Source organism: Lactuca virosa, chromosome 7, assembly GCF_052849685.1.
Source record: "Lactuca virosa cultivar CGN04683 chromosome 7, Lactuca_virosa_CGN04683_v6, whole genome shotgun sequence".
NCBI lineage: Eukaryota > Viridiplantae > Streptophyta > Magnoliopsida > Asterales > Asteraceae > Lactuca > Lactuca virosa.
In genome coordinates this window covers 18,049,394-18,121,482 of record NC_136432.1, presented here as the reverse complement: position 1 = coordinate 18,121,482, position 72,089 = coordinate 18,049,394, and the positions used below count along the sequence as shown (strand labels likewise).

Here is a 72,089-nt window from a genome sequence, read left to right as displayed (position 1 = left end):
GCATATATCAACAACATAATAATATTTACAAAAAAATTTGCATTATGAATCGTGTAGAAAAGAAGAGACAAGATTAATCAAAGAATGAATACACTACAGAAGTTGGTTCCAAACTCAAGCAAGGTAAGAGTTAATTATAATACACATGTATGTATGCATGTATATATGTATATATGTACGCATTCATGTATGTATGTATGTGAGTGAGTTTTATGGATCTCTTACAGACGGATAAAGCGTCCATGTTGGATGAAGTAATAGAGTACGTAAAGCAATTGCAAGCACATGTTCATATGATGAGTAAAATGAACATGTCATCCATGATGATGCCATTAGCCATGCAACAACAACAAATGCAGATGGCCATGATGAATTCGATGGGCATGGGGATGGGTATGGGAATGGGAGGCATGATGGATATGAACACTATCTGCTCTAACTTTCCGGTAGGTTTTCACCCATCCACTTTCATGCATATGCCTTCCTGGAACCACCACCCCACCGATCAGGTCACCACCACTGCCCCCATGGCTGCCGCCAATCCAATGTCTGCTTTTCTCGCTTGCCGGTCTCAGGTAAAACCATCTTACAGTTGGATTCATTTCTTCAATGACTAGTACATGACGCATTGACATGTATACATTTATGATGCAGCCAATAACTATGGATGCTTATGGTAGGATGACAGCTTTGTATCAACATATGCAAAATCAAACCTGTGGTCCACTTCCCAAGAACTAACAATAATGTTTAAAAACTTCGAAAAAACATATCTAATAACGTAATCTTACGACGACATGTGTGTTATATAATTTAAATTTACGTAGTACGTACTATCGTCCCTGACAGCATATATTCTTGTCAACCTACATATATATACATCTATGCTTGTTGAAATGTAAAATATTATTATTTTTTGTTGAATAGATCAATGATAAATTAAATCAATGTAGTTTTAGTATTGTGATTTTTGATATGGTTGCAATTTGAAGAAGAAAGGGAACTTGTTTGACATGGCTAAATAAATAAGCTATTAATTAAGTTGGTTAAATGAATTAGAAGTTTTACTTAATACTTTTTTATTTTTTTTAATGAAAAACGAGTGTTTATTAATGTTATCATTTTTTTTTAATGAAAAACGAGTGTTTATTAATATTATCTGTTAATGTATGTCATTGTTCGTCTGGCATAAAATAGATATAGGTTATTTTTCGTTTGTCACTAAACGCCCTTTTTCTAGTAGCCTTGGACAATGATAAATCATTGTTTTTTATCATTAAAATCATTTTTTTTTCTATAAAAGTGGTTTTACACATGTCAAAACCAAATAATACCCATGACATACGAAATGATCCATTTAACCGCTTGAAATGGTCAAGGGTAGAATTATGCAAAAACTATCTGACTTGATTAATTGTATAGGACAAGTCAAGAAGGTGTTACAAAGCTCCAAACAAGGAGCTAGTTAGATTTGGAAAGGGTGTGTCATTGCTTGAGAGACAACCGATAGTAGACAATGGTGTGGCCACTCGCATTGAACTTAGTAAACCAGATTAATTGTATAGGACAAGTCAAGACAAGTGAGGGTAAGGTGTTACAAAGCTCCAAACAAGGAGCTAGTTAGATTTGGAAAGGGTGTGCCATTGCTTGAGAGACAACCGATAGTAGACAATGGTGTGGCCACTCGCATTGAACTTAGTAAACCAACTCGGTACATCGTTGTTGGAAATAATATCCAAGTTCATTAACTAGTTAGTAATATTTCTAAATAATAACAGGTCGTTTTGGGTTGACATCATGATACAAATAACATTAAGGAAATGGAGAAAATAAGTTGTTAATTTATTAAACAATTAATAAATTAATTAGAAATTATTTTGGTAATTAATTAAAAGAATTTAATTAATTAAAAGGCTTCAATATTAATTAATCCAATAGGTTAATTGGAATATTCCAGAAGCTCCTGAAGAGTATATATGGACGATTGCTGCATATCCTTGGATAAGGATATATCACAGGTTTTAGATAAGGTGAGAGTTTGAAACCCTAAAAGATTTATCAGTTGCCTATAAATAGGAAGCTAATGATCAAACCTTAGATGCTTTTTCCCCAATTTGGTTCCCCTCTATTCCCGCTCTCCCCATATACAAAAATATAACCCACAACAAGAAAGTCGGGCATTAGCGGCGACGCCTGTCGCGCGAAAGATAGAGTTTGTCGTCACTAAAGGTATTAGCAGCGACGTGTCGCTGTAAAAAGGTCGCCGATAATACTTCGTCGCTAATGGCCTGTTTGTCGCCGCTAATACACAGCCGTCGCCGCTAAAGGCCTGTCGCGCGAATACTTCTCTGTCGCCGCTAATAATGTTCAGACGCCGCTAAAGACGTCGCCGCAAAAACTGTTTTCGTTTTTTTTTTTTGTTTATTTAATATTAAAATTATAAAAAACATTATATCATTTATAAAATCTGGTACAATTTTATAGAAATATTAACACATACACAACCAAAAACAATATATCATTTATAAAATATTAATCCACAATCCAAAATATTAATTCATACTACCTAAAGTATTCTTCCAAAATATTACTAGAAGTATGTTGCTATTAATAACTTAATTAAGCTAAAGCTGTAATGACCAAGATTAAGTCACTAACAAAATTAAGCACTTTGATTTTAAAATTAACTTAATTTTATTTTATAATTAATTTAATATTTTCTTTTTTGTTATTAGTTTTTTTTAACATTAATTTAATTTGATTTTATAATTAACTTTATTTTATTTTAATATTAATAATAATTTGATTTTATAATTAATTTAATTTGATTTTATAATTAATTTAATTTGATTCTAAAGGTAACTTAATTTGATTTTCTAATTAATTTAATATTTTTTTTATTAGTTTAATTTTTTAAACGAATTTTATTTTATTTTAATATTAATATTAACTTGATTTTAAAATTAATTTACTTTGATTTTACAATTAATTTATTATTTTTTTATTGATTTTTTTGTAATTAATTTAATTTTATTCTATAATTAAATTAAAATTACTAGAAGTACGTTGCTATTAATAACCTAATTAAGCTAAAGTTGTAATGACAAACATTAACTCACTAAAAAAATTAAGCACTTTGAAACCATATACAATACATTACTAGAAGTAAGTTGCTATTAATAACCTAATTAAGCCAAACTATTAATCCTAAATATCACATAATCATACATGTATATACAATACATTACTAGAAGTAAGTTGCTATTATTCGAATTTCATACAATTAAACATACAATACATCCAATTCAAATTCCAATTTCAAACAATTAAACAATACATCCAATTTCATACAATCCTACCATTTTAGACATCCAATTTCAATTTCATAGAGAAGTATACACCTAAATACAAAATCACACAAACCATGTCTAATTCTATTTTCACGCCAATACACTACAATGAGCATAAACATAAATCAATTATACAATAGGCTGCATAAATATGAGAAAACATACATAATCACTCAAAAATCATAAACTAACAACAAAACAAGAGGGCTTGGTCGACCTTCAAAATCACTAACCAAACAAATTCTTAGAAAACATATAAATCAATGATACAATCAAGTTTCAATGCTAAAACTAACATCAAAACACAAGAAGAATAGAAATTAGGGAAATAATTCGACCTTAGATTGCTCAATTTCACCGAAATGTAGCTGTGTTGTAACATCCAAAAATTTTACGCCAAATTTAAACTTTTTCAATCATAAATAAAACCAAATAGTATTTGTTTACAAAATGTTTTCAATCATTATTCATCAGAGTGTCCCAATAACCAGATCATAAGGATGAGGAGCGGTACGGTCACGCCTTCGCCTTGCCATGATCTCCTGAAGTACCTGAAACAATAAATTGAAAACGGTAAGCCCGAGGGCTTAGTGAGCTACCCCCAAAATACCAATACCCCACTGATAATACCATATCAGTAACAGACAATCAACAACATGCATACTGGGCCATCGGCCTGACTGGACCGCCCTGCAGGGCCTACAGTCTATCTGATCTGAATCTATCCCGAGCCTTCGGCATAACTGGACCGCCACGTGGGCCTACAGTCTCCCCGGACCGCTCATAGGGTATGTTGGCCTTCAGCACAAAGCAGGACCGCCTCAACCCAAGCAATAAACAAATAACCATGTGTGCATAACTAACATATACTGGCATATACAAACATCAAACATATCTATCTCACGGATCACTAAACATAGCAATCTCTCATAACTAGAGCACTGACCTAGCAGGTCACTAACATATCAATCCCTACGGATCATAATAGCATAACAAACTGTCTGTTCTGATTCCGATCTAACAGATCATATCCACATGTAGCATACCATAACGATAACAGCTAAAGGGTCGGCCTTGGTGCCTTAGACCCTATCAATATAGTGAGGATAACTCACCTTGCAGATGTCGACTCGGTAGATAAACTTCAACCCTCGGATCACTACCACAAACTCCACTACCTATTTCCATAGTATAAATATACCCATAAGTCCTCAACCTTACAAGGTACTCCATAAACCTACTAGTCAACCCTTGGTCAAAGTCAAAGTCATCAATCAAGGTCAACAGTCCATGTTGACCTTGACTCGCCAAGTACCCTCGGCTACTCGCCGAGTTCCATGAGGTACTAACCCACTCGATGAGTCACCTAAGTGACCCATCGAGTTTCTACGGTTTACGATCGAGACCCTAAGGCCACTCGTCGAGCTTCCTTCTTGCAACTCGACGGTTACACGCGCATACATAAATTGGGGAAACCTCAACCGACTCGTCGAGTTGTTCATCCACTCGTCGAGTCTACGGAAATCTTCATCGGACTCGCCGAGTTGTTCTTCCAACTCGCCGAGTTCATGCCTATCTTCATATGACTCGCCGAGTCGACCATGTGACTCGCCGAGTCCCTTCAGTCCTTTTTGCCATACAGACTCATTTGAGCCATGCAGCGGCTCCAAACTACAGATCCAAGCTTCTAAGGCATGCTTTTCACGTAAAGTTGTAAACTTTACGTGCATGCATAGCTACAAAGGCCCTTAATGTCAAATCCAAGCTCACAATGGGGGTTTCATACTCAAAGGGGCTTCATACATGACCAAATTCAGAACTTTATGACTCTAGAACCCAAGAAGGGTACAGTTCTGAAGTTACAACTTCAGATCTAGCTCATATCCCACATTACCATCTCAACCAAACCATAAAAACCCTAGATCTCAACCAAAAGAGGTCTAGAAGGAAAAGAAGAAAAGGTGACGACTTGATACCTCCAAATGATGCTATCTGAGGTAGATTTCAGATTTCCCACACTTCCTTGCTCCTAGACTTTTGTTCTCCAAGCTCTTCTTCTCAAAAGATCTCCTCTCCAAGGCTTTAGACACACAAGAATGAAGCACCACACGAATTAGGGTTTTCTGAGCTCTCAAAGGACTGCAAAGAGGCCAAAGGAGGCTTATGCTTCCTTAAATAGGGTGCACAACCCCGGGATTTAGGGTTTCATCTGCCAGGTCCTACTCGTCGAGTCCCTTCATGGACTCGGCGAGTAGGCCACTAAATACGCGAACCAACCCGCTGCTACTCGACGAGTAGGGCAACAACTCGTCGAGTAGGCCTTGAAACCAATTAAATTCTTATTTAAGCAATACCTGCGAATCGGGGCGTTACAATTCTCCCTCACTTGAACTAGACTTCGCCCTCGAAGTCTGCTGGAATAAACAACGCCGGGTAATGCTCTCGCATTTCCGCCTCCGGCTCCCACGTCCACTCGGATCCTTTCCGATGCTCCCACTGCACTTTTACCAAAGGTATTTCTTTGTTCCGCAAAATCTTCTTCTTCCTTTCCAAGATGGCTACAGGCCTCTCTACGTAATTCAGACGCTCATCGACCTGAATATCATCCAGCGATACTACTGCCTCCTGATCCATAATACACTTTCGCAATTGCGAAACATGGAACGTGCTATGAATTCGGCTGAGTTCCTCCGGTAGCTCAAGCCTATAAGCCACTTTTCCAACCCTGGCAATAATCCTGAATGGCCCAATATAACGCGGACCCAATTTTCCCCTCCTCCTGAAGCGGATCACACCCTTCCAGGGCGAGACCTTCAGAAGTACCATGTCACCAACCTGAAACTCTAAATTCGATCGGCGTCTATCAGCGTAACTCTTTTGCCGACTCTGAGCGGTCTGCAGCCGCTGTCTGATCTGCTGGATCTTTTCGGTAGTCTGCAATACTACCTCCGTCCGACCCATCACTCTGTGTCCAACCTCACCCCAACAGACTGGGGTTCTACATCTCCGACCATACAACAGCTCAAAAGACGCGACGCCAATACTGGAATGATAGCTGTTGTTGTAGGCGAACTCTGCAAGCGGTAGATGGGAATCCCAGCTCCCACCGAAATCAATGATGCATGCCCTCAACATATCTTCGAGGGTCTAAATGGTTCGCTCACTCTGTCCATCGGTCTGCGGATGGAACGCTGTACTAAAGTGCAGCCGCGTACCCAGTTCCTCATGGAACTTCTGCCAAAAACGGGAAGTAAAGCTGACATCCCGATCGTAAACAATGGAGACTGGAACCCCATGGAGAGAGACAATCTCACTGACGTACATATCGGCCAATCTCTCGGCCGACGAACTCTCTCGTATGGCCAATAAATGGGCACTCTTGGTCAACCGATCCACGATGACCTATATAGCATCGAACCCTTTCGCCGTCCTCGGCAATTTCGTAATGAAGTCCATCGTGATCTGTTCCCATTTCCACATGGGAATCTCCGGAGGCTGCAGCTTACCATGCGGCCTCTGATGCTCGGCCTTGACTATTCTACAGGTCAGGCACCTCTTAACATACCAAGCGATTTCTCGCTTCATACATGGCCACCAGTAGCTCAAACTCAAATCCCGGTACATCTTGGTGTCCCTCGGGTGTATAGAAAAGTGAGACTTATGAGCCTCATCCATCACTGTCTGCCGGACCCCTCCGGACATCGGAACCCAAACCCGACCGTGTCGGGTCAATAATCTGCGGCTATTCTGAACAAACCGGGTGATCTCGCCCTTAATCCGCTCCAACTTCCAGTTCTCTGGTCTCATGCCCTCAACCTGAGCATCCCTAATCAAACTCACAAGCGGGGAATCCACCGCTATCCTCATACACCTTGCTGGGGTAGTAGACCCAGCTGACTTGCGGCTCAAAGCGTCCGCAACCACATTCGCTTTACCAGGATGGTAAAGGATCTCACAATCATAGTCCTTGACTACATCCAGCCACCTGCGCTGCCTCATATTCAGGTTCGGCTGATCCAAGATGTGCCTCAAACTCTTGTGGTCCGTGTATATAGTACATCGGACCCCGTACAGATAATGCCTCCAAATCTTGAGAGCGAATACCACCGCTCCCAACTCAAGATCGTGCGTAGGGTATCTCGTCTCATGCGGCTTCATCTGCCGCGATGCATAGGCTATCACCCGTCCCCTCTGCATGAGGACCGCCCCCAGACCTGTGATGGACGCATCACAAAATACTACGAAATCCTCGACTCCCTCGGGGAGCGCCAACACTGGAGCCTCACATAAACATCGCCGGAGGGTATCAAACGCCCTCTGCTGCTCAGGGCCCCATCGGAAATCCACCCCCTTCCTCGTTAGACGAGTGAGGGGTATTGCAATCTTGGAAAAATCTTGAATGAATCTCCGGTAGTACCCTGCTAATCCCAAGAAACTCCTGATGTCTGAGGGAGATTTCGGAATCTCCCACTGCATAACCGCCTCAACTTTGGCCGGGTCGACCAAAATCCCCTCCTGGTTAACGAGATGTCTGATAAACTGGACCTCTCGTAACCAAAACTCACACTTCGAGAACTTGGCATACAGTCGTTCTCTTCGCAGAACCTCCAGCAGCTCCCTGAGGTGCTCCTCGTGCTGCTCTCGGGTCTTGGAATACACCAAGATATCATCAATGAACACAATGACCGAGCGATCGAGCATCGGTCGGCAGACCCGATTCATCAAATCCATGAACACTGCCGGCGCATTGGTGAGCCCAAACGGCATCACCACGAACTCGTAATGACCATAACGAGTCCGAAACGCGGTCTTCTCCACGTCTTCCTCCCTCACCCTGACCTGGTGATACCCGGATCTCAAGTCGATCTTGGAAAACCAAGATGCACCCTGCAGCTGATCGAAAAGATCATCTATCCTTGGGAGTGGATAACGGTTCTCAACCGTTAGCTTGTTCAACTCCCTGTAGTCGATGCACATCCTGTGCGAACCGTCCTTCTTCCTGACGAAGAGGATCGGTGCTCCCCATGGGGAACTACTCGGACGAATAAACTGCTTACCCAGCAGCTCCTGCAACTGAGATGACAACTCCTGCATCTCTGGCGGTGCCAGTCGGTACGGCGCCTTAGCGATAGGGGCCGCACCCGGCACCAGATCAATCCTGAACTCCACCTGCCTCTCCGGAGGCACTCTAGGTAACTCCTCTGGAAACACGTCAGCAAACTCTCTAACCACCGGGACCTCTGAAACTGAAGTCTGATCCCTGACTCGCGTGTCCACCACGCACGCTAAATAACCTGCACATCCGTGCTAAATATACTGTCGAGCCCTGGCGGCCGAACAAAACCATGATCCTACTCTGGTTCCCTCACCATATACCACCAGTTCTCCCCCACTTGGAGTTTGAACTACTACTCGCTGTCCCTCATAGTCGATCATGGCACCAAACCGGCTGAGCCAATCCATCCCTACGATCAAACATACTTCCCCCATGGGAATAGGAATCAAATCTATCGGGAATGATACCCCGAAAATCTCCAGCTCGCATCCCCGGTAAACCGAAGAAGCAGAAATCCCATGCTCGTTGGCGATCGAAACTCGCAACGGACACTCAAGCTCATCTACCGACACACTGAACTCTCTACTAAAAGTCTGAGATACAAATGACCGACTCGCCCCCGAGTCGAATAAAACCAAAGCAGGCAAGGAGTTTACTAAAAACGTACCTAACCACAGGTACCACCGATAAGCATAACACAGATACAATAACTGAAACAGAAAATAGAAACATACCAGCAACCACATCCGGTGCTGCCTTGGCCTCCTCGGCCGTGAGCTGGAAGGCGCGCCCCTGATCCTTCGGAGGCTCCTCCTTGACTGGCCTCCCATATCCCATCCTCAAAGTAGCCGGTACGGATCCCTGCGCCGGCTTGGCGGCGAGCTGCGGGCAGTTGGTCTTCACGTGACCAACCTGATGACAATGATAACAAATCCTCATATCTGCTGGAGGGGCGGACTGGCGACAGTCCCTGGCATAGTGCCCCTCCTTGCCACATTTGTGGCAACCACCTCCTGCTCGACAAGTCCCAGAATGACCCCTGCCACACTTTCCACAAGTGCGGCTCTGCTGACCCCCGGTCCGAGTATCAGCGGTCTTGGACCGCTTAGGTGCCGGCTGAGACTGTGTCGGAACCTGACGCTGCTCCTTCAACTGTAGCTCTATCTCCAACTCGCGCCGCCTCGCGGCTTCTTGAAGATCCAAAAGAGTCTCACAACGTTGCGTAGCAACAAACTGTCGAATATCAGTCTTGAGCATACTCAGATAACGAGCCATCTGAGACTGCTCTGAAGCAAACTCTGGGCAGAACATAGCCCTCTCCGTGAACATACGAGAGATCTCCATCACTGACTCCCCATCCTGTCTCAATGTCAAAAACTCCTGAGCAAGCTGCTCCCGCTCAACGCGTGGAACGTAGCGGTTGGGGAACATATCCCGGAACTACTCCCAAGTAACAGCAGCTCGCTGATCATCAGTGTACAACCCTGTCGTCAATCTCCACCAGTCCTTTGCTCCAAGCCTCAACAAGTTCAGGGCACACCTGACCTTCTGGTCAGTAGGACATGAACACGTGAAGAAACATCCCTCCACGTCATATAACCACCTCATAGCCCTGATCGTATTCTGTGTACCATCAAACATCGAGGGCTTCGTGTTATCGAAGTCCCGGTACTGGAAAGCCTTGTCGGCTCCTCCTCCAACCCCTGCCGCAGTTACAGCCGATGTGGCTGCAGCGGCAGTTGTCTCTGCTAGAGCTGCATATCGCTCATCAAAGTACTCGACCATCGCGGTCTAAATCGACCCAAACATCTCTAGCAGCTGCGCTCGGAATGCTGCAGCAATCTCATCGTGCATAATCTCTCGGATCCTGGCATCCAACTCCTCTGTCCCTATCTGTACCACGGGCTCAGGTGCTATCAACACCTCCGACCCTCCATCTCCCGATCCTGATCCTGATCCAGATCCAGTAGTAAAACGTCTCGTCACCACCATACTGAAAATATAACAAAGACATCAGATAAGCAACATATACCGGGAGACCCATTCCCACCACCCTAGGGGTTGTGACTTCCTTGCTACGCGTATGATTCTTGTGCTTTCAGTAGTACGGGCCCATACTACCTTCCGCACCTACCCATATTTATCTCAAGTATCACCACAACGCCCTAAAACTATCATCAACATAATATGCGCTCAACCCTCCCTGCTAGAGGAATATCGACTATCTCGCCACTGGTCTCACAGCTTCCACAACTCACACATCCATGAAACTTTCATCAACCCCTGCAGTGCTAGTGCAGGTTAGTCGCACATAGCACTGGACCCAATAGACTTTCGAATATCCAATCCTATCCGAAGACTGAATCAAACATTCTCAGGCTATAAGATCTTGATTACGCGCAGCCGTGATGCCTACACTAACGACTACAGTAATGATGTCAATTCCATACACAAGAAACCCTAGGCTAGTAGACATCATATAATCAGGCAAGTCTATCATGCAATTCCTGAAGATCCCTAGCCTAGCACAAGCATACTGTTCTAACATATCATAATATCAATAACTATATGGTATTTTGGGGTTTACTTACAGGCTCTGGCTGATCGTACCCTCTGCATCCTCCGTCCTTTATTTTGAAAACCATTTTAGAATTTATTCCGAAAATTTCTTTGATTTGAGACTGGGTTCACACGTGTGTTTCCCCCAATTCACTCAAACCAAGGCTCTGATACCAACTTGTAACATCCAAAAATTTTACGCCAAATTTAAACTTTTTCAATCATAAATAAAACCAAATAGTATTTGTTTACAAAATGTTTTCAATCATTATTCATCATAGTGTCCCAATAACCAGATCATAAGGATGAGGAGCGGTACGGTCACGCCTTCGCCTTGCCATGATCTCCTGAAGTACCTGAAACAATAAACTGAAAACTGTAAGCCCGAGGGCTTAGTGAGCTACCCCCAAAATACCAATACCCCACTGATAATACCATATCAGTAACAAACAATCAACAACATGCATGCTGGGCCATCGGCCTGACTGGACCGCCTAGTCTCCTGAGTGACCCGTCGAGTTTCTTCGGTTTACGATCGAGACCCTAAGGCCACTCGTCGAGCTTCCTTCTTGCAACTCGACGGTTACACGCGCATACATAAATTAGGGAAACCTCAACCGACTCGCCGAGTTGTTCATCCACTCGTCGAGTCTACGGCAATCTTCATCGGACTCGCCGAGTTGTTCTTCCAACTCGCCGAGTTCATGCCTATCTTCATATGACTCGCCGAGTCGACCATGCGACTCGCCGAGTCCCTTCAGTCCTTTTTGCCATACAGACTCATTTGAGCCATGTAGCAGCTCCAAACTACAGATCCAAGCTTCTAAGGCATGCTTTTCACGTAAAGTTGCAAACTTTACGTGCATGCATAGCTACAAAGTGATGAGTTTTAGGTAAAACAAATAAACTAGAAAACAATTCCTAAGTTCACATGCAACCTACTTTGGATCTATGTTTTAACTATTGAACATATAACTTTGAATTGCAAAACAAGAACCCTAGAGGAGAGAGGCTAATTTCGAAATTAACAAACTAGGGTTTAAGAGTTACATACCTTTCAATTGATATAGCAAACAATTGACAATCCTCTTGATCTTGATCTTGATCTTCTTGGAAGCTTAGCACCACAAATGTAATGCCTCTAATGGAATCACACCCAAGAACTAGCAAGAAGGAAACTAGAAGGAGAGAGAGAGGGAGTATGCAATTTTCGGCCTAGGGTTTCTTCCAAGGTGGGAGTGACCGAAATTGTGAGCTAGGAGGCTCCTTATATAGCTGAGGGATCTAGGGTTTAGGGAAAACCCTAATGCTCCTTTGCTTAGGGCCTAAGCAAACCCAAGGGCCTTATCCTAAACCCCTTGGACGAAATCCTTAGGGTTTCCCCTATAGATTTCGTCCACCTCCTTCCAAGGAGGTTCTGGAGCTTTCCACTCAACTATTAAATAATTGCAAACTAGTCCCTGCACTTTATAATTAATACTTTTAACCCCAAAATTAATTCTGATTAATTTCTGGCTAACTATTAATTAAACATAATGATTTCTAATTAATATATTAATCCATTAACATATTAATAAATCATTTATATTAATTTATTAATCTTATAAATTAATATCTCTCCTTTCATAATTTCCTTGTCCAGTTGCTAGGTTGAGGGCAACCCAAAAGGACTGTGCTGCTATCAATTCAAGTACATACCAATTATAGTTATGGGCTTAGACACCTAATCCAACAGTCTCCCACTTGGATAAGTCTTTAACTATAATTGCTAGTATGCCTTCTAAATTTGACCAGCAAATTGTAGCTTCCAAAAGCTGCTGCTGAACTCTAACCCAGTCAGTTACGTGTCCTTAGACAAGTGATCATATAATCCTTCGTTCTGTAAGATATCCCCAAACATAAGACATGGAACGTAATCAATCTCTTTGTCCAGAATCTATGTTTCCCGATTTCTGATTTGTGATGATGTAGGACTTCTAACTGAACACATCAATTTAGTCCTAGCTGGGCCCAGCACATAAGTCAACACCAAATCATCGAGGGGCCCACAGATATCGCTTTTCCGGTTAGGGCAAAAGGAACGAAAGGAAGTTTTTGAGAGAAGGAAGCAGCAATAGAGGAAAGAAAGAAGACTGCGGGGTTATCTGATGCAACTCAATAGCGGTGACGGGCAATAGCGGCGACGTCCGCTCATTAGCGGCGACAAAGGGGCATTAGCGGCGACACCCCTAGAGGGAAAAGTCAGCGCGTTTTTTAGGAATTTACGACCGTAGGATTGAATACAGATCGAACGGACATGGATTATTTCACGCGGATCGCCACTGTGTCAGCAATAGCGGCAACATGTAACGCATCAATTACATGTCGCCGCTATTGCTTGGCGTCGCCACTATTGCCAACATTTCTTGTAGTGACCACTCTCTAGGGTTATGAGATGAGATCTTCGAATAAACCCTAATAGGTTTTTAATCGTTGTTTGCTTTTGGAGTCTTGGGTCTGACTACATTAGAGGAGTTCTGTAACATCCCAAAATCCAAGACCAAAAATTTCATTTTTAATTTAATAATTCATAAAACAGATTATTGAAAACATCATCAAGGTTATCTCATATCAGAAAAAACCCATAAGTCATATTACTCAAAAACATGTCATAGGATAATAATGTCAGAGTACAAATCCCAAGAATATCATAATGCGGAAAATCGTGGTGTGATGCGCTGCAGTCATGCCGGTTCCTCTCCTTTCGAAGAAGAAGTACCTGAAACCAAAACTGTAAACCGTAAGCACAAAGCTTGGTGAGTTCCCCCGTCATACCACATAAACACATAATTTCAGGCATATCTGGTTGCCCGACCTACACTGTTGAGCATACCTGGGTGCTCAACCTACCCATGTTAGGCATACCGAGGTGCCCAACCTACCCCTGTCAGACATATCGGGGTACCCGACCTACCCCTATCAGGCATATATGGGTGCCCGGCCTACCCTCCGGTTTATCTCAACCGGTTACAGAGACTATTTTACCCCTACCACTACCACATAATAACAAACCATAAACATACTGTCAGGCATATCTGGGTGCCCGACCTACCCTCTGGTTTATCACAACCGGTTACGGGGTCTAACCACCCCTCCTACCACTATCACATATAACATAGCATATAACATATAAATCACATCAGATAGCGGCAAACCAGACAACTATCACAAAGACAATCATCTCTACTCTATACTCCTACTAGTGGGTCGACACTGGTACCTTAGACCCACTCCTATAGGAAGGTAACTCACCTCGATAACTGGAAGTAGCTGTAAAACTTCGGCTCCGGATATCACCCGACTCAAGCCCCTATACATAGAAGATTTCCTAAATTATTCCTTCCATACTCATAACCCCCCTTAAAGGTCAACTTTGGTCAAAGTCCAAATCAAAGTCAACATTCTGGGTTGACTCAACTCATTGAGTTAGTCCATCAACTCGCCGAGTTCCATAAATCATAAAACCCTGAAATCACGATCCAACTCGTCGAGTTCTTTCATGAACTCGTCGAGTTCCTCCTATCAACAGGTACGGGACACCCTGACCCAACTCGTCAAGTTTCGCTATGAACCTGTCGAGTTCTTCAGTCTGTTAAGCCCTTATTAATGGATTAAGCTCCTATCCTTCAGATCTAAGCTCCATACTTTATATACATACTGAAAATGTCCTTTTAAGGGTAAAGTTTCCAACTTTACCCGTTAATACCCTTCCTTAATGGATTTAGCTCAAACCCTAACTCTTTAAGACCTAGATCTTGATCCAAAAGCCCTAAATACTTCAAGCTAAGGCATACAAACTGAGATCTAGAACCTAGACACTACATGGACACATAAAGTCTCTGACTTTCTCTCCATGCATGGTCTTTTGGAGCTTAAAAGGCTAAAATGGCATCCTAAAGCTTGCATGGGGCTTCAATGGCCATAAAGTTTGCACCTTTATGCCATGAAAGCCCTTTAAAGTCCTAGATCTTGAAGTATACTCACTTGGGACGTCCATGTCCCAAGGACCATGCTACTTGGACCAAAACCCCATAAATGTGATAAGAAAGAGATCTAAGCATACTATAGGCAAGATAGGAGCTTTATACCTCAGATGAACCAGAAATGAAGCTCAACTTCTGGATCTACTCTCCTCCTACACGTCCTTGCTCCTTCTTCAAGTATCTCCTTCTTCAAAATCACAAAGAATACACAAAAATGGATCAAAAACTCTCAAAAGCGAATTAGGGTTTCATGGCTAGGATTTCGGACAAAGGAGGCTGTAAATGAGGCCAGGTTATGGGGTAAAGGTGTTTAAATAGGGTGCAAAACCCTTAAAATTAGGGTTTCATTCTGCCAGTCCTACTCGTCGAGTTGAGGCTCTCAACTCGTCGAGTAGACTTCACAACCCGCGTCCCAAATGCATCTCTACTCGACGAGTTTGGGGCCTCCAACTCGTCGAGTTTCTATACAATAATGAATAAATTATAACTTTAAATACATACCAGGAACCAGGCGTTACAAGTTCTCCTTTGGGTTCTTCATCCATTGCAAGGATGTAAGTTACATGATCTAAGGATCAAGAGATATGTAATCTATCGTTCTTTTACAAGATTTTAAAGTACGCTGCTAAAACTAGTAACACTTAGATCTAGGGAGCTTATGCACTTAGGTATATCTTTTGATTGCTTCTGTTACCTTGGTTGTGTGTACTTGGTGCTATAGAAACCCAACAGTCGTTATCATACTTTTATTGACTAGATATTAAGACATAATTGTCATATATAACTTCAATGGAACGAGATATTTCAAACAATAATGTACTGACAAATAAAATTCGCCTGTTGTTCCCATAAGGACAAGATCTTCAACATAGACCAACAAATACAAAATCCATTATCCTTGTTGACACACAAATAATAATGTATTGGCTTAATTGCTTGAAAAAACTAACCATGCAAGAAAGTTAGTAAATCGTTGAGACAATGCTCGAGGTACTTGCTTTAGGCCATATATCACCTTTTTGAGATGAAAAACATGGTTGGAAAAGCGTGGATTGATGCAACCATTTCATTTCTCCATAAAGACGGTTTTAGATAATTAGTTATTTAAGAAGGCATTCCTGACATCTAATTGATGAAGATGCCATCTATTTAAAACATAAAGAGACCAAAAAATGCACACAATGGAGGCCTTGTCAAGTGGGGTGAAGGTATTGAGTGACATGACAAGAGTTTAGTCGCTTAACATAGTCGTCTGAGTGATATTTTGTAACACCCCGTTTATTTAATAAATGTATAAAAGCCCTAAAATCAATAATAATTGAGCAAGGTGTTGGTTTCAAGGAGTTAAAAAGTCACAATTATAGAAGTTTGGGGGTTAAAAGGTAAGTTTCGGATTTATTTTGTAAGAATTTATGAAGGTAGGGACTAATTTGTGCATTATTGGGACTTTATTGAGAACAATTTGTAGAGGAGGGGCAGAATGGTAAATATTGGAGCTGATTTGAAAAGATCCCAAGGGGGAGGGACCGAACTTGTAAAAATAGGCAAAGGTTTGTTTGGAGCGGGATTTTAAACCCGATGACTTCTCTCCCTATTACATTGCCATAACCCTAACCCTAAGTGATAAGCAGTTGCTACCTTTCTTCTTTCCTCACTTCCGCCTGCCGCCATGCCTTTCACTTTCCGGCGTCGCTGCTATCGTGAATCAGCTGTCGCCGCTTCCGCGAACCACCAGGTGGGTGGCTAGACTCTTGAACAAACCGGAATCGTGTGTTGGGTGTGTTTTGTCTAGGTGGAAGATCGACAATAGCCACCGCCACCACCGTGACGTGGTGGCTGCCACCACTCGCCACCGCCGGCCACTGCAAGGTGGTTATATGTGTATGTATGTTTAGCTTAGTTAGTGTATGTGTTAATTGAGAAGATCATTGTAATTGTAATTAGTCATGGGATTAATTAAAAGGAACTCAAAACCACCACCGTGAGGTGGTGGCCGCCGTCGTGAGCCGCCATTGACCACCACTACCCGAGGTGGTAGTGGGTGGTGCCTGATTGATGAAACCCTAGTGGGTCTAATGGAGCAGTGGGCCCAATGAAGCCCTAATGGGCCTAAGGACTTAACTTTGGGCCTAGTGAGATTGTATTGGATTGGAAAACCCTAAATGCCATGAAGCCCTAATTTTGGGGTTGATCGGGACACGCTCGGGAATTATTAATAACTTGAATTATTAATTAACAATCATTAGCAAATTAACCTAAGGGCAATATTAGACTTAATGTATTAAGCCCTTAATGGGTTAAGTAGGAACACTTAACCCTAACCGACATTTTATGTGAAAAACCCTAAATTGGACCTGGGTTCTTATTGGGCCGATTGGGAACATGTTATGGACTAAGGAAATTAGTGGGCCTTATGATAGGACCCGTTAGAGAGGCTTGGGCCCAATTTGGAAAATTGGGCCATAAGTGGCCATAACTGGGCCTTCAGGATTATGAGAGTTGGGCTGTGGGAATGCCCAATGTTTGGACTAGAATGATTGGTTGGGCCTTATGGTAAGACCTTATAAAGGTTTGGGCCTAATTTGGAAAATTGGGCCATATATTGGGCTTTGGCCCATTAATTGACTTCTGGGTCTTTGGAGTGTGATTTGGACCTTGGGCTTGGAACCCAATTATTAATTGGGTATTGTTTGATGTTGACAGTTTGGGAATCTGTCAACCGGCAGCTGGAGTTTTATTCGCGGGACTTCAGCAGTGTCAGGTGAGTCTTTTCACCATACCCATGGGTCTAAGGCACCAAGGTCGGCCCATTATGTGATTATGTTATATGTGTTGTTCATTATGTGATTTGATATGATACGTGATCTGTTATGATATGTGATTGTGTGTTTTTGCATGGAAGACTCCGGGGGGAGCCCGTGGCATTGGATATAAGACCATGTGCGGTAGCTCATGGCATTCCTAGGTAAAGACCATGTGGGGGATCCCGTGGCATTGGATGTAAGACCATGTGGGGTAGCCCATGGCAGTCCTAGGTAAAGACCATGTGGGGTAGCCCATAGCATTCTTACAGGTTTTATGTATGCATGGCTTATGTGATATGTGTGTAGCTTTAATTAGCTAATTTTATGATAATTGGTATACTTGATATGTAGAGATGTGTGATATTTATGTATGCATGATATGCGGTAGACATAGCCTTTGTGGCTGATGGTAGAGACAGCCTTTATGGCTGATGGTAGAGATAGCCTTGTGGCTGATGGTAGAGACAGCCTTTATGGCTGATGGTAGAGATAGCCCTTATGGCTAACGGTAGAGATAGCTTTTACAGCTAATACGATATGTGTTATGTGGATTGTGTGTGGGGTATGCTCTGGGGGACTCATTAAGCTTTGTGCTTACGGTTTACAATTTTGGTTTCAGGTTGCATCGATTTGGAAATGAAGGGCTCGGTTTGATCGCAGTGCACACACCTATGATTTCCGCAATGAATGGTTTTGGGACGAACTCTGATAATGTGTGTAGCTTTAATTAGCTAATTTTATGATAATTGGTATACTTGCCATGTAGAGATGTGTGATATTTATGTATGCATGATATGCGGTAGACATAGCCTTTGTGGCTGATGGTAGAGACAGCCTTTATGGCTGATGGTAGAGATAGCCTTGTGGCTGATGGTAGAGACAGCCTTTATGGCTGATGGTAGAGATAGCCCTTGTGGCTAACGGTAGAGATAGCTTTTACAGCTAATACGATATGTGTTATGTGGATTGTGTGTGGGGTATGCTCTGGGGGACTCATTAAGCTTTGTGCTTATGGTTTACAATTTTGGTTTCAGGTTGCATCGATTTGGAAATGAAGAGCTCGGTTTGATCGCAGTGCACACACCTATGATTTCCGCAATGAATGGTTTTGGGACGAACTCTGATAATTATTTTACTTAATGATGATTTGGAATGTTTGAAATAAATGGTATCAATGTTTTATCTATATTCAAAATGAAATTTTTACCTCTGATTTTTGGGTCGTTACAAGTTGGTATCAGAGCCTTGGTTTGAGGGATTCGGACATACTTTCGGGTGAGTCTGAACTCAAACTGAGGATCGGTAAAGTTTTCAAAATAAAAATGTTTTAAGTAAAGAATTTCTAAGACAAGAAAGGGTGTGGTGCATGAAATCAGCCGAACTCAAGTAAGTTTCCACAGAATACCCATATATGTTATCTGTTATGAATTGATTTATGAATCTGTGAATCACATGCTAGTTAGGGCTAGGGGAGATGCCTGTATATGTTGTATGAGCTGGTAGACTTGCATGCTAGTGCTGAGTAGTCAGCAATAGATTGGCCTGATATGTGGTGCTTGTAGCCTTGGGACTATTTGATGCCATGCTAGAATGAGAATGATAATTGGTATTTGTAACTGCTATGTGTATGCTTTTAAAATTGTATACGGTTAGGATCTTATAGCCTTAGAATAATTGATTTGGCCTTATTTCCTATTCCTTGTTTGGTTGTGTTCCTAGGGTAGAGTCTATTATTCGACAGTCTATTAGATCCTGTTCTGTGTATAATTTGCATGCATAAGGCAGCCGACAGTGAGGATTGATGGATGTGGATAACGCGAGCTGCGATATGTGGACTGAATATTTTATGGCAGTTCTTTGGGTCGGAGTACAACTGCACGAATGCTGCTTGCTTTGTGCTTTGTGGAACTCTTAAGTGATGGGAGTCAGCTACTAAGTGGATGTGACGATATCCAGGAGGTAGATGACTGGTATCGTGGGGAGTTCTTCAGCAGCTGATGGCAGGGCGAGGTTGAGAACCTAGGAAAGCCTAGGATATGCTCCAGTGAGCTTAGTAGAGGCAGTTCAGTGAGGTTTGGGAACCTAGGGGGCCTAGGAGGTGCTTCGGTGGATATTGTGTTACTGTTTAGCAGATATTGGTGTATCAGTGGGATAGATGACTTAGAGGATTCGGGAGGATTGCTGAGGAAAGTATGGATAGGTGTGGAAGGTAGTATGGGCCCGTACTACTGAAAGCACAGGATCAATACTCGAATCAGTGAGAGTCTTGGAGAATCTAAGAAGCTGATAGGAAGGGGAATTCTTGGTTATGTTTGATAGTGGGGATAGCTGCTTTGCCAGATGAGGATGAGCACACATGATGGAGGACCAGGGTTTGGTCCCGGCTCCGGAGGTGAGCCAGATAGCGAGAGGACTGTCAGGAGTTTGAGTTCGCCTTGGATCTCTTGTATCAGGCGGCAAGGATTGATTGTACGATTCATTTCACTTTCGGGATTAGACACTACGTCGTAGGGGTAGTTGGTAGCCCGGTTTTAGGGCAGAGATTGCTTCAGTTACAGCAGTTCGGTCGTAGACGAATGAACTGGTGAGTGGGCCAGGGTGTGAGACCCTAAATGATATGATTTCTAGAGCTCGTTAGCAGGGATTGGTCTGGAGTATGTAAGGAAGAGGGGAACAGATCGGGTGCCTATAGTGGAAAGTCTCGGGGAGAGACCCAAGAGTTCGGGTCAGCTCTTGAGAAGGTCAGCAGGGCAGGATTCAGTGCAGCTCTTGTAGGAAGCTGCACGAGGGTTTACGTTTCAAGGGTTTTAGTAAGTGTATATCGGGGTTTGTTTCCCCGCCTGTGTTTGGGGTTATACCTTCAAACATTGTCTTATGTTGTTTGCATACCGTGAATTACAGGGTGGCTAGTGAAAGGTTGTATCACTCTTTGCTAGTTTGGAGCGTTCAATGTTATCTGGGTCTAGGGTCGAGATCGGTTCAGGGACAGGACGTGGAAGGCCTACGAACAGGATTGGTGACTCAGCCATTATGCTCGAGTCAGCATTTGGAAGCGCTAGGGGAAGTGGTTTACTGTTGAGGCATTGGCCTGGACATCGGTTATTCAAACCTCAAGATATAGGTGGGGCATCATTTCAAAGCATCGGAGATTATTAGTCTCGCTGGGATTCGGGAAGTGTTTTTCTGACCCTTAGAAGTGTGTGGTCCGTGGGGATTTGGGCCCGTAATAGAGCACTCGCACGGACAAGAAACATGTTGTCAGCAGTTGGTTATTAAAGAGTAAGAAGGATCGGGAATCCTTTAAATCTCATGTATTACGAAGACTTAGTCGAATCTAAATGGGGGAGAACCGCGCAGGTGTTCAGGACAGGGACATGTATGAGACCGGGATCGGCTTCTCGTCCCCATCGAGGGAAAACGGCAGCCCAAGTGGTTATTGGGTTTGAGGCTGTGCAAGTTTGGAGTCCGGTAAGACTCCCCGTCATGTGAACTGCGTCTTTTTGGGGGCTTGATAGCAGAATTTGGGGAAGCAGGTTGGGGATCCAGTCATGAATGGAGTTCAGTTCGGGTGTTTAGTGGAGTGCATGCTCAACTCTGTATGCGTTTGAATCGATAGATTAGGAGTAAGGGATTAGGCTACGGTTGTGTTAGGATGAAAGTGTTGTAAGACTACGGGGGAGCCGTAGCATTCACTAATGATTAGTTGGTATGAAAGTGTTGTAAGACTACGGGGGAGCCGTAGCATTCACTCATGGTCAGCAGGGTGAAAGTGTTGTAAGACTGCGGGTGTAGCCGTAGCATTCGCTAGGTTGGTAGAGAGCATGGGAGTGTTATTAGAACATGGAAGGAACAGTAGTACCCACCAATTCGGGTGCAGTAGTGAGGAGAAGGAAATCCATGGATTGGATTTCGAAATTACTTGGATGGATTAGATCTGGTTGAGCCAGTGATAAGATTGTAAGGAATGCCACTACAGTTATGAGATCGAGGAAGAAATAGATTGCTTAAGGTTGCTTACTACATAAGGCTACCATCAGTTAGGTGGCAATCACTTTTAGCATTGGATTTGATGATCATAGGATTCGACGCATGGACCCGATCGGTTAGATCAGAAAGTTGTTAGAGTCGCAGTGACATGATAACTAGTGGCAACTAGTTCTAGAGAAGAATTTCGTTCAGAAGTCGTGTGAGGTGACTAAGTAGGGAGTCCCTTGGCTCCGCAGCCGGGCCGAAACCCGGTATTACAGATGATTGGTGAACGAATTGAGACCAGGGAGGTCTCGATAGATTTCGGCAAGCAGCCATGTAGCAACATACTGCTTCAGGCAGTTCAATGTTCAGACAGTTTCAGCGTTTGGGTAGTGTTATTAATTGTGTTTTAGGTTGCACATATGCACGAAATGTCTAGATGATTTGGGGAGTGACAGGTCACTCACAGTGGGAGTATCTGAGCCTTAGCCAAGTAAGAGGGATCTGCAAGGATGATTGGGTTTGTGACCCTGTTTTATAGTGAGAGCCTCGAGTTATCAGGAGTTAAGTAGACAGTTGAGGGGTAAACAGACTGGATTCAATGATAATGATTCAGTATGAGTGGTCTGTCAGGGAATCAGACTATCTCAAGACAGCAGACTTCAGATGGAGTAAATGTGATCTTGTTGTAGGGAATTCGTTCATCTTCAAGTTTTAGAACCCTGCTAGAGTGGGTTAAGGTTGCCTTGAAAAGGCTGGTCACGGTTACTCTGGGAAGGCTAGGGTGTGCCCAGGATTGTAACCATGTCGCCCAAGTTGTCGGGCGCGTAAGGGATGGTAAGGAATGATTTCGGGGACGAAATCTAATTTAAGTGGGGGAGAGTTGTAACACCCCGTTTATTTAATAAATGTATAGAAGCCCTAAAATCAATAATAATTGAGCAAGGTGTTGGTTTCAAGGAGTTAAAAAGTCACAATTATAGAAGTTTGGGGGTTAAAAGGTAAGTTTCGGATTTATTTTGTAAGAATTTATGAAGGCAGGGACTAATTTGTGAATTAATGGGACTTTATTGAGAACAATTTGTAGAGGAGGGGCAGAATGGTAAATATTGGTGCTGATTTGAAAAGATCCCAAGGGGGAGGGACCGAACTTGTAAAAATGGGCAAAGGTTTGTTTGGAGCGGGATTTTAAACCCGATGATTTCTCTCCCTGTTACATTGCCATAACCCTAACCCTAAGTGATAAGCAGCCGCCACCTTTCTTCTTTCCTCACTTTCGGCGCCGCCAGCCTTACATTCCCCGTCTCCGGCCGCTGCAGCGCCTTAGCCCACCATTAACGCCGATCCAAGCCAAACGTCGTCGTATCAGCCAACCACAATGAAGACCCTCATGTTGAGGTTGAACCCGTGGGCCGTCGAGGTCGTCAAGCATGGCCACTGCCTTGACGTGGGACGCCGCCGCCACAGTGCCGTTACCAGCAACGCTGTGCGCAGCCTGCATGATCACCGGAGGCCGACAATCGAGAGGGGTATTGTTGATGCGAGGGTCGTGAGTGACCGAAAAAACCGATGGTAAGTACATATGCCGCCTCTCCCTCTCCTCTCCTTCGCTATTCCCGGTGAGCCGGCGTCATATATATCGATTGCTTCCATCGGGAGCCGTGTGGTCGCCGTTTTGGGTCGTTGCCGCCATCTGTAGCCACCTCTGTAGCATTCTGGCGATGTTCTGCCACCTCGTAGGTGGCTGAATGCATGTGTGTCGCCTTTAAGGGCCGTTTATGGAGCTAATCGTAGTGTATGTGCGTTATTTTGCTCAAAGGAATCAAGAGAACCGCTGCCACCACCGTGAGGTGGTGGCTGTCATCGCAATTCCGCCGCCTGCCGCCATGCCATTCACTTTCCGGCGTCGCTGCTATCGTGAATCAGCTGCCGCCGCTGCCGCGAACCACCAGGTGGGTGGGTGGACTCTTGAACAAACCGGAATCGTGTGTTGGGTGTGTTTTGTCTAGGTGGAAGATCGAGAATAGCCACCGCCACCACTCGCCACCGTCGGCCACTGCAAGCTGGTTATATATGTGTGTATGTTTAGCTTAGTTAGTGTGTGTGTTAATTGAGAATATCATTGTAATTGTAATTAGTCATGGGATTAATGAAAAGGAACTCAAAACCACCACCGTGAGGTGGTGGCTGCCGTCGTGAGCCGCCATTGACCACCACTACCCGAGGTGGTAGTGGGTGGTGCCTGATTGATGAAACCCTAGTGGGTCTAATGGAGCAGTGGGCCCAATGAAGCCCTAATGGGCCTAAGGACTTAACTTTGGGCCTAGTCGGATTGTATTGGATTGGAAAACCCTAAATGCCATGAAGCCCTAATTTTGGGGTTGATCGGGACACGCTCGGGAATTATTAATAACTTGAATTATTAATTAACAATCATTAGCAAATTAACCTAAGGGCAATATTGGACTTAATGTATTAAGCCCTTAATGGGTTAAGTAGGAACACTTAACCCTAACCGACATTTTATGTGAAAAACCCTAAATTGGACCTGGGTTCTTATTAGGCCGATTGGGAACATGTTATGAACTAAGGAAATTAGTGGGCCTTATGATAGGACCCGTTAGAGAGGCTTGGGCCCAATTTGGAAAATTGGGCCATAAGTGGCCACAACTGGGCCTTGAGGATTATGAGAGTTGGGCTGTGGGAATGCCCAATGTTTGGACTAGAATGATTGGTTGGGCCTTATGGTAAGTCCTTATAAAGGTTTGGGCCCATTTTGGAAAATTGGGCCATATGTTGGGCTTTGGCCAATTACTTGACTATTGGGTCTTTGGAGTGTGAGTTGGACCTTGGGCTTGGAACCCAATTATTAATTGGGTATTGTTTGATGTTGACAGTTCGGGAATCTGTCAACCGGCAGCTGGAGTTTTATTCGTGGGACTTCAGCAGTGTCAGGTGAGTCTTCTCACCATACCCATGGGTCTAAGGCACCAAGGCCGACCCATTATGTGATTATGTTATATGTGTTGGTCATTATGTGATTTGATATGATACGTGATTTGTTATGATATGTGATTGTGTGTTTTTGCATGGAAGACCCCGGGGGGAGCCCGTGGCATTGGATATAAGACCATGTGGGGTAGCCCATGGCATTCCTAGGTAAGGACCATGTGGGGGAGCCCATGACATTGGATGTAAGACCATGTGGGGTAGCCCATGGCAGTCCTAGGTAAAGACCATGTGGGGTAGCCCATGGCATTCTTACAGGTTTTATGTATGCATGGCTTATGTGATATGTGTGTAGCTTTAATTAGCTAATTTTATGATAATTGATATACTTGCTATGTAGAGAGGTGTGATATGTATGTATGCATGATATGCGGTAGACATAGCCTTTGTGGTTGATGGTAGAGACAGCCTTTATGGCTGATGGTAGAGATAACCTTGTGGCTGATGGTAGAGACAGCCTTTATGGCTGATGGTAGAGATAGCCCTTGTGGCTAACGGTAGAGATAGCTTTTACAGCTAATACGATATGTGTTATGTGGATTGTGTGTGGGGTATGCTCTGGGGGACTCACTAATCTTTGTGCTTGCAGTTTACAGTTTTGGTTTCAGGTTGCATCGATTTGGAAATGAAGGGCTCGGTTTGATCGCAGTGCACACACCTATGATTTCCGCAATGAATGGTTTTGGGACGAAATCTGATAATTATTTTACTTAATGATGATTTGGAATCTTTGAAATAAATGGTATCAATGTTTTAGCTGTATTAAAAATGAAATTTTTACCTTTGATTTTTGGGTCGTTACATATTTAGGTTGAAACACCCATGTTGAGCCAACAATGTTGGGACCACCACGCCAAGGAAAAATGTCCCAAGTATTGTTCATTTGGGAGCATTTATTTCGTTTTTCATTACATATAGCCATTTGGGATTTTTAACAGAACTTTGAAACCCTTTTGTTCATTGATAGAAAAAGAGCAACATGAAGATCATGTTTTTTTAGTTGTGCAAAATCATCGATGTAGCAAGGTTTTAAAATACCAGCATGAACACTAGTATTCATGGGAACTATTGAGGTGTTTGTGATGATGGTGGACTACTGGTGGGTTCTGATTACAAAGCGACAAATAAAAGGGGGTTAATGGTGGTGTGAAGGTAGCCAACGCTGTAGAGGCAAGCACTATGGTATCGATTTGTTCGGCCGCATTGGGCTACTACAAAATAAGCTCAGGACAACAGTTATATGGAGTTGGGTCGGGCGTTGTTGGGCCTGACGTTGAATGCAATGGGTTGGAGGATGAAAGTAGTGGGTCGAATAAGGTAGTTGGTGGGTTAGAGGGTGGAAGATCATGTTGAAATACATGAGAGTTTGTCGATTTTGACTCAATAAGAAAGCTAGCAAGTGCTAAGGTTCCAGGATCAACATTTGGAGTTTTATGATAAAGGGTAAAAACTATCTCATGAAATTAGGCATGTATAGTAGTATAGATTCAAGAAATAGATAAATCTAAACATTGTACGACTTTATAAAGCAAATTGTACCCAACAAATACATAAGAAATTCCTATATGATAAATTTTGTAAGGAGAATAATCATGAAGGTAAGGAAACACCTGAAAACCAAAGGTAAAAAAGTTACCTTCGTTTGGTGGTGTGTCAAAAAATATTTCAAAAGGACTTTTATTATCAAACACCTTGGTTCAGATATTGACAATGTAGGTGGAGGAGGTGAAAGCCTCGACCCAAAAAGAGGTTAATGCATTCGTACTGAACAATATAACAAGGCCCTTATTAGTCAAATGTTTTTCTTTCTGCATAACCGTTTTATTGTGGCATATAAGAAAAAGAGATGTGATGATGAGTTCCATTTTGTATGAAAAGATCACAAACTCAAAAATTAATGAATTCAAATCACCACTTTGAAAACCTTTAAGTTTTTATGAGATTAAAGTTTGGACAACAGTCATTAGAGACAAAATAACCATGAAAACTTTGGTCGTTGATTTTAACAAAAAAATCAAATAAACTTGGAGCAATCATAAACAATTACAATATAATAAAGAAACTATCCATACATATAATAGACCTTTGGCCCCATAAATCAAAATAAACAAGATCTAAGATATGCAAAGAGCATTTTGAATTAATTTGAAACAACGTAAATTTCCAAAATAATTTTTCATTTTTAAAGCATACTCTTATTCATCAGATAATGTCAAACATAATGTGTCCAATGTTATCATAACAAAAACATATCCCAGAATCTCAAAACATAAACTCCATGAGTGTGTACGGATCATGTCGGCGCCTTCCCGCGATTCATCGCTAGTACGTGAAACACATAACACAACAACTGTAAGCATAAATGCTTAGTGAGTTCCCCAAAATACCACATACAACACATACGCCACTCGAGGCTACAGTACGACCCTCCGGTCGATGTGTCTCAGCGGGACCCTCCAGTCCCGTAGCTCGTTGGACCCTTCGGTCCGGTCTGTATTGTTGGACCCTTCGGTCCGGTCTATATCGTTGGACCCTCCGGTCCGGTCTATACAGCACATAACATGCATATATCACATAACACAAAATCTCATACATACACATAGCACACAAGACCCTCCGGTCTACACATAGATACCACTCTAGGTAATGTATAGTGAGAAGACTCACCTCGGGTGATGATCAGCCCTTATAACCGCTGCTGCTCCGCCCCGGCCACGAACTCTGTGCCAACCCATAATTATCTCAATTAGAAACTCATCCCAAACTCACTCATTGGTCTAAAGGTAGAACACATACCGGTCCATCAATGCCTTAAACCCATTGGGCCCACCAAGACCCAATAATAAATGGGTTTCCCAAGGCCCAACCTCAACCTTCAAGACAAGCCCAACACAAGGGCCCAAGGAATAATTATATACTTTCTCTGCTCATGGAATCAAATACGCAGGCCCAAGGATTCAGGCCCAACACTGAAGTCTAGTCCAAAAGTCCACAGAGAGGTTACGCGGAGCGTACCTCCTTAGTACGCTCAGCGTACCCAAGCGTGCCTGAAACTGATCGGGGACCTCAACCCAGTACGCGGGGCGTACTGGAATTACGCAGCGCGTACTCTCAGTTTGGCTTAATCCATTCTCTGGGTCTTAACCCGCTAAGACCTTAACTCCTCTCTTGCATCTGGACTTCCTAACGCCTCATACTCCATAAAGTTAACGACTTTAGGCCTTTGCATGGCTGATAAGGTCTCAACACATAAAAACTCTTACTTTCTTAACTCAAAATGCTCATAGCTCATGCATGGGTCGATTCACACGATCAAGACCCCATTTTTATGGTTCCTCACCACAAGAAACACTTAAAAGGACAGGTTATTAAGCTCTGGAGTGCATCAACTCATAAAGCCTCAATCTTTGGGACCAAAACTCTAAAATGGACCCTAACATGCACAAAAAAAAAAGAATGGGAAAGCTTGGAGCTTTATACCTTCAAATGGTGCTCTAGCCCCAGGAAAGCTCAGATCCAAAGCCTAGACTTCAACTCCATTCTCTTCCATGCTCCTTCTTAACTCCCAAGAGCCCAAAAGAACACATATAAGCTCAACATGGCCACACACAAGCTCAAAAACGGATATTAGGGTTTGGGAGGGTTCATTGACTGAGGAAGGTGGCTAGAAATGAGACCATCTCATTCTTTAAATAGGGGCACTACCCAAATTAGGGTTTTCCTTCTGTGTCTAGTACGCCCAGCGTACCCTTCGGTACGCCCATTGTACTAGGTGGTCCTCTCGTCCAAACCACGCTCATAGGTACGCTAAGCGTACCCGTACTTACGCCCAGCGTACCCGATTGTCACACATTTCTCAATAAGGACCAAACTTGCCATAACTTCCAAACCATCATAGCTTCTATGATATAACTTTGATTCAAAAGATCCTCACATCTACGGAAAGGTGATGAGATGCCCTATGCCTCTATCAACTCGCCATATCCCGAGATCTCCTCATGCACGGGTCATGGCCCACGAACCCTAATCATGGACAGTCCGAAACAGGATGTTACAATTCTCCCCCACTTATTTAGATTTCGCCCTCGAAATTGCTTCTTACCAACACTTAGATTGAAACCAAAAACCCAAGAAACATCACTAAAAGGACCTCATACCATGCAACCATCCCTTCCAAATTCACTTGATCCCAATCAGGGATTTTCGACCTCGAAGAAGGACATGCCCAACTGCCATTTCGATTCCTGATCTGACTCTCCAGAATGTTTGAAACCCAAGTGGTCTATCTCCTTGCCAGACCACCCTCGAAAAACATCATCCTGCTAATCGCCCGCCGACTAATAGACTCTGCGAACACTCATCCAACTCTGATATCGAACACAAGAAAAGGATCATGCTCGTCTAGAAATATCCTCTGACCTCTATAGACCCAATAGATGAACCCCAAGTTCACTCATTCCATAACCAGAAAATCTCGCCGACTTCCCCCTTACGGAAACCATCTCGACTCATAGTGACCTACCATTCATGAAATCCGCTTTTCCTCAAGCGAGCATTACAATCCCGACTGAAAATCGACCCACCCCCGAGCTCTGTCGTTTACTGCTCATTAGATCCGTGCGTCTCGCGGTACCTCTCGAACCGAAGCACTGACCTACTGAGGTCTAAGACATCAGGTGACAACAATACTCCTCAACATGGAACCCATCTAAGAATCCAAAATCTCATCTTGCCAACCCAACGCACCATCAGTACCAAACTCAAACTCGAGAGTTTGGTCCAACCCAGAGTCAGAACCACTCGTCCCAATGAGAGCTCGACTCGTGACTCATGACCCGCAACCCACGCGCATACCACTTCTCCAATTCCCTTTTTGTTGCGACGACCACAACTCAATTCAGAATATAACGATTCCCGATAAATATGGAGACCCCAGTCTCGCCCCCTGGTTCGACCACCAGGCTCCCAAAACTCATAAATTAGGGCTACCCAAGCCTAACACTCTTCTGCGTCATGCTCTGATCAAAGAGTACTTTATCACAACACCCTCTCGCTAACTAGTGAGTACTACGGCTCCCCGTAGTATCACAACAACCTCTCACTTACTGGTGAGTACTACGGCTCCCCGCAGTATCACCACACCTTCTCACCGACTAGTGAGTACTACGGCTTCCCGCAGAATCACCACAACCCCTCACTGACTGGTGAGTACTACGGCTCCCCGCAGTATCACCACACCTCCTCACTGACTAGTGAGTACTACGGCTCCCCGTAACATCACAACAACCCTTCACTGACTGGTGAGTACTACGGCTCCCCACAGTACCACCACACCTTCTCGCTTCCCCACAATCTCATTTTCACGTCGATACCACACTGCCTTCACTACTCATACTCTGCGGACCAATCATAGATGGGTGCATGCACTTACCCAAATTATGCATCACTATATCTGACGACAATCGTCATAACAAAACACCTTTCCTTGCTGCAATCCATGATCTTAGACAATCCCCCCTTGCTGTCATTAACCGAAAGGGCTCCCACTGAAATCATAGATACTTGACACACCACTTGCCGTCTCTACTCAAGAATCAAAATTATCTGAAATCCAAGGCATTAAACTCGGATACCTCGATACACCACCATAGAACCTCACGATGTCCCGCCTCATCCACTGATCTTCCTGTCCCACAACCTGAAATTGGTTGACTAATCAACTTCTGCCCTTTCCAAATTGCATAACAGCCCAATCATTGAACCAGAGTTCCTCAACCGTCGAACTCTTCCTACGAGCCAACCATCTCGAATTCACCATTATAACCTCGAAGAATTCCTATCCACCACAAGGTCTCCGACCAACGGCCACTTGTCGTGGAGGCACTCATCCTTTTTCAAACATATCACATGCATTATCTCACTATGGACCTCGTCTCAATCACCAACAACCCTGGACTCATGAATTCGTACCGCAGGTCTTTATATCCAGATCTCTAACCGTTCTCGATCGAATCTCTGATCCCCTTAATAAAATACTCGGTTCTCCCCCACTTGGGGTTCGAACCATCACCAAATTGGCGCACCAACAATCTATCCCACAGACTGTTTCCACCAGTAACATCGCACCTACTCTTGGAAGGTGTTACGCAACACTCGATGATCTCCCCGACCGAGATCAAGCAACTCCAAATACTCCGAAACTCAGATGAAATCCTCAGAACTTCCCATCATGACTACCTCTAGTCATTCAGAATCTCATCCCATTCCATCACCGGACCTCCCAACTGTCCAGTATTAATCCTGACTTTTAGTCTGGAAGTAATGAACTATCATCCCCTCATTATCGACTCCTCAACAAACGTTCCATCACGTCACTTATCATAAGAGCAGAAACCACATTTCCACTCTTGATACCCATCAAGAACAATAAGGGTCACCGCCCTGATATACTCCTCCTGATCGTCCAACGCTGCGGCTAACACATGCCCTACTATACTTAGATAGAGTGTATCCTGGTCCTTGACCACCTCCGTCCCCCACTGACGACCTGCTCAAGCTATAACATAACCTCGCGGCAGACCTACTGCCGATTACTCTGACTGAAAACCACCATCAGTGCAATCCCACAGGGTTCACCCCTAATCTCAGAAACCACAGTCTCAATACCTCTTACGCCTCCCACAGGAAACGGAAATATCGCCGCTCGGGTTACAGAATATAACATCTCTACTAGTGGTTGATTTCTCAACTCAGGTCGCAATCCTCCATAAACGCCATCTCTACTCATCTTTGAGTCTTGCGACTCCATCTGACATTTCACCAAGATCCCTTGGAATTAGGTCGACTTCCCTCTCAAGGGATGCTTCGTTGAAACTCGTTCAACATGGCCCTCTGGCCCCATACTCTATCGCATCCGATCTCAGCCCCATCAATTGCTGAGAAACGCAAGCATTATCTGCTTCGAATCATGGTACCCGAACCATAACGTCACCTCTCAATCTGCCACCAATCATGGTACTCGAACCATGACATCACTTCTCAATCTGCCACCAATCATGGTACTCGAACCATGACATCACTTCTCAATCTGCTACCAATCATGGTACTCGAACCATGACATTACTTCTCAATCTGCTACCAATCATGGTACTCGAACCATGACATCACTTCTCAATCTGCTACCAATCATGGTACTCGAACCATGACATCACTTCTCAATCTGCTACCAATCATGATACTCGAACCATGACATCACTTCTCAATCTGCTACCAATCATGGTACTCGAACCATGACGTCACTTCTCAATCTGCTACCCATCATGGTACTCGAACCATGACATCACTTCTCAATCTGCTACCAATCATGGTACTCGAACCATGACGTCACTTCTCAATCTGCTACCAATCATGGTACTCGAACCATGACATCACTTCTCAATCTGCTACCAATCATGGTACTCGAACCATGACATCACTTCTCAATCTGCTACCAATCATGGTACTCGAACCATGACATCACTTCTCAATCTGCTACCAATCATGGTACTCGAACCATGACATCACTTCTCAATCTGCTACTTAGAATCCTCCGGAATGCTCCCTGCATCGAGTATGGGTCCTATTCTTTCAGTAGTACGGGCCCATACTACCTGCCATATCTACCCATACTTTCCACATGAACCATCCCAGAGTTCCTAAGTAGCTGCTCAACCTTCTCGATTATCAATCTCTTTACGTGTGCTCGCTTCCCAGCGAAATGCTCTACTCTGTCAGCGCACTCATCCGACCATGGTCACCCCCTAGGCTCTTCCTAGGTCCTCACACTTCTCCGCCATCAGCTGCTGAAAAACTCCTAATGATGCCAGCCATCTACTTCCTGAATATCGTCATATTCACTTAGTAGCTGACTCCCATCATCGAGAGTTCCACAAAGCACAAAGCAAGCAGCATTCGGGCATCGAATAGTCTTCACTAGCACATAAAACCTCTCCAGGTTATGATCCCACTTGCTCTCCTCATACTCGGAGGATATCACCGAACTCATGCAACTCCGCCTCATGCGGCCATCTGTCTACTCTCTCTGTAGACTCCACACGTGCTCATCTAGGTATCCCTCCTAGATTACTCCTCTACTAAAATCCTTCTCTAAAAAGGATTCCTGCTGGATACTCTTACTCAGTAGATACTCGAAAGCACATTACAAATAACAAAAACCCCTAGGCTAATCAAGCCACTCTAGTCCTAAAATATGAAATACCTAGCCCATCTCTAGCATGCATAACAAATCATAACTCATAACACATAATGTAAGGGTATTTTGGGAAATCACCGTTCGGGCGCTGGCTGATCGTACACACTGCTTCCTTCTGCTTTCCTCAAATTCTTTTACTTCCTTAGAAAAATTGTTTATTTTGTAAAAAAACTTCCTCAAACCCTCAGTTTGAGTTCAGATACGCCCGAAGGTGCATCCGAATCCCTCAAACCAAGGCTCTGATACCAACTTGTAAAAACGTAAATTTCCAAAACAATTTTTCATTTTTAAAGCATACTCTTATTCATAAGATAATGTCAAACATAATGTGTCCAATGTTATCATAACAAAAACATATCCCAGAATCTCAAAACATAAACTCCATGAGTGTGTACGGATCATGTCGGCGCCTTCCCGCGATTCATCGCTAGTACCTGAAACACATAACACAACAACTGTAAGCATAAATGCTTAGTGAGTTCCCCAAAATAACACATACAACACATATGCCACTCGACGCTACAGTACAACCCTCCGGTCGATGTGTCTCAGCGGGACCCTCCAGTCCCGTAGCTCGTTGGACCCTTCGGTCCGGTCTGTATCGTTGGACCCTTCGGTCCGGTCTATATCGTTGGACCCTTCGGTCCGGTCTATATCGTTGGACCCTCCGGTCCGGTCTATACAGCACATAACATGCATATATCACATAACACAAAATCTCATACATACACATAGCACACAAGACCCTCCGGTCTACACATAGATACCACTCTAGGTAATGTATAGTGAGAAGACTCACCTCGGGTGATGATCAGCCCTTATAACCGCTGCTGCTCCGCCCCGGCCACTAACTCTGTGCCTACCCATAATTATCTCAATTAGAAACTCATCCCAAACTCTTACTCAATGGTCTAAAGGTAGACCACCTACCGGTCCATCAATGCCTTAAACCTATTGGGCCCACCAAGACCCAATAATAAATGGGTTTCCCAAGGCTCAACCTCAACCTTCAAGACAAGCCCAACACAAGGGCCCAAGGAATAATTATATACTTTCTCTGCTCATGGAATCAAATACGCAGGCCCAAGGATTCAGGCCCAACACTGAAGTCTAGTCCAAAAGTCCACAGAGAGGTTACGCGGGGCGTACCTCCTTGGTACGCTCAGCGTACCCAAGCGCGCCTGAAACTGATCGGGGACCTCAACCCAGTACACGGGGCGTATTGGAATTACGCAGTGCGTACTCTTAGTTTGGCTTAATCCATTTTCTGGGTCTTAACCCGCTAAGACCTTAACTCCTCTCTTGGATCTGGACTTCCTAACGCCTCATACTCCATAAAGTTAACGACTTTAGGCCTTTGCATGGCTGATAAGGTCTCAACACATAAAAACTCTTACTTTCTTAACTCAAAATGCTCATAGCTCATGCATGGGTCGATTCACACGATCAAGACCCCATTTTTATGGTTCCTCACCACAAGAAACACTTAAAAGGACAGGTTATTAAGCTCTGGAGTACATCAACTCATAAAGCCTCAATCTTTGGGACCAAAACTCTAAAATGGACCCTAACATGCACAAAACAAAAAGAATGGGAAAGCTTGGAGCTTTATACCTTCAAATGGTGCTCTAGCCCCAGGAAAGCTCAGATCCAAAGCCTGGACTTCAACTCCATTCTCTTCCATGCTCCTTCTTAACTCCCAAGAGCCCAAAAGAACACATATAAGCTCAACATGGCCACACACAAACTCAAAAACGGATATTAGGGTTTGGGAGGGTTCATTGACTGAGGAAGGTGGCTAGAAATGAGACCATCTCATTCTTTAAATAGGGGCACTACCCAAATTAGGGTTTTCCTTCTGTGCCTAGTACGCCCAGCGTACCCTTCGGTACGCCCAGCGTACTAGGTGGTCCTCGCGTCCAAACCACGCTCATAGGTACGCTAAGCGTACCCGTACTTACGCCCAGCATACCCGATTGTCACACATTTCTCAATAAGGACCAAACTTGCCATAACTTCCAAACCATCATAGCTTCTATGATATAACTTTGATTCAAAAGATCCTCACATCTACGGAAAGGTGATGAGATGCCCTATGCCTCTATCAACTCGCCATATCCCGAGACCTCCTCATGCACGGGTCATGGCCCATGAACCCTAATCATGGACAGTCCGAAACAGGATGTTACATAATTTCAAAAGGTAAATATTTGTTTTTGGAAAGCATACATGAAGATTAAATATGTGGTTTTGGTAACAAAAGAGTAACTGATAATTGTTTTGTTCTAGCTAGAAAATAAATAACATCAAAAGCTACAAATCCTTGACAATTATGCCAAAGTTCAAAGAATTCATGAATCCGATTGAATGATTTTTAAACTTACTTAAGAATGTAAATATCATGATTAACTCAATAGCTACTAGGACCTTGATGATGCGATTATGAATAGCAAAGAAAGATTTAGGGAATAAGATATTAACATTTTTATATTTTGTAGGTTTTCTAATGGAAAGAAGATTTTTTGCAAGATGAGGTACTATAGGGACATTTAGAAGTTTAATAATTTTTGGAAAGGCCACTTGACTGATATGAGATATGGGAAGGGATATTCCATTACCAAAAGTGACGTAATCCATTCCTGTATAGGATTTTTGCATTATCAAGATTTGAAGTGAAAAACATCATATGACTTGTTTCCTTATAATTAACATACAAATCTAGAAATTTTTTTATTAAAGTGGTATTGGAAGTGAAAGAAAGTGGAAAGATTGGCATAAGTAGATGTTGATTCCAATGCAAAAGAAGCAAGGTTGAAGCACTAATTTGCATAATGGCCCTTTTTGTGACAGGCTTGACAATGAAGAGGACGTCAACCCCAACCTCGACCGGGCGAGAAACCTTTGTGACTATTGGAGGTTCGTCTATGACCTCCGTTTATAGGTTGTTGGTTAGATCAATTTTGAGTTACACTAAAGGCCGATTGAGGCATGGTAGTTTTGTAAATGGATACGAGGAATAGTTTGTGACCCTCAAATTGACAAAGAATGTCACATAAGGTTGGTCTAGGTTTGGTGACATGATGAGCGGTGTAGAAAATCTCAAATTCATGGTTGTAAGCTACTTCAAAGGCATGCCAAATTTAATAAGCATATTTGATACCAAGGGATTAAGTCATAGATTTTCCGAAAAGGGAGACTATATGAGGATTATAACATGTTAATCAACATCGTATCAAGTAGGGTATGCAAGATTAGGAGCCGTTGGATCTGCAATTTTAATGGTATGTGTGATATAATAGAGCCATTGAAATAACCAAAAAACTTATGATAAGAGAGAAGATGTAAGATTTGATTTCTAAATAAAAGATAGTTTGAGAAAAGCAAGATAATGAGCATGTGAAGAAGGGTAGGCAAAGTGAATGAGGATTCATCGTCAGCGACCATAGTTAAAGGAGAGATGGAGGCAATGTAGATTAGGGTTAGGAGAGGATCGAGATTATGCTAATACCATGTAAGATTAGATAAATTCACAATATATGTAGAGGTTGTTCCATTGAGTATTTATATTTTATAATACAAAGGATGTAAAAAGTAAAAGAAAGATAATTACAATAAAATATATTTCTAAATTAGAGGCTAAATAATATATATATATATATATATATATATATATATATATATATATATATATATATATATCCTTAATACTAAGGATGTGTTTGGCATACCACAACTAGCTTATAAGCTAGCTTATTTTTCGATATTCTTTAAGTTGTCATCTTTGGCAAACACAATAGTACCTTATAAGCTAGCTTTTTAAAAAGATACTTAGACTAGATTTTCAGGAGCTTTTTTAAAATATTCCAAATATACCCTTAATTAATTATAGAAAACTCATTATTCTAAATTCACTTTATATCTTCCAGTTAGCTTATCAACTAGTTTTTACCAAACAATATTTTTTTATCAACTATCTTATAGACAATCAACTAACTTTTTAGCTAGTACACCAAACATAGCCTAAAACTACCAAGGTTAAAATTGGAGGAGAATTGATTGAATGAATACATGGAGGATAAATATCGAATATCGAAGTCTCCTTTTTATACACATATTGGATCTCACATTGCTAAGTATTATTACATTATCATTTGTATTTATGGAAACATACAAAATCTACATGTTATTCCGAGTGGTAGTATATAAAACATCGTTAATGCTTCTTTTAGCTCTTTGTATTTATGGCAACAATGCAAAGTTCATAATTTAACAAAAAAAACCATGAGGCTAACTGTTGGATGTGATCCATCTGCTACTCAACAAACAAGAGATTTTGCAAACTGGATTTTGGATATAGGAGAAAGGAAACTTGGTGGTTCGAATGATGTCAAAGAGATTATTAATATTTTGGAGGATACTCTCGTTAACGATCCATGTGATCATATAGGTTCATTAATATAGTTTGTATTTCCTTCGATTCTCCATAACTTCAAAATTACATGTTACTTTCAAGAAAGAGCAATACTTGCCCCAAAGAATAAGTTGTCTAAGATACAAACAATCGTTTTCTATCATTTTTTCCAGGAGTTGAAAGAGAATATATAAGTTAAGATAGTCTCCGTCAATCTAAGTTTGTTCATGATCAATTTCATGTAAAATTGTACTCACCCGATGTTTTAAATGGTTTTAAAGTATCAGTTTTTCCAAATCATAAGCTACTTTTAAAAGTCGGTGTTCCAATTATGTTACTGAGAAACATTGATCAGAAAATGGATTATGTAATGAAATTATACTGCAAAATTGATATCTTTGGGCAAACATATTATCAAGACAATTATTATATATGGAAGTAATATTGGAAACCAAATTTTATTCCAAGAATGTCTTTAAGTCCTTTTGAAAAAAAAAAGTCCATTCAAATTCCAAGGAAGACAATTCCATTAGTTGTATGTTTTGCAATGACAATTAATAAGAGTCGAGGACAATCCTTATCAAAGGTTGGTTTGTAATAAATGTGATTCACGTGACTCATTTATTGTTGATAAAGATCAGTTTTAGTCTTAGTCAAAGCTCCTTATCCGTTCCCATGTATATTTATGTTGTTAGGTTTATCCCTCTTCTGTACAACTATATGTAACGCCCGTGTTTCTAGGCTAGGCATTAATACTGACGTAATAGTCTAGGTTAACCTTTGTAACTTATTTTGAAGTAATAAAGAGGAATTATGTGAATATTATGTGCTTATCTGCTTAATTATTATGATTAATGAATTAAGAATAAAAATAAGCGTCGAAAATAAATATTAAATAAAGCCGATATCTAAGGATAAAGTTGTAAAGAATCTTGTTAGAAACATTTAGGCGAAAACCTCATCGAAATCCGAGTTATAACGAAGAAGTTATGACATGTCGAAGTTCCGCGACAAAACCGGCGCGGCGCCGAATGACGTAAAAAGTGAGTTTTTGATAAACTACTTTTTAGCTTTGGTGATCTAAATAAAAGTCGTAGTGTTCGTTAAACCGAGAGTATGCGTAAAAAGAACGCCCAAATCTGACTTCGTATGAGGAAGTTATGATTTTTCTAAGTTTCAGCTTAGCAGTAGACAGCTAAAAACTCGAATTTTAGATCGAGTGATTTTTAGCCGACACAATCTAAACGAGAATTGAAGGTCTTGTGAATAGTAGTACAACGGTAAAAAGACAGACGAAAACGGACATCGGATAAAAAGTTATGAATTTTTAACGGATTTTCCTGTCCCGGTCTGTTAAAAATAATAATATTAAAAATAAAGTCAAAATTAGTTGACGAAGTCTAAATGAAAGTTGTAGAGCATAATTTTCCCTACGCGTGCATATAAAGAACGTCAAAAACGGAGCTCGTATGCGAAAGTTATGGGTTTTATAAGATTTTGCCACAAATTCCGAGGAATCTCGCATGGATAAGCCTTATCCGGATTGGCCACGTCACCCTCGCCGGATTTTGCCGCGTGTCCGACGTCGATGAGTCATCCGCGCAGCAGCCGACGCGTGTTGCTGATCCTGGAGTCCGAAGCGCTGGTCTAACCTCGGTCCGACGCGTGCCCTTCGCGTGTCCGAGTCTCGCACGAGCCACCTGCCCCCCCCCCCCCCTCGCATCCGACGTCTGGCGTCCGATCCGGCTTCGCTGCTGCTGCCATCTGTACTCTCCGGTCCAAGCTTCGGCCCTATAAAAGGGAGGCCTGCGAGACTTTCCGGGTAAGTTTGGATTTTTGCCACTTTTTACCCCTAAACTCATATTTTCACTATTTCGACTTCCCCCGAAGCCCCGAGATCATTTCCAACACCCGAAACACGCCCCGAAGTGCCTGAAGACCCGGAAAATTTTATCTTTTCGGTTTTGAAGCCCAACCCTCGCAGAGCCCGGTTTCTCAATAAAACTCCCGGTTTTATTAGAAACAATTGTTTTAGGAAACTAAGTGCTGCCTGATTATCGTTAAATCAAGTGAGTGTATAGTCACTTTCATCTTACACATAGATATGAAGTATTTTATATAAAATACGTGCTATGTGATTATATATTGTTTATTTATTTGAGATTGATGATGAATGAATGATTTATACAGATTTTTAAATAAATTAAACTGTATATGTATTTTTATCTACAAATATGTTGGGTAAAACATGGGTAGATAGTTGATGTGTGATGAAATAAAATGATGAGAGGCCTCGATGTTATTGTGATCCAGTCATCTAGCGGAGTATGGATGACGACCATAGACTTTTCTAGACAGTCCAGTGGAACACTGGCATGCTCGCAACCTGTAGGTGTTAATGAATTTTGGTGTTCTTTTGTTGTACTCCATCCCCCACATGGTTGCCTTATTTGACATAAATTGCTGGGAAACCCCCAAAGCAGTGTTGTCGCCCCGATGAAAATCCTTAGACTAGGTCCCTTGTGATAGTTGTTTTAGGGGCGTAAAGTGAGGATAACGGGAATGGGTAATCGGGTTATTGTTGTTTGATGAAATGAATAAATTTATTTATTGTGGGTTGAAAACCCTATATGCTCACCAGGCTCCCAAGCCTCACCCACTCAGTTTTCTTTGTATTACAGGTAGTGGCGTGAGAGCATAAGTTGAACGACTTATCAAGATATCTTGATTATAGGCCTGTAGTGTATATAACTGTTGTAAGGCTTATAATGTGCCATTTATGCTTTTGGTCTGTATCAGAACATGACATCCCGAGTTTTGTTATATAATAAATATACATTTCTTTAAGAAATGCCTTGGTAAATCTTATTTTATCATATTTCATTTTGGGAACAAATTCCGCAACTCTTCTAATCAAAGGATTACTCTGAAATTATTTTAAAAGCATAAATTAAACCGGTCTTTTCTGGCCGTGAATTTGGGGATGTCACACTATATATATATTTATCAATATACATCTCTCAAATTGTGGTGAGTAAAATCTTTTCCTCACATGGTATTATTCGATTACGATCCTTAAACCTAATTTCTTCTATCCCTATCTTTTAGATCATATTCAATCAGCTACTCCATGGACAATCAAACCACTACCGTCTCTCTCCTTTTTTCCACTATGATTCATATGATAATCATTCAACTTAATCCTAACAACTATTTACTATGGAAGAATCATATTTATTTGATTCCCAAAGGTCAAAATCTCTTTGGTTATCTTGATGGCTCCATCAAACCTCCCTCTACTCTGGTAACAAACGATCAAGGCGAGATGGTTTCGAATCCAAAATACTTGGAATTGTATCAACAAGATCAAATAATTCTCAGCCTTCTAAATTATTCTCTCACAGAAGAAGCAATGGCAGAAGTCCTTGAATGCCAGATAACAAAGGAAACGTGGCTAGCATATGAATATGCATATGGTGACGATTCTCCCTCTCGTGAATTGGCAACTCGAGACCTATTGGAAAAACTAAGCAAGGGTCAAAATTTAGTGTGTGAATACGGTAAGCAATTTTGAGTCGTAATGTGATCAGTTAGCTACAATGAACAAGCCCCTCAACGAGACACATAAATCCCACTGGTTCATCAAAGGTTTAGGGTCTGTATTCACCTCGTTTGCAACAACTCAAATGGCTCATATCACGTTGCCCAAAATTCGCGAGGTTCAAATTATTGTTGAGGGATACGAATTGCTTCTCAAATCCATGGAAGTTGTTGTACCCCTTGCTATATTTTATTCTAATAAGACTTCTACTGGATGGCGTCATGGTTCTTCTAGTAGCAGTTCTGGAAACTATGGTCGGAATCATGATTCTAACAACTGTGGTGGTCATTCCTCTGGCAATAATCATGGACGTAGTCGAAATCACACATACACACCAAAACGCCAAATTTGTAAACAAGTTGGCCATTTTGCTAATAAGTGTAGGAGTCGATAAAATCATGAAATTCCATGATAGCTTGCTTTTTTGTATATATTTTAACATCGTTTTCTTTTAGTTTTAGCAATTTTAATATTCTTTTTGCATTAAATCGTTAGATTTATTGTTTTGGATATTTTTTACTCGTTTAAGCTATTTTTGTGTGGATTTTTACAAGCACGTTGGTATTTTGGAGCATCTTTAAAGCCACATCGAATGCATTTCAAACACAATTGAACTCCCATAGCAAAATCTGTTAGTTACAAGAAAAAAACAAAGCAATATAAATTAATTTTCGGATTTTGACAGTTTTGTGCGACTTATTTCAAAAGATCATACGGAGGGGTTAACTTTGTCCGATTGAGATGAAAATTTACAGATGTCTTTCCATCTAGTTGATCTTCGATCTCACCGAAAATGAGTTGATTCTGACATGTTTTGATGTGATTTTCGGCCGCATGAACAACAATGCATAATGCTGCCAGCTTCAGCTTTTGACAGCCCAATACATAGAGCTTTTTGTAGACCATTTTCGGATTTAAGTTAGCCCAATATCAGTAGCCCAATTGTATTTTCAAGCAGCCCAATAGCAATTTAGTTGAGCCCATTGTCTTGTGCTTGTAGTGGGAAGAGAACGACAACTATGTAAAATAACATTAGGGCATTTTAATCCCAATTTTCACATGCCGGCAAAAGGGGCTTGGTGTGTCTTTTCTTTTGCTATTTCTTATTTTTTTGAGTATTGTATTTATGATTTTACCATCTAGTTTGTTAATGAGTTATTTATCATTTTTAATTAGATTAAGTTAAGTTAATAATTGTATTAATACTTTGACTATGGATAGAGTTTTTGGAACAACAAGAAATGACGATTTCAAAATGTTTTTGTTATCTCCGTTTGGCAATCAGTATTGATAAAATTTTCTATCATTGTATTGTTATTATTATTATGAGTAGTTAGTTTTTATTTCTAATGTTGGGTGAATCTATAGAATAATTAATTGATTATGAATAATTTTGTGTGGGTTATGAGAGTATTCTGTGAAAGTATTTTATAGTAAAACATATATTTATATCCATTTGTCTTTAATAATGAGTTTAAATATCTGAATGTTTAATTAGTTGGTTAATTTATTGATTACATAATAGATCTTCAAATTAAAAGACAACAAATGGTTCTTGTAATTGTTTTTCCTTCACACAATCATGAAAGTATTTTCTTCAACATGGTAGTAAAAACATTTTGACTCCTTTTGGATTTGGTAGCTTTTAAATCTTAATGCTAGTTAATTTTTATTAATTACATGCTTCATAGAAATTGCGACTTTAACAAAGAAAATGTGTTATGAGCTTCTTTAGCCATTGTATTAACTAAGAAAAGTCTAGGTAATCTCAATCATCTTAGATTGCTATTGCTAAATTAGAATCTATCAAACCATTGCACCACAAAATTATGATGATTAGTCAAATAGTTGAACTTGCAATTCAACCCAACATTGGAACGTTTTGTTTTATAGATTGTATATTTTTTAATTCTAGTTTTTTTATAAATTAGTTTTTATCGTTTTTAATATTTTCAGAAAAAAAAAACTCTTTCATTTTATATTTTTATTATGTAGAAACTGAACGCATAGATTTGATTCAAATCAATCCCTGTGGATTCGACTCTTACTACCGCTACTACAGTTCGTTTTGTATGTCATCGTATTTAAGGTTCTTTTATTTGGTGGACTCGACAATCACCAAATTTTTGACGCGGTTTTTGGGGATTGGTTATCCTTGAAATTTTTTTTTCTATGCTCAATTGTCTGTATGTATATATTTATTATGTTTCTCTTTCTTTTATTATTATTTTTGTTTTCATGCATTTTAGGTTATATATTTAGTTGCTTTTTTAGTTTACATTTTAGAGCATTTTTTTATGAAAAATCCGGAAAGATTTTAGTTTATTCTTTTTAGATTTTCATTTTAGCTTAAGTTTTGGATGCTATTTTCTAATTTTTTTTTATGTAAAATCCCTAAAGATTTTACATTCTTCTTTTCCATTTTTATTTAGCATAACATTTAGTTTAAGTTCATTTACAAGTATTTTTGTTGTCTCTTTATTCTCACATTTGAACATCTTTAATTGCAAGTCTTAATGCGCCATATATGCAAATCTTTTTGAAACAATAAAATTGCTAACATGGACTTTTATTTGTCAAATCTTCTTATAACACACATAGGGTAGAGATACAAGCAATTTATGCAAATGAATCGACTTATTGCAAGCATGACATGATGTGTGGGACAAATTAGTCCTAAAGTCTTAGAAACATGCCCCCACGAGCGTATTACTTATTAAGCATAACGATCTTTTAAAGAAGGGAACAAGAACTAGAACTTTACTATTTTGATATTTTTAGTGTCTATCGATTACACTTCATATCATATCATCTCACGATATAGACACAATTTCCTATTTGATCTTAATTTAACTTTTGTTTAGTTATGTTTAGCTTTTTCATTTAGTTTTGCTATATTATATGTTGTTTAGCTATTAATATAGCTTGTACAAAGATGTTGTCTCTAATTTGTATATAAAAAAAGACAACTATCTCTTTTTAGTATTGTTGCTTTTGTTTATATAAGTGTCTACATAGCTTTTTTTTTTTTTTTTTTTTTTGAGTTTTATAAATCAAAGGCTAATTGTTTTAAAAAGTTGTTCGGAAATTTTATACGTCTTTATTTTTGTTAGAAAAGTCAAGTTTTGATCTTACTAAGTTCATTTTTGTTGATTTTAGTCTTAAAGAGTAAATTACTAAAATCGTCCCTGTGTTTGATTAAAATTACCCATTTGGTCCCTAACCTTTTTTTGCACTCGGACCATCCTTGTGGTATGAGTTTATTGCGTTTTTGGTCCTTGTAGGTTTGAAAAGACTATATTACCCTTTCTATTTTTTTTTATAGTTTTTTTAATTATTTGTCTATAATTAATGAATTACCCCCCACCCCTACCTCTTCATCTCCTCTAAACCTTCTCTTTTTCTCTCATCTCTGTTAATCATTTGAAGAGAACCACAAACGAATAGAGCTCAGCCGATCACCACCACACCCCCACCGGAACTGCTGGATAGTTGTCGGATGTGCATTTTGATGCTTATGTACAACAACAAAGAGGATGAATGGCATCAACGCCACCACCACAATGATTTTTGATGATACAATGCTTTCTGAAATCACCTGATGCATCTCCTCCATCGTCGCTCGATTTATGCGTGATTGTTCGATTTATGAACCCTAAATCACTGAACTCAAAGGCCGTTGCTTACCATTATCAGACCGTATCCACCTTCCATTACTGGACTACCACCTCCTATATTATCTACTCCGCCTCACAGCTCTAGATCTGCAAAATCGAGATGCTTTTGTGTACAGCCCTAGCTACTCCGCCGTCCTCAGTCTCTCGCCGGAAATGTCAGCGACAACCACCATCGTCTAGTCTGTTTCACATCTACTCCGTCTCACAGCCCTTACTCTGCAGATCGATGTAGCTTTGTGTGTGTACAACCCTAGCTCTGTAAATCGATCCTAGGTTTGATTTTCATTTCTAAAATTCGAAATAAGAACATTATTGATCTCGATTTTCATTTATGGAACTTAATTTTGTTTCTGAATTTTGAATAACCACACAAGGTTTATTTTGATTTTCATTTCTGAAATTCGAAATAAGAACATTATTCATCTCAATTTTCATTTATGGAACTCAATTTTGTTTCTGAATTTTTTATTTTGATTTCAACACCGATTTATGGAACAGGTTTGATGTTTGGATTGTTTTTTTTATTTTGGTGTTTGGTTTGATTTCAAAAATTTGAATAAGAAAACATGTTTGATTTTGATATCGATTTCAATTTCTGGAACACAAGTCTGATCTTTGATTTTGGTGTTTTGTTTGGTTTGCTTATGATTTTGGTGTTTAGTTGTTTCTGAAATTTGAAATAGTAACACAGGTGAAGGGTGGTCGGTGTGGGAGGTGAAGGGTGGTCGGTGTGGGAGGTGAAGGGTGGTCGGTGTGGGAGGTGAAGGGTGGTCGTTGGCGGAGGGAAAGGGGGAGGTGGTTGTCGGTTCCTTTGCAAGGTGGTGGTAGTAGCTTAGTGGGTCCCACTTATCTATAATTTATTTAATATATTTTTTATAATTAATAAATAATAGTAAACAAATTAAAAAAAAACTAAAAAAGAAGTATAAAGGGCACTATAGTCTTTTTAAGAGAGAGGGACCAAAAACGCTACAAACTCATATCATAAGCACGGTCCGAGTGCAAAAGAAATATTAGGGACCAAACACATAATTTTGACCAAACCATAGGGACGATTTCAATAATTTACTCTAAAAGAAATTGTTTAGAAAAGTCCGATATTATCACGACATACAATACGGATATAGTCCGATGTTTTAGTATTTTCCTCGTTATGTTTTTATAGGTTTTATGTTAGTAGGTTAAATCTTTGTATTTGTATTTGTAGTTGTATTTTTTGGGTTTTGTTATCTAAAAAGGTAAAAAATAAAAAATAAATAATAATAATAATAATAATAAAAATAATAATAATAAGGATCGGGTCAAGCGAGTTGCATTATTTTTCTTTTATTAGATGTTTAAGTTAGATTTCTTCTTATATATTTCATTTCCGTTTTGATGTCTTTTTAGACTAGAATTCGTCTTTTGATGACAACTACAATAATGTTCCATTATCATCTTTTGCACGAGTATCATCTTTACATGGATCTCATTTTAGTAGGAGCATTAGTACCTTTAGATAATTGTAGATTTGTCAACTATTGTTTATAGCTTGTTTCTTTGGTTGTTTTTCTTGGTCTTATTCCTTTATTTGGAAAATAATTGTGAATGGTGAGTGGTATTATCATCTTTTGCTCGAGTATCCTCTTTATAGCTCGTTTTTCTTGGTTTGTTTCCTTGATTTGGAAGAGACTTGTGAATGGTGAGTGGTATACAAAGGGGATGACAACCTCTTGTGATATGAAGGCTAGATTGGACCACAAATTGTGTCATATGTGCCATATTAGTGAAGTATGTGTAGGTAGCTTTGTATCTCTTTCATATGTGTCTATTTGCTAGAAATGTAACAAATGATCGGCCCTTAAAGTATTTCTTAAATCTACAATGAAGGTTTTTATTTCTAAACGATGTTTTGATTTGCTATCGAAGGTGTTCATTCTTTTTATTTTGTTTGTTTTGTCATTCCAGGTTTGTTTCATTCTTGTTTTCCTTGAGGACAAGTAAGGTTCAAGCTTGGGGGATGATGTTTTATTTTTTTTTCTTTATTTTGTATTTTTTAAGCATTTAAGATAGTTTTTTATGCATTGCATTTAGTTAGTTTCATATTTTTATATGTTCAATTTTTTTCTTCTTTTTAGTATTCTCATGGTGTTTGTATGGTAATGTCATTTTGATGATACTTTAAGTTTATTTAGCTAGTTTATATTTGTTGAAATTGACATGTTAGGCTTAGTGGTTATATTTGTTGCTTGACTCCATTTTTTTGAAATTTCTAATTTCCGTTTTTGTTTCAACACTTGGGTATAAGTTGGATTTTTTGCATGATTATTAATCTGGTTTATTAATTGCAACGTACATAACTTTGGTTTAGTTTTTTTTATGAAGTATTTGAGAAAAGCATTTGTTGTGTTAGTCTTGATAAATTTGCATTTGTCATTTTTTTTATGTTTGACTTTTTCGTATTGTTTTATTTGAGGACAAGGAAGGGTTAACCTTGAGGGTTGTTGATAGCTTGATTTTTTTATATTTTAGCTTAGTTTTCTTTTAGTTATAGCATTTTTAATATTCTTTTTGCATTAAATCGTTAGATTTATTGTTTTGGATATTTTTACCGTTTAAGCTATTTTTGTGTAAATTTGTACGAGCAAGATGATATTTTGGAGTATATTTAAAGCCACATTGAATGTCTTACAAACACAATTGAAGTCTCTTAGCATAATCCGTGAGTGACAAGAAAAAAACAAAGCAATATAAATTAACTTTCGGATTTTGACAGCTTTGCGCGACTTATTTCAAAACATCAGACGGAGGGGAAAACGTTATCCGATTGAGCTGAAATTTGCATACGTCTTTCCAACTCGTTGATCTTCGATCTCACCAAAAATGAGTTGATTCCGACATGTTTTGATGCAATTTCTGGCCTCGTTAACAACAATGCATAATGCTGTCAGCTTCAGCTTTTGGCAGGCCAATACATAGAGCTTTTGGCAGCCTATTTTTGGATTTTAGTTAGCGTAATATCATGAGCCCAATTGTATTTTCCAACAGCCCAGTAGCAATTTAATTGAGTCCACTGTCTTGTGTTTGTGGCTGGGAAGAGAACACAACAATGTAAAAAAATAGTAGGGCATTTTCATCGCAACTTTCACATGCCGTTAAGGAGAAGAAAAGGGGGATGTCGCCTCTTGCTTGTTGTTAGGGATGTTATTCGGGTCGGAACCGGATCGAACCGACCCAAACCTGAATAATCCCATACTAAATAAGGCTAATTGGAGGAACCGAAACCCAGGTTGATTAATCTAATACGGGTTCGGTCCGGTTTGGGTATTAATCGGTCCGGGTCGGTTATTACCCGAACAACATTTAAAATATGATTAACGACCTAATATAACTGATAAGAACCAAATAACTCATATTATGATTCCATAATCCTAATAAGTCGAATAACATTTACAATATGATTATAAACACTGTATTTTTTTATTACTTTTGTAGCTTATGATTCCATAACAAAAACTTATAAAGAAACAAATTTTTTGATTAAAATATTATTGTAAACACGAAAATCTTGAGATATAGTTTTGAAGCAACATATTAAACACTAAACATTAAACCCAAAAAATCCATATATATATATATATATAGGCTTAGATTATTCTATTCAAAGTAATTATTGTGTTATTGTATGCATAAATGTGGGTCAATCAATTTTACTTATTTTAAGAAAGTGATTAATATATATTATTTAATTAAATATAATTGAAAATATCATCTAATTTAATTACAAGAGTATTTTAGTCAATTAATATAGATTTAATAAAGGAAAACTGCATATTTTAAGGGATCATAGATTCTATTAATTTTAAAAATCCGATTTTACGAATTATAATTCTTTTAATTCAGACATTTTGACAGAATATGTTTATGAGTATATTCAAAAAATAAAAATATTCTTGAACCATAAATAATAAAAATATTCTTGAACCTATTTCTTGATCATGACTTTAAAAACTTCTTGTAGAATAACAAATTCTTGAACAAACAATTGAAGAATAAAAACAAAAAATACATTATTTATTATAGAATACAGGTAACAATTGTTAAGAATTACATTTATTGTTAAAGAATAAAACTAAAAAAACTTTCAAACGGGAAAGAAAACATCAAAATCTAATAACGACACTAATACATTCTAAAATAACAATGTTGCTTAGAATCACTTTCAATTTTGTGGTCCGTTCTTCAAGCATCAACTTCTGTGAAAACAAAACCAAATTGTAGTTTAGATTCCAATAATGCATTAGCAAATGAAAAATAAATCAGTGAGAAAACCAAGAATTGTAGAACATGCATAAATCAGTGAGAAAATATTCATACTCCATTCCAACAAAATTAGAATTCATGATTCCATTCCAACAGAATTGGATTCGTGATTTCATACAACAGAATTAGAATTAGAATTCATGATTCCATTCCAACAGAATTAAAATTCATGATTCCATTCCAAAGGAAAAAGTATTTCCTTTTCACAATAGATGTTGTCACAAGATCAACCCCACTCACCCCTCTCTTCTACGTTTCCTCTTAATAAACCCCATGTTTCCTTTCATTCTACATGGATTCCAGTCAAGAAATACAAGAACAATCTTGTTCTTGCCCTTATGTACCCAACAAACCAACAAAAAAAAGAGGGAATTTCCCCCATTCGTGTTCTTCCTTCTCCCATTCCTGTGAAAGCAACAAACCCAATCACCTCTACAAACAACCATCAATTTTCTGTCAAAAGCAAACCCAAAATATCTAATTTGTTCATTTCATAGATTCATGATAAAACAAACAACATCCCAAAACACCATTTTTACCTATTTTGATTAATTGGAAAAAAAGAGGGAGAGAGAGAGAGAGAGTGAAAAGAATATTCTTTTACCTGTTGATGATCGATGACCGCAACTAAACCACCAAACCGAATCGATTGCTGCCACTGTGAGCATTCGACCATGCCACCACCGGAACCCCCTGTAACCACCTTCGTCCTTCCCCTGCTCCATTCGTGAATCCTTCTTCCTTCTTCATGTGTTGATGACGATCGAACCAGCCAAGAAATGAACAAATTAGATATTTTGTCAACCAGCAAGTTTTGTGGCTTCAGATCTCTGATATTTTTTTCCAACAGTTATTAAACCAAACAAAAAAAAGAGGGCAGAGGAATATGAGAGGTAGAGATTAAGGAAATGGATACCTGTGAAGAACATCGTGACCATGGCAGTGAGCAACACCTTTACACAACTGAAACAGAAAGCTCTGGATTTGAGAAGGAGGTAGAGGAGAGGGATTAGGGCCCTTGCGATGAGAATCGATGAACTTCTTGAGATCGATATCCAGATACTCAAAGACGAGGTAGAGAAGGGGTTTGTCGTTATGGTGGATGTGTTGGACGCAGATGGGGCGGACGATATAGATGGAATTGGAGAGAATCTGGAGGAGGGAGATCTCGTGGAGGGCGGTGGGCGGGATGCCTTCCTCGTCCATCTCCAGATGGGTTTTCTTGAGGGCTACGAGTTGGCCGGTTTGTAGTCTATTCCAATTTTGCAGATCGGCCAAGATTTGGTTTTTAGATAAAGAGGGGAACGAGATTTAAACTGGAGAGATTAGGTTAAAAGTCAATACCATGATTATAGAGATTATTTTGGAAGTTACTAAACAAATTACTAAATTACCCTTATTTATTTATTTAATTATTTAATTATTTATTTAATTTTGATTGGCTCACATTTATGCATACAATAACACAATAATTACTTTAAATACCTGAACCTATCTCTCTCTCTCTCTCTCTCTCTCTATATATATATATATATATATATATATATATATATATATATATATATATATATATATATATATAAGATAAACATTAAACATTCAACGCCCAAACTAAAACAAAACTAAAATATGAATCTTAAATTTTTAACCATATCCAAAATAACTAGGATTGAAAATAAATGACTATTCAATTCTAGGTTGGGTATTTAAAACCGAATAAGCTCTTATTTGAATAACCTGAACCGAAAATCCTCAAGAACCGAATAAGCCTAATATAGATACCCTAAACCCGAACCAAATTGCTTATTCGGGCCTAATTTGGTTCGGTTCAGTTTGGATTTTGGTTTGGGTTTTCGGTCCAAATGCTCGTCCCTACTTGGTGTCTCCTTTCTTTTGCTATTTCTTATTTTTTGGAACATTGCATTTATGATTTTACCATCATAATTTGTTAATGAGTTATTTATCTTTTTAATTAGATTAGTTTAGGTTAATATTTGTATTAATACTTTGATTATGGATGGAGTTTTTAGAGCAACAAGAAGTGATGATTTCAAGAAGCTTTGGTTATCTCCATTTGGCAATCAGTATTGGTATAATTTTTTATGCTTTTATTGTTATTATTATTATGAGTAGTAGTTTTTGTTTCCAATGTTTGGTGAATCTAGAGAACAATTAAATGATTATGAGTAATTTTGTGTGGGTTTTGAGGGTATTCTATGAAAGTATTTTATAGTAAAACATATATCTATGTTAATTTGTCTTTAATCATGAGTTTAGATATGTGAATGTCTAACTAGTTGGTTAATTTATTGATTACGTAATAGATCTTCAAATTAACAAGCAACAAATGGTTATTGTGATTTTTTCCTTTCACACAATCACGAAAGTATGTTCTCGAACATGGTAGTGAAAGCATTTTGACTCCTCTTGGATTTGGTGGCTTTTAAATCTTAATGCTAGTTAATTTTCATTAATTACATGTTTCATGGAAATTGTGACTTAACTAAGAAAATGTGTTATGAGCCTCTCTAGCTATTGTATTAACTAAGAAAAGTCTAGGTAATATCAAGCTTCTTAGATTGTTATAGCTAAATTGGTATCCATCAAACCCATTGCACCACAAAATTATGATGATTAGTCAAATAGTTGAACTTACGATTCATCCACACATTGGAACGTTTTGTTTTATAGATTTTATATTTTGTTATTTTAGTTTTTTTTTAAATTAGTTTTTATTGCATTTAATATTTTAAGAAAAAACCCCTTTCATTTTTTATTTTTATTATATAGAAACTGAACACATAGATTTGATTCAAACCAATTCTTGTGGATTCCATCTTTATTACCGATACTACAATTCATTTTGTATGTCATTGTATTTAAGGTTTTTTTTATTTGGTGGTCTCGACAGCCACCAGTCCAACCTACTTAAATGACTCTTTTTCAGCCAAGTGTAATGTTTCTCAAACTGATAATGCATCAGATTGGTATATGGATACCTGAGCTTCTGCCCATATGATTCCTTCTATCAACAACTTGGAAAATGCATAGTCTTATTCAAGTAATGATAGAGTTATTGTTAGTAATAGTGAAGCTTTACCTATTTCTCATTTTGGTGCTCATACTCTATTTCATTATGTTAAATTGTTGAAAGTTTTGGTGGTTCCCAGTTTAACTAAAAATCTTGTATCAATTAGAAAATTTACCCAAGATTATCCTGTTGATGTGCTTTTCACTGATACTTCATTTCAGATTCAGACTCGGGACACACGACTTCCACTAACAACAGGGAGACATGAATATGGCCTTTATTTGTTGGAGCATGATCAAGCTGCTTTTAATTCTGCTCTAAATTATAAGAAATTACGTGGTTCTTTTGCATTGTGGCATTCCCGGTTAGGTCATTTTAATTTTGACATTATTAAATTCTTGAATAAGAGTGGCAAGGTGTCTTTAACATATTTTTTACAAAATCCTTCACTTTGTGCACCTTGTCAAATGGCCAAAAGTAGAAAAAAAATGTCATTTTCTCTTGACCCTAAACGTTGTGCACATGTTTTGGATACAATTCATTGTGATTTATGAGGTCCTTCGTCGGTTGCATCCTCATCTGGGTATCGTTACTATGTTATATTTGTTGACGATTTCTCAAGTTTTACTTGGTTCTACCCATTGAACTTAAAATCAGATTTTTGTTGATGTTTTTGTGAAATTCAAGAAACTTGTGGAAAACCAATTTAACTACACCATTAAACATTTTCACGGTGATGGAGGCACAAAATTCACCAACTCTCGTCTTCGGGATATTCTTCATTCATTTGGTATTCATCACTCCATGTCTTGCCCACATACTCTAGCACAAAACGGTCATGCAAAACTTTAACATCGACACATAACTAAAACATGGCTTGCTATGCTATGTCATTCTCATATACCTACACATTTTTGGGTTGAGGCTTTTAGCACGGCTGCTTATATAAGCAATCGCCTACCATCTATTGTATTGGATAACAAGTCACCATACGAACTATGTTGTTGGTTATCTCCAAACTATCGTAATTTTCACCCGTTTGGTTGTCGGGTTTTTCCATGTCTACGAGACTATGCATCGCACAAGTAAGCCCCATGAAGCTCTCATTGCATATTTATCCGATATAGTACTCTTTACAAGGGGTTTTGTTGCCTTGGTCCGCAAAGCTCGCATGAGCATATTTATTTTACTAGGCATTCTCAATTTGATGAATTATATTTTCCATATGCAGGAAGAGCATCATCTGTCTCTCCTGCTGAAATAGACTTCCTTAATTTTGACAAACCAAATCCACTACCTTTGTCGGATCAGTCACCACGAGTCCAGTCATCGTCATCTCCAACTAATATACAAAATTCATGTGTGATTTGTCCCACAATGTCTCCTGATGTCTCAGTCACACCGGTCATTCCAATCCAACAACCTGCTACGACTTCATTGCCTATTTCTGATACTCCCTTGCAACTGGTGCAAATTCCTACTGGTTCACTAGGCATTGGTATCCATCCCATGATTACTCGAGCTCGTGCCAACATTCGTAAACCAAAACATTTTGTGGATTTTGCTACCATCTCATCTCTTCTTATTTCCTCACTTTTAACCACTACAGAACCTAAAGGATATAAGTCTGTTGCCAAACATCCTAAATTGGTAGTTGCATGAATGAGGAAATCTCAGCTCTTCGCACGAATCATACTTGGGATCTTGTTCACCGACCTCCTGATATGAACATTGTAGGATCTAAATGGATCTTTCGAATGAAATATCTTTCAGATGGATCTATTGATCGACATAAAGTTCATTTAATCGCTCAAGGATTCACTCAACTTCCTGGGTTTGATTACAATTACACATTTAGTCCAATCGTAAAATCTTCCATTGTCTGGTACCTCATTCTTTGTGTTTCACCAACGATAAAGTCTAATCTACTTACTCCTCTATGTCGATGATATTATTTTAAGCGAAAGTGATCCAATTCTACTTCGCAAACTTATCGGTCGCATTCATAAAGAGTTTTCTATAAAAGATCTGGGAAAAACTAAATTATTTTCTTGGGCTGGAGGTTGCATATAACAATAATGGTATTTTCTTGAGTCAAGTAAATATGCCTAAGATATTTTGGTTCGTGCTAACTTGTTGGATGCTGTAACACCGGTAAAATCGGGCTAGACATTTAAGATATAATATAAGTTTCGTATTAAGGAAAAATAGGAAAAATCAGTCGAATCGTCTGTAAGTCGTAAAAATAAGTGCGCCAAAACATATATATTATTATTATATATTTAGAAAGTACACGTCATCTCGATCCCGAAAATATAAATTTCATAGAAATCCGACTCCGTATGAATTAAATATGATTCTTATAAAGATATATGAAATTCAGCTGCGCATAAGGAATGTGTGACGTCAAAAGGTACAAAGAGAATGGTTAAATTTTGGGTAAAGTCACCAAAATGAAATTACTCTTTAAGATAAGAATTTTGGTAAAAGTAACACCAAAATCGGAGTCTGTACGAGTGAATTATAATTTTTGCAAAGTCATTAAACCTTATAAAAATAGGTACGAAACACTAAAGTCATAGTTAGATGATGGAGCCTAAAGGAAAGTTGCATATCTCATTGAGGGCTTTCCGTGGATATAAATAACGTCGAAAATGGAGTCCGTATGAAGAAGTTATGGACTTTACAAAATTTGCGATTTGCGCTGTGCGTAGTGCGCACCGGGTGCACGACCCACGCTTCTAGAAGGTGAAAACACGGACCACAGAGAGCCCGACACATGGCACAAAGTGACCAGGGAGACTTAGCCTTAAAATGCACGACGTGCACCCCAAAAACGGCTATATATGGGAGGCCAAGCCTCATTCCCTTCCCACACCTCCCAAGATCTTTTCTCTCGAGTTGCTTTCAATTTTAGCATGTTTTATCTTAGTTTAGTCTTCGGAGAAGCCCCGCGATGCCTGAAGTAGTAGTAGCTAGCGAGTAGAAGCTAAGTCAGTGCAATTTCCTAACTTTTTCAGGAAAATGTCTGTAAGTTAAGCTACACTCTATCTCTTTCTGTGTAAATAATAATTATAGTCATAAGTTGTTATTATGAATCTATAAATAAGATTTATCAGTAATTCCATGTCATTATACTTATTGATGTACTTATGAGAGAGGTATCTAGAATGGTCACATTGACTTGGTTGTTGGATTTCAGAAAAGCTATTATGCCGAAATGATCATGCCTCCCAACTGTCCTGCCTGGCTGATCCTTATTTGATAGAACTCTTAGTATTTATTGGTATTAGTGAGGAATCTAGACTATCATTAAGTCACAAGGAGTATTAGACTAAGACTTAGTAATCATTATACTTAGGTTACGTCAAGAGAAAGGTTAAGGTGCTAAGGCAGAGTTCTGTCCAAATTATGAGGCGTCCACTTTAATCAAGTGGATGCATAGTTACCTTCAGCTTAAACATAGATATCAAGTATTTAATTTGCATGAATGCGATATGTGCTTATTATCTGAGTTCCTGATATCGGTGTTATATGAGATAACGACTTTTCCTAAAATATTATATATGTATTTTACCGTACTCATAATATATGGGGTAGGACGGGTAGAAAGAGATAAGAAAAATGAGATAATAGTTAGAGACTATAAGAAAAGAGATAATGGTGAGAAACCATATAAGAGATAGAATACTGGCGAGAGACCATGCCAAAGATAGGGAAAGAGACCAGGCCCAAAAAAGACCAGTCATCAAGTAGAGTATTGATGATGACCACAGACTATTCTAGACAGTCTAGTGGAACACTAGCAAACTTGCAATCTCTAGGTGTTAATGAATCACACAACCCGAGAGTATGGGTTGTGGGTTCATTCGAGTACTCTATTTTCCCATGGAAATTCCTTAAGAAGTATTTTTATACTCATTGCTTATAGTAATCCTTAGGATAGAACCCTTGAGATAGATCCTATCGAATAAGAGAGAGAGAGAGAGAGAGAGAGAGAGAGAGAGAGAGAGAGAGAAAGAAAGAGAGATAGATAGAGAGAGATAAAGAGAGAGAGAGAGAAAGAGAGAGAGAGAGAGAAAGAGAGAGAGAGAGAGAGAGAGAGAGAGAGAGAGAAGAGTAACGAAAATGGTTAATCGGGTTAACTATTTGGTGTGAATTATATATATATATTTGTTAAAAAAAGAGATAAGTTATATTATTATGGTTTCCCAACCTTGCCCACTCAGGTTCTTTGTAGCACGAGTAGCAATACAAATGTACATGTACAATGAGAGATTCAAGGAGATATAGACTGTTAGTATATTGAGATATTGTAAGTATCCGTTTATGCTTATGTTTATGTATTGACGATGACATCCCGAGTTTTATAAATAAGACACATTTCTTTGAGAATGTTTTGATACTACTATTATCATGTATTTGGGACAAATTCCGCATGATTTGTCTTTTTAAAAGAATATTCTGATTTAATAAACACGAGTTATTAAACGTGCACCAGAGGTAGTAGGTGCACCTGAACCTATCACGATGGCAACAGTTCAGTAAGTGATGTAGATGATGCAAGACCGTCAAATGGAGGAGAGAAGGTGTCTACTCCGGGAAAATGGAAGAGAAATTATTGCACCCATTGTGCAACGTGATTTGAACGAGGAACGTTCTGAGGAGGTGTAAGTCCCCAAAATGCTTGTGTATCAATCAGCTCCGTTTGATGGTGCGGAATCCCAATCAAACGGATGATACCAGATCAAAATAGAAGAGAATGAGGAGAAGAATAACTTGAATATTGAATGTATTGATGATATGATTGAAGTTCCTTACACAAGATTCACTTTCTCTCTCTGGAAAACACCTTAGAATGCACACACATAAGCTCCTTTCTCTCTCTCTTTTATTCCGTACCTCACACCCCTCACCCTTATATATACATGAGAAACATTGGCCGTAAATAGGGTTTACGGCCGTAAACACCCACCTGGCCATAAACCTGACCGTAAACTCATAAAACATTACAGAAAAATACATTCAACTATAAAAGCAAAGTATAAACCAATATTTTGACCCAACAATCTCCCCCTTGGTTTATAGCTTTCTTTTCTTAATTGACCCAACAAGCTCCCCCTAAAAAGTAGCTGGCTTTTCTTGTTAATCTTCATTGGGAGCTTTGGCTTCAGCATTAATCTTCAAATTTCTTCACAACTTCAAGATGAACTTGATGAATCTTCAATGAATGACTTCATCTTGAGCGGTTGGGCTTTTCTTCAGGATTTGGCATTGAACACACGTTGGGTGAGAAGGCTTCTTGAAAAAATTATTGAAAAATAGCGCTTTCAGCTTGAGAATCTTCATAGAGAACAATAGAGAAATCTAATCTTCTGGATCACTTCAGCAGGTTCAAGATAGCAGCAGACTGATTGAGGAGGCTTCAATGCAATCCGTCACCTAATCTTTAAGTGCAGCTTCACCTTGCTTCTGGGGTTGAAAGATTGAATGTCGAAAGAATAATCTTCATTTCTTGCTCCTTCGAATGAGAATTCTTTGATGATCACGGATGAAGCCTTGACTCATAAATCTTCGACACAAACTCCATGAGTTTCATCTTCACCTGAATTCACTTTTCAAGACAAAACAAAACTAAAAGAAAATTTAGCACACAATATTTTTGGGTTTTTCATATTTTCTGAAAAAAATAAAACAGAAACAAAAATATTTTTGGATTTTTGATTTTCTTGAACAAGAAATAAAACAGAATATAACACTATTTTTTTGATTTTGAATTTTTTTAATTCCCCCCCTAAATTTGTGCATAGAGAAAAACTATGAACAAATTTAACAAAAACAAAAATATTTGGGATCAAAGTTGTGAGACAGTCTTAACTTTGTTTATCAGAATCTTCACCTTCATGAATAGATCTAGTCAATTGCTGGTATTGTGGTCCACTTAAACACGAAGAATATTGACAAACTTTTCTAAATAAACTATTTTGCTGACGACGACCACGGGTATTGTTGTCCACTTAAATTAAGCAACGAGATCTACAGACAACCTCTAAATGGTTCAATTTTAGTTGCACTAGAACGTGTTCTCCACTTCCCGATATACCCTGGTTATCAAGAACTTCCTAAGGACTCCTTACTTTAGGTGAGTAAAAAATTATTAAGGAGGAAGTCAGATTTAGAAATAGATGCATATGTTGTGTCCCAGGTCGGATCTCTTTCAATCACGCAGAGGGGACAACATATGGCTAACTAGGATAGAGGGATTGAGAGGTAGAATATTACATATGCTGTGTTCCAGGTCGGATCATTTCAATCACGCAGAGGAGACATCATATAACTAACAGATAGAAAGAATTTCATAGATAAGGAGGTGCGTAGAAATAGAGTTGCATATGTTGCAATCCAGGTCGGATCTTTCGATCACGCAAAGGAGGCAACATATGACTGACAGATAGAAAGCAAGAAAATAATTTCCTACAGACCTACTTTATCAGAACCCCCAGTCGCCCTATCAGAACCAGAATTAAGGACATAAGTCCGTACATCAAGGAAAAGTTGAACCACTGTTCTAGATGCGTATTAATTTAGTGTATCATGTAGGTTCCCGTGTTTATCTCACTGCTTAATCTACCCGAGCGTCGTATGGTCAGTCCAAACTATCCTAACTAAATCCACACTGTCAAATCCTTCGTGCCTACCAGCACATTGAACACAGAGTCTAGACAATTCAGATTCAGTCCCTTACACTGGTTTTAGACTGCCCGTTATCACTTTCTTGATATCACTTCCCAAACAATACCTACTAACGAAAAACTATACGAAAATGAAAAATTGTCTTTGAAAAGAATCAGTTTAAGATAAACTCAGGAGTATAGAGAGCAAAACGCAAACCGTAAATTCACCGATTGAATTTGCATCCAGAAGGTCTGAGAACAGCACACATAATCTCAGAACATATCCGAAAACTCTTCATGTCATTAAGCACTAACCCCATGTGTGATCCCTTCTTTTCTTCCTTTCCCGCAAAGGACACATACTCCCAAACAAAGTTATGAATGTTGTACAGTTGAGAGATGTCCCCTATCATGTGCCTAGAACAGCCACTACCAACAAACCGAAGTTTGATGATATGCCTCCATAGCTGCTCCGACACAGAGCGGGATTAGTTGGTCTTTGGAACCCAGTCCATTTTGAAACTGGGTTGACCTTTGTCATCTTTTCAAGGAACATTCTCCCACGACATGTCCTGTTTATCACAAACAAAAGATGTAGAAATATTAGAGTCATTAGTTGATTTGGGAGATTGAGCTTTCGGAACCCATTTGTAGTTGGGTTTAACCCATTTCTTGTTGGATCGGATGGGTGCCTCGACACTTGATTTTGAACTCGAAGCCGATCGCCGAGATGAATTTGACCTAGCCGGTCTTGGTTTCGCTGGAGCATCTCTTGGATTGGACTTCTTGGCTGGCATTCCCTTCTTGTTCTTGGGAGTTGGATTCCCGGCCTTCTGCGCGTTCCAGTCACCATGGTCTGAATGTGACCTTGAGGGGTTTCTTTTGAAGTATCTCCCTCTTGGCGCGTTCTGCCAGCCTTGTGCATAGTAGGGAACATATGCGCGATTAGGACAATTTCTGGCAATGTGTCCAGGTGATCCACAGTGAAAACATGTCTTTTTCTTCACTGTGAAGTTGTTTCTTCCTGACCCTGGTGGCGTATCCTTGCCTTGTCTCTTATTTTTCCCACAAGCACAATTACAACAGGCACTCTGTTTCACTGGAATTGGTGGCCTGTATTTCTCAACAGCAGGTTGATCAAAAGCAGCTGAGTTCGAAGCAACAGATTCAGAGCTCAAGGAGATGTTGGTTTGTTCAATGGTTTTCTCCTTGTTCTCATCTTCTGCTACTTTACTATCAGACACACTCTCTTCAGTTGCTTGCTTGGATTGGCTTAGTGGTTGATCTGCATAGGAAGTAGAAGCATTAGTATTTTCAACCTGAATACCTCCTGACACAAATCCAGCTGGTTTGCCATATTGAAGATGTGCCTCCCTGTCAATTTCTTCCTGTGTCATAGGGATGGATGTGTAGTTATGATTGAAAGGTGGAGGAACACTATCATACCCTAGACGTTTTTGCTGGTTATTTTTAAATTGCAAACAATGGTCTATCATGTTCACAACTACTTCGCTTGACACATCAAATTTTCTAAAATCAAAATCTGCATTTTCAAATTTGCTTTTTAATGTGTCAAGCTCAGCAGTTAATTCAGCAAGTTGTCTCTTAACATAGTCATAATTTTCACATTTATTACTATAGTCTTCCTGAAGCCTCCTAAAGTCTTTGGTTTTTGATTCTAATTCAGCCTTTAGGGGTTTCTGTCCTTTCCTGAGTTGATATCCTTCGTATTTTAGGTCCTCGACTTCCCTTTTTAGCAAATCATTATGTTCACGAAGAAGTTTAATCGTAGCTTCACATGATTGAGAGCATGAAACTTCATTGACCGGGATGTTTTCGGAACTCATTGTTTTTCCACACTTCAAAGCGTCAAGTTCTTCAGTTACAGCAGCAAGACTAAGACGATTGAGATCTTTTGTCTTCTTGATGACAGCCACGTTCATATCCCACGATTTCGGAAGTGAATTCAGCAGTTTTTTGTTTATCTCAGATTTAGTTAAGAAGATCCCAGCTATATTCATCTCAGTAGTAAGTGTAGTAAATTGCTGCAACTGAGCTTCCAGGGTTTCTCCAGGGATATAATTGAACATGTAAAACTTTTGTCTTAACATATCCTGATGACTCTCTTTCATGTCTTCAATTCCCTCGTTGACCTCAAAAACCATAAAAAGCACAACTAGAAGCTAAATTCTTTGACTAAAAACTCAAAAGTCAACCTTAATAGTCAAATTAAAAAAAAGTCAAACTTAAAATTCAAACCGAAAAGCTAAATTTGAAATTTTGAAGGTTAAACGAGAAAGTCAAAATTTAAAGTCAAAAGTCAAAATTGAAAGTCAAAGTCAAAATTTTAAGTAAAAAATCAAAATTAAAAGTCAAAAAATAAAAACTAATTTTTTTTGGGTTGAAAAAGTAATTTAAAAGTAAAGGAAATCGATTTTTGGGGTTAAAAATGTTAAATTTGCGAAACTAGAAACGAGAAAGCGAATCTTTAAGAATTAAAAACGGAAGGAGGAAATCATCTCCCAGCCTAGATGAGTTGGTTAAGGTGTGAGGCTGATGAATCAAGGGACCCGGGTTCGATCCCCGGCACCCTCAACTTCGCTTCCTTTTTTTAATGGAAGCAAGTTGCGAGGACTTCTGCTGCTGAGATGCGAGGCGAGGACGAGGCGATGCGATGCGAGGCTGAGAACGAGACGAGGTGCGAACCGTAAACGATGCTGGACCACAAACCACCGAGGACGGCAAACTCCGGCCGTATACATGCGAGCCGTAAACGCTGACCGTACACGTGTGAGCCGTAAACTCCGAGGGTCGTAATCTCGGACCGCAAGCTCCGGCCGTAAACTCCTCGTTAACCCTAGCTGCTGGCCGTACACGCCGCCACCCCCTCGCTGGTTACGACCAAAAACAACGATTTTTGCCCCTTTTTGCTCCAAAACTCGATCAAAAACTCGTTTTTATGAAAAACACGAAAAACAAACCCCCTTATTTTGCCAAGATCTATCTAAAAACGCAGAAATCCTTCCAAAATAAGATCAAATAAGCTCCAGATCTGACAAAATTGACTGATACAATCCAAGCTCTGATACCACTTGTAAGTCCCCAAAATGCTTGTGTATCAATCAGATCTGTTTGATGGTGCGGAATCCCAATCAAACGGATGATGCCAGATCAAAATAGAAGAGAAGGAGGAGAAGAATAACTTGAATCTTGAATATATTGATGATATGATTGAAGTTCCTTACACAAGATTCACTTTCTCTCTCTAGAAAACACCTTAGAATGCACACACATAAGCTCCTCTCTCTCTCTCTCCCTTTTATTCCGTACCTCACACCCCTCACCCCTATATATACATGAGAAACATTGGCCGTAAACCTGTTTACGGCCGTAAAAACCCACCTGGCCGTAAACCTGACCGTAAACTCATAAAACATTACAGAAAAATACAATCAACTAGAAAAGCAAAGTATAAACCAATATTTTGACCCAACAGGAGGGAAACTACAGTCGGACTGTTAGCCAAGCTGAGCCAAGAATGGTTGGAAGGAACCAACCAAATAGAGGAGATGATGGACGTGGGTGTAAGTATAAGGATTTTATAGGTGCCAAGCCACCAAGTCTTTCTGGAAGCCGAAATCCAGTAGAGATTATGGATTGGATCTCTAAGATGGAGATGGTATTTGAAAGCTGTAACTGCAATAACAAGCAGAAAACCATCTTGGCAGTCAGACAACTGAAGACTAGAGTTTTAAGTTGGTGGATACAATGTCATAGGGAAAAGCCCTAAAGATTTATTGGGAAGCATTCATGGACCAGTTGAAGATGCAATTATACTCAGAAGTTGATCTAATAGACATGAATAATGAGTTTCAGAACATGGAGAAAGGGAAGATGAGCGTTGATGAGTATGTCACCACATTCAACGAGAAGATGAATCTATTCCCATACTTGGTGCCTACTGAAATCTCCAAGATAGAGAGGTTTGATAACGGATTGCCAGCTGACTTTGGTCCAGCGGTTAAAATGGAAACTACTTTGAAGACAGCAGTCAGAGTATCCAAGAATGTTGAGACCCAGGTTTGGGAAAAGGGTCTAGAGAGGGTGGAGGTTGGATAAAAGAGAAAGTTGGAGGGATCTTCAAGACCCGATAAGAAGAGTAAGTCATCAAAAGATCGGAAGCCTAGGGGTAACATGACGAAGTGGTGCGGCAAGTGCAAAAAGAAGCACTTTATAGAATGTATTGAAGGAATGACATGTTACAAGTACGGGAGAACTGGTCACTATGATAATGAATACACGGATAAGAAGGAAGTATGCTTCAAGTGTGGTGAGGAAGGACACTTTAAGCAAGATTTCCTAAAGAAAGAAGCCGCAAGGCCAAATATTCTGCCAAATCCAAAAACAAGAGCATATCATATGATCCTTGATGAGACAACAATAGGCTGGGAATAGAGAGCGACTTATACGAAGATTGGGATATGAGGGAGGAAGCGAGTAGTATTAGAATGAGTGACCTAATGAAATAGACATGTTAAATAAATAAATTTTGCAACCATTTTCGGAGATAATTCAATTTCCTAAATTATGTTATATGTTTTCTATGCGATTTCCTTTTTATGATAACTCGGTGAACTGCAAGACAATACCTGGAACAAATATGAGTAGGTTTGAAAGGTAGTAGATGACTATACTACCGGAAGCACAAGATTCATACTTGGATCAGGGAAAGTCACAAGGTTACTAAGACACTAGCAGTTGAGTTATTTTGTTCATCTCCATCATTATCTTTGTTTCGGTAATGACTACGAAGATAAATATCATTCAGACCTCAGTAGGTCATACTGAATCGATTCCGACTAATCTATAAAGTAAGTTCGACGTAGTGTCCGACCTGATTTGTAGATCGAAGAATGAGAGGATTAAAGAAATTGATAGACATATTGCAAATCATCATTAGATCTTAGCAACCTGTAGCTAGAGATTGCTACATGCTAAAATATTATTATATCACATTAGAACATGAAAGAAGGTACCTTTCGTGTTAGATTCTGACTCAAAGAGACATAGGTCTAACCATTGCATCATACAAAGAGGGGTCATTAGAAAATGACCCATCGATATGTTACGGCAATCGAAGTAAAGACCTTAATTTCGGAGGAAGAGTAGGTGTAGCACCATCAGCATTCAAGAAGTATAAGTGTTACAAACTCGGTAGAAAAGACATGAGAGTTAAGTTATTACATAGGATGGAAAGGTAACGTACAAAGTCATTATACAAGCCCTGTTTTGTTGATGATTCCGGATGTAATCATCCTAAGGGAGAGATAATTGTAACACCCTCAATATCAGGCTAGGCATTTAAGATATAATATAAGTTTCGTATAAAGGAAAAATAGGAAAAATCAGCCGAATAGTCCGTAAGTCATAAAAATAAGTACGCCAAAACATATATATTATTATTATATATTTAAAAAGTACACGTCATCCCGATCCTGAAAATATAAATTTCGTAGAAATCCGACTCCGTATGAATTAGATATGGTTTTTATAAAGATATAAAAATCAAGCATGCACAAGGAATGTGTGACGTCAAAATGTACAAAGAGAATGATTGACTTTTGGGTAAAGTCACAAAAATGAAAGTCGAATTACTCTTTAAGATAAGAATTTTGGTAAAAGGAACACCAAAATCGGAGTCCGTACGAGTGAATTATAATTTTTGCTAAATCATTAGACCTTATAAATATAGGGAAGAAAAAAATAAAGTCAGAATTAGCTGATGGAGCCTAAAGGAAACTTGTAGATCTCGTTAATAGCTTTCCGGGGATACAAAGAACGTCGAAACGGAGTCCATATGAAGAAGTTATGGAATTTACAAACTCTGCGATTTGCACCCAGCGCAGTGTGTGCCGGGTACGCAACACGCGTTTCTAGAAGGTGAAAACGCGGACAACGGAGAGGCAAGAAGGTGAAAACGTCGAAACGGAGACATGTGGCACAAAGTGGTTGGGGAGACGCAGCCTTAAAATGCATGACGTGCACCGCAAAACAGCTATAAATGGGAGGCTAAGCCTCATTACCTTCCCACACCTCCCAAGATCGTCTCTCTCGAGTTGCTTTCGATTTTAGCCCGTTTTCCCTTAGTTTTAGTCTTCGGCGAAGCCCTGCGATCCCTGAAGTAGTAGTAGCTAGCGAGTAGAAGCTCTGGCAGTGCAATTTCCTAAATTTTGTCAGGAAAATGTCTGTAAGTTAAGCTACACTCTATCTCTTTCAGTGTAACTTATATTTATAGTCATAAGTCATTATTATGAATCTATAAATAAGATTTATCAGTAATTGCACGTCGTTATAATGATTGATCTACTTACAGGAGAGGTGTCTAGAATGGTCACATTGTCTTGGTTGTTGGATTTTAAAAAAACTATTATGTTGAAATGATCATGCCTCCCAACTATCCTGGATGGCCGATCCTTAAATAATAGAACTCTTAGTATTCATTGGGATTAGTGATGAATCTAGACTATCATTAAGTCACCAGGAGTATTAGACTAAGACTTAGTAATCATTATACTCATGTTACGTCAAGAGAAAAGTTAAAGTGCTAAGGCGAAGTTCTGTCCAAATTCTGAGGCATCCACATTAATCAAGAGAGTGCATAGTTACCTTCAGCTTACATATAGATATCAAGTATTTAATTTTCCTGAATGTTATATGTGCTTATTTTCTGAGTTCCTGATATCTGTATTATATGAGATAACTATTTTTCCAAAAATATTATATATGTATTTTTACTGTACTCATAATATATGAGGTAGGACGGGTAGAAAGAGATAAGAGAAATGAGATAATATTTAGAGACTATAAGAAAAGAGATAATGATGAGAAACCATACCATAGATAGAATAATGGCGAGAGACCATACTAGAGATAGGGCAAGAGACCGGGCCCAACAAAGATCAATCATCAAGTAGAGTATTGATGACGACCAAAGACTATTCTAGACAGTCCAGTGGAACACTAGCAGACTTGAAATCTGTAGGTGTTAATGAATCACACAAACCAGGAGTATGGGTTGTGGGTTCATTCGAGTACTCTGTTTTCCCATGGCAATTACTTAAGAAGTATTTTTATACTCATTGCTTATGGTAATCCTTAGGATAGAAACCTTGAGATAGATCCTATCGAATAAAAGAGAGAGAGAGAGAGAGAGATAGAGAGAGAGAGAGAGAGAAAGAGTAACGAGAATGGGTAATCAGGTCAACTGTTTGGAGTGAATTATATATATTTTAAAAAAAGAGATAAATTATATTATTGTGGGTTGAAAACCCTATGTACTCACCAGGTTTTCTAACCTGACCCACTCAGGTTCTTTGTATCACAGGTAGCGATAAAAAGGTACATGCACAATGAGAGATTTAATGAGATATATACCGTTAGTATATTGGGAAATTGTAAGTCTTCGTTTATGATTATGTTTATGTATTGACGATGTCATCCCGAGTTTTATAAATAAGACATATTTCTTCGAGAATGTTTTGATAATATTATTATCATATTTTTGGGACAAATTCTGCATGATTAGTCTTTCTAAACGAATACTCTAACTTAAGCATAAACAAATCGGTTTTTTCTGGCCGTAAAAATGTGGATGTCACAAATTCTGCATGATGGTGAACTTTTTTCGGACGCAACTCTTTACCTTCTCTAGTCGGTGATCTACAATACTTAACCATCACTCGTCCACACCTTGTGTACATAGTGAACTCAGTTAGTCAATACCTGCAAGCTCCTACAATTTATAATTTTAATGTTGTAAAGCGCATTCTTCGATATGTTAAACCAACCGTCTCCTACGAGCTTTCTTTCACTTAAGGCTCGCCTTCGACCATTCTTGGGTACTCTGATGCTGATTGGTCTCGATGTATCGATTTACGTCGCTCCACCTATGGTTATTCAATATTTTTTGGCAATAACCTTTTTGCATGGGGTGCCAAAAAGCAACTAACAATTTCTTGTTCTAGTTGTGAGTCTAAGTACCACGCTATGGAAAAAGCTGCAACTGGACTTGTTTTTATTACTTATCTATTAAAGGATCTCAAGGTAGATTCGCTTCGAATCCCGATTTTACTATGTGACAACAGTAGGGCAATTTTTCTCAGTAAAAACCCGATGGAAAACAAATGAGCAAAGCACATTGATATTGATTATTATTTCATTTGAGAACCGGTGTCCTCTCGCAAGCTATCTACTCAGTTTGTTCCCTTGCTTCCTCAAGTGGCTGACATTTTCACAAAAAGCTTGCGACGTCCATTGTTTGAGTACTTTCGAGACAAGCTCTGTATTGGTCTAAGCCCCACGCTTTGCATTGGGGGGGGGGGGGGGGTAATAGAGGTTATTCACGTGACTCATTTATTGTTGATAAAGATTAGTTTTAGTCTTAGTCAAAGCTCATTATCTCTTCCCATGTATATTTGTGTTGTTAGGTTTATCCCTCTTTTGTACAACTATACATACATATATATATATATATATATATATATATATATATATATATATATATATATACATCTCTCAAATTATGGTGAGTAAAATCTTTTCCTTAAAGTTTGTTTCTTAAAGAACTTGTTTTTACACATCACCAATTTTATGTTGCCTTATATAGAGTTCAAAGTATATAATGATTAAAATTGTTAATTTTAGATAAGGATGGTAAACTTACTAATAAACTTTACATAAATTTTTATAGAAATTTATAAACTATTTGTACGATTTTATTATTTATATCTTCATTTATTTTTCAATAGTCAATCACATTTCATTCATCATTTTATTTTTATAATTATTGTGTTAATTTTTGTTTCTTACATTACAATTATTTTTAATTTCTCATAAAACAATCTCATTTTCATGATTGATTGTGTTTGTTTTTTTCACTCTTCAATTTTTATATTTCTTTGTACAAAATCATGATTTTATATAAAATCTACAGATAAAGAACAACCATTAGATATTGAAATCAATTTACATATTAATTTGAACTAATCCATATAAAGTTACAAACAAAAGCATCTAACTTTGTAAATTTACAAAATTTTGCAAATCGTTGTGTGACACCCGTGTTCCAGATTTGTTAAGCTCACTTGTATCAGGGGCCGAAGATGGAGTTTTGGAGGAAACTCTATTCCACGACGTGGAAATATTTAAATAGACCGCGTGTTATTTTGGGTCCCAACGACATGGCAGTAGTTCTGGACCAAGCCGATTGTAACATCCCGATGATGAGGTAATTTCAATTTTAACCCTATGTATGAAGAAATATTGCATTTTGGCCCCTGTGCACGAGGAAGATTGCAAAATGGTCCATAGTGGCATTTTGATAGTTTTGGTTGATTCTTAGTACGTTGGGTGTACCAAATGGTATGTTTTGCGTACGTAGGACGTACATACGAGAGCTCAGTATGTTGGGCGTACATCGCGTACGTAGGCCGTACGTGCGAGGGTTTCAAACCCTAAAATTTAGGGTTTGGACCCTATTTAAACATCTTTTTGGCCCCAAGACCTTCACCCTCATCAGCCTCCAACTAAAAATCGTCCCTCTAGCTAACCCTAAGTGTGAAGAGTGCACCTTGAGCTCATTTGTGTGTTTTGGTGGTCTTCTTGAAGAAGAAGAAGGTGGTAGAAAGACATTGGAGCTTGGAAGGAGTTTGGATTTGGGATTCTCATCTTGCTAGCAACCTTCAGGAGGTAAAACGTTCCTAGCTTGATCATATTTTCTTATAGATCTAGATATTCCTTCATTTAGGGCATTTTTGGTCCCAACCTTTGTGATTCTTGAACATGGCATGCTCTTGATCAAATAAGTCGTCCTTTCAGACCCAATGACAGGTCTTGACTTATAAAAATGAGATATTGAAGCTTAGTTCTTATCCATGCATGCTCTAGAAGGTCTTTTGGTGTTGAGAAGTTGGGATTGGTTGTATTAAGCACTTAATGGGCATGCAAAGTCATGAAGTTGGAAACTTTATGAATCTTAGTGGTATTTTGGCATTGGATCTGCATTTGGACGTAAAAATTTGAAATATTAAGGGTTAATAAGGAAACATGTGCGTAAGCTGGGCGTACCAAATGGTATGTTGCGCGTACACAGGTTGAGCCCTGATGCCTTGGACCACGAGTACGCCCCGCGTACATCCGAGTTGACTCGGATGGGTTGACTCGACTGGGTTGACTCGGTGGATTTTGCTGATTTTGACCAAGGGTATTTTGGGAAAAAAATTGTTATTAATCTAGAATGGGAAATGTTTTGATATTTAGGAGTCGGGTGGAGCCGGTTGCCGGAGCAGGGATTTATTCAGACTAAGAGGTGAGTTTTCCTCACTGTACCCGTAGGTCGAAGGCACCAATGTCGTCCCACTAGGTTAGTTATCATGGTTAGGATAGTGTTATGATAGTTTGTAGATGTTTAGTAGATCTGTATGATTATCCATATTTGTTGGCTATGTGTTTATGTTTATATGTTTCATATGTTGACAAATTGTATTGGGTTGAGGCGGTCCTGCTTTGTGTTATAGGCTAAGACACCCGGGGATGACGGATAGGCTGCAGGCCCTACGAGGCCGTCCAGTCATGCTGGAGGCCCGTAGAGCGGTTTGGACAGGCTGTAGGCCCTGCGAGGCGGTTCAGTCATGTCGAAGGCTCGTAGAGAGGTCCAGATAGGTTGTAGGCCTAGCGAGACGGTCCAATTAGGCTGACTTCTCATATTTTTATTCTTGTTTGTTATGTGGTGTGTTGGTACTTTGCGGAAACTCACTAAGGATTGGCTTACAATTTAGGGTTATGGTTTCAGGTACTTTAGAGGATCGTGGGAAAGCGAAGGCGTGATCGTGCACATCTTCCGGTTTTATGTCACTGGGTCTTGGGAAAACTCTGATTTTGAAATAATGCTTTTGAAACAATGAATCTTATTGTAAACAATTTTAAATTTCTCTGATTTTTGGAGTGTTAAACCGATGATTCTTTCAGGGTTTGCTTCGTATTTAAGCTTTTGTAAACCATTTCTAGGGCTCATTTCCAGCCTCTAGCACCCTTTCACATCATAGAAAACCTAACCTTCATTCCTTACTTGATTCTTGACCTTATTGGTGCATTTCTTGGGTTGAAGAGTAAGAGAAGAAGAAGAAGAAGGTGTTGTACTGGCAAAACTTTCAAGGAAATATCATCATCAACATCTCATATTTTATTTGGATCATTCTAAGTGTCAAAGCTTCCACCGTTATAGTTGTGCTTGACTAGATCTATGTTTTGTCCCATGTTCTTCATGATTTGAGCAATTTTGAAAGGAAGGAAGTCATAAAGTTGGCAACTTTATGACTCTCCTAAGTCCAAAGAGCATCATATGTTGTAGATCTAGACTTTGGTTGGAGTTCTTATCATTGCATGAGTTTCTAGGCATTTTTAGCTTAATTTGACCTAAAATCCATTCTAGACATGTTTTGGGCATACATGTCAATAAATCTTTCAACTTTATGATGGATTTGGTATTGTAAACCATTCTGGAGTGATTGGGTTAAGGAATTTTTCAGATTAAGGACTTAAAGGTTAAGACTTTATGGGTTTTGCATTTATTTGGAGCTAGGGTTTAAGATCTTTACCTCTTTAGGTGTCTTAATGGATAAAGTTGGAAACTTTATCCCTTTACACCATAGTATGATCCAGATCTGAGCATTGGAGCTTTTAGAATTGAAGAGAACAACTTAATCCATTAAGCTGCAGGAAACCCAGTACACATGGTGTGGCCATAGGTCGCCACAACGTGGCGACTGGGAATTTCCTGTATGTTTTAATGGGTGAAGGCCACGACGTGGCGGTTGGCTAAAGTTAACTCTAACCATTGACTTTGATTGTTGACTTTTGGCATGGGTTGACTTTTGGTCAATCTCTATTTTTAGAAGGTAGACTTAGGGTTTGCCTTTTGTGGATTGTTAGGAGGTGTTTAGCACCCATATTTTGGCGGTGAGAGCTATTGGTTGTGATGGGTGCAACATTGCGCGAGGTTTTAGTCAGCATTGTTATTCAGGTGAGTCTCCTCACTGTACTCGACGTCAAAGGCACCAATGTCGGCCCATTGGTTTATGTTATATAGGAAGACCAGGGGTGGCCCATGGAATTTGTATAAAAGACCTAGAGGTGGCTCCCGAAAAATTGTGTGCAAGACCAGGGACCGGACCCTGGTAGTTGTATGTAGTATGCTAGTTGTATTAGTGATACTTGTGTAGAAGACGAGAAGGTGGCTCTTGGCACTTGTTTGTAAGACCTGGTGTTGGGCCCCAGCCTGGCAAGGAAGACCATGATACGACTCATGGCATAATGGAAAGACCATGGTTGGAAAATAACAATCTCTATTGTATGTTTGGTATGTGGTATTTTAGGGAACTCACGAAGCTTTGTGCTTACAGTTTTATGTTTATGGTTTCAGGTACTTCCGGTACGAAAGGAAAAGGTCTGACGTGACTGCATAGTATCCCCTAGAGTTTTCTGCATTGGCAATTTATGATCTTTACTCTAATGTTTAAATAATATATTCACTTTGATCGGTTTCGGAACAACTCGTTTGTATGGTTTACTATTTTAAAAATGAAAATTATACTATGAATTTTTGGGACGTTACTCTTGGGTGTGTCTGAACTCAAACTGAGGAATTGGAAATTTTTTGAAAGAAAATGAATTTCCTAAAATAATTTTTTAAAGAAGAAGGGGTGTGATGCATGCAATCGGCCGAGCTCAAGTAAGTGATTCCCAGAATATTAATATGAGAATTGCATGCTAGATTAGGGCTAAGGATCTGCGCAGGATTTCATGCTAGGAGAGATGCCTTTATATGCCTATTGTTTGAGCTTTTAGAACTGCATGCTATTATGGATTTTAGATAATTGGATAGAATGGCCTGATTAGGTGATGTGTTGGTTAGATTTTCTGATGCCCGAATGTTGCTTGCTTTGTGCTTTGTAGGACTCATATTAATGTAAGCTAATTATTTCATGAATATGATAAGTTGCATGCTACAAAGGTTAAATAATCTCAAAGTGATGGATTTGACCCGATTGCGCAGCTCGTGTCTGAGTCCAACCATTATAGGGTTGAGTTTTTTAGTTGAAGGATTATCTAAACTTTGTTGCGTGCAATGGTATTCATGAAGTAGCTAGCTGACATTAGTAGGGGACCTTCAGCAGCTAATGGCAGGGTGGGGTGAGGAACCTAGGAAAGCCTAGGAAGTGTTTAATGGGTTTGGATATGCTGTTTAGCGGGTATTTGGAGTACCAATTTGAGAAGGTGACTTCGAGGATTTAGGATGATTCTTGAGGAAAGTATGG

General features: G+C 39.5%; 1 protein-coding gene and 1 pseudogene across 1 annotated transcript in view; one reads left to right on the top strand and one right to left on the bottom strand.

The window, feature by feature from the left end:
* The window catches only part of LOC145124603 (transcription factor UNE10-like), a 3,090-nt gene extending 2,129 nt beyond the window's left edge, over window positions 1-961 (top strand). The window contains exons 4-6 of the mRNA XM_079060014.1: window positions 58-123; window positions 228-575; window positions 655-961. Of these exons, the coding sequence (XP_078916140.1) occupies window positions 58-123; window positions 228-575; window positions 655-741 (501 nt within the window). The 3' untranslated portion in view covers window positions 742-961. The remainder of the gene's footprint in view (window positions 1-57; window positions 124-227; window positions 576-654) is intronic.
* A 48,386-nt stretch (window positions 962-49,347) lies between these two features.
* LOC145126437 (cell division control protein 2 homolog C pseudogene) lies at window positions 49,348-50,217 on the bottom strand (annotated as a pseudogene).
* Window positions 50,218-72,089: the final 21,872 nt, after the last annotated feature.